At 40.5% G+C, this 72,089-nt stretch overlaps 2 pseudogenes and 2 gene segments (V, D, J or C); 3 read left to right on the top strand and 1 right to left on the bottom strand.

Annotated features, from left to right (window-relative positions):
- Window positions 1–13,868: 13,868 nt before the first annotated feature.
- LOC107130520 (homer protein homolog 2-like) lies at window positions 13,869–15,227 on the top strand (annotated as a pseudogene).
- A 7,659-nt stretch (window positions 15,228–22,886) lies between these two features.
- On the top strand, window positions 22,887–48,650 carry LOC107130510 (immunoglobulin heavy variable 2-70D-like). The segment is given in 3 exon segments: window positions 22,887–23,141; window positions 46,305–47,724; window positions 47,811–48,650. Coding segments are annotated over 2 exon segments (467 nt in total).
- Window positions 34,772–35,989, bottom strand: LOC135971581 (uncharacterized; annotated as a pseudogene).
- Window positions 48,651–61,123: 12,473 nt separating the features above from the next.
- Window positions 61,124–61,680, top strand: LOC102142225 (immunoglobulin heavy variable 3-23-like). The segment is given in 2 exon segments: window positions 61,124–61,248; window positions 61,352–61,680. Coding segments are annotated over 2 exon segments (363 nt in total).
- Window positions 61,681–72,089: the final 10,409 nt, after the last annotated feature.

Here is a 72,089-nt window from a genome sequence, read left to right as displayed (position 1 = left end):
ATTTGACAGCTTGTCTTCCCAGGCAGTTTCTTTTCTCAATTTTCCACACTGATACATCCAGAAAGTCAGCTTCACACCCCAGGGGACTCCCATCATACGGTGACATAGTGACAACATTCCCAAGAGTCACACACATATATTAAATATTGGCTGGAGCTGGGGAAGAACCATTTCTGCAATTCTCCTCTGAAGGACCAGAAACACCTCAACTGACCACTTCCCCTGCCTCCATGACTAGAACTGCACCACATGCCTACGTGGACCCTCATCCCTGATGAGGATAATAAGACACCATTGATGAGGCTGACTATTTTATCATATACATTACTAAAGTCCGATATAAAGGTTTCAAAAACGAATTGAAGTCTGCCCTACTATGTCCACCAGAGACTACAGATCCTCCAATGATACCTTGTCTTTTCTGCTTGACTTTGTCTCTTCACCTTGTTCTGTCCTCTAGAGAATCTCTTTCAGCTCCCTCAGGTGCATTCAAGTGTTTTATTTACTGACAATTTCTCAGTTGGTGAAAGGTATTAGACTAAAGGGTCCATATTCCTAGGTCCGTATTCTTTGGTCCATATTCCTAGGAAGGCATCATGACCCTGGGTCTGCATGTGACCTTGCGAGTGTTCCTGACCCTCCTTCAGATGAGATGCTGGTCTGTGTGTTCTTTCCCCTTCCCCTGGGGTAGAGTCCTACTGTTTTCCCCAGGTGTTCCCTCCCACAGCTCCAGTGTTCTCCGTCGGTGTCATCACCTTGCAGATCTGCTGCCCTGCCCTGCAGACTAAGGCTCTGATTCCATAAGAAAGACAGGCGAGCTGCTTCTCAATAGATCTTTGGTGTTACCATCTCAATTCCTGAGGCATTGAACAAGTGCACCTAGGATTCTGGTTTCAGTGACTTGCCCCTGCAGGGTAAATTCTTAGTTCTGTTGTGGGAATAAGGGAGTTGGGTCTGAATACATTTCAGAAGTGTGGGCTCTCGTTCTTTCCTAGACAGACACTTGGGGAAAGGAAGATTTTTGTGACTGTCCCCTTTCTTGGGGAAAGGGATTCAAGAGGATAGGATAGTTCTTGAGCATATGATCCCTTACAATTTCACACTACAACATGCTTACCACACACAATTTCAAGCAATCCAATATGTACTTATATTTTCTCTTGTAATAGGTTATACATCATACTCCAGACTCTGCCGTAGAAATATGTAATTTCAAACCCTGCCTTTGTTACTCTGTACAAGAACTTGCTTCTCCTTAAACTTCAGAGTTATTGTTTGCTAGGAACTTTAAATATTGGAAGTATTAAACAAAATTTTCAAAATTCCATCTTCTCTGTTTATCTGTTATGGTTGATACAGTTGTAAAAATAAGAAAAATATATATCTTTTCTATGTACATTTCCAAGCTTAATATCAGATCTTTAGTAAAACCTAGAAAAATAAAAAAAAATCAAATATTGTTCAGCTGCTTAATAGAAAAACAATTATGGTAAATTTGTCTGCTAGAATACTACCCAATATTTATCATAAAAAATTATGTTATACCAAACTATCAGGTAAAGTATCTAATTGTTTTTGTTAAGTAAAGTAAGCCAAACAAATCAGAATATATACTATGTTATTTCATTTATATACATTCTGATAAATTAAAATGAATCTGCAGCAATGTAAAGATCAGTAGTTGCCAAGGAAAAAGGTAGAAGAAAGAAAGGGAAAACAACAAAGTATACAGAAGAACAAAAGGGAATATTGAGAATTATCTTGTCCCCTTTGATAATGATGGTTCCATCATGTTTATCAACTGTACAATATAAACATGCAAAAGATTATCATACGTAAACTAAAACTTATAAAATTTATTACAAGCAAACACATGGATAATTAGACAAGAAAGGAATGATAGAAAGATAGAAAAAAATGTATACTGAATTTCAAAAATACCTAAGAATTTATCTGCCTAAATCCTAGTTCTCACCATATTTTAGGTGAATGCTAGAATGCAGCAAAATCACACAAGTTCTCACTACAGAAACTGGGCTTCACAACCATCCTAGGCATCCCCAGCTCTGTCCTAGAGTCGGTTCAGGGAGTTACTGGGGCCAGTGATGAGGAGCACAGGCCCAGATACCAGGGCTTACTCATCTAGACATGAGCTCTTAAATACACCCTTAGCCCATTTTCCACATGTGGTTTACTTTCACATCCGTACAGGGAGAAACATTGACTGCGACAAAACATAATTTACACAAACGTGTAAAAATAAAATAGGGTGATCAGTTCAAAGTGTTTATCACAGCATAATTTTATAAGACAGCATATTTTCCAAATACCATCATTGTCATCAAACCTCTGCAAGGCACAGTCATCTTATCTGGGCCCTGTCCTCTCCTCAGGCGTCCCACCCCAGAGCTTCCTATATAGTAGGAGACATGCAAATGGGGTCCTCCCTCTGCTGATGAAAACCAGCCCAGCCCTGACCCTGCAGCTCTGGGAGAGGAGCCCAGCCCTGGGATTGCCAGCAGTTTCCACTTGGTGACCAGCACTGAACACAGAAGACCAGCCATGGAGTTGGGGCTGAGCTGGGTTTTCCTTGTTGCTCTTTTAAAAGGTAATTCATGGAGAACTAGAGATACTGAGTGTGAGGGGACATGAGTGAGAGAAACAGTGGATACGTGTGGCTGTTTCTAATCACGATGTCTTTGTGTTTGCAGGTGTGCAGTGTGAGGTGCAGCTGGTGGAGTCTGGGGGAGGCTTGGTCCAGCCTGGGGGTTCCCTGAGACTCTCCTGTGCAGCCTCCGGATTCACCTTCAGTAACTACTGGATGAGCTGGGTCCGCCAGGCTCCAGGGAAGGGGCTGGAGTGGGTTGGATTTATTAAAAACAAAGCCGATGGTGGAACAGCAGCATACGCCGAATCTGTGAAAGGCAGATTCACTATCTCAAGAGATGATTCAAAGAACACACTGTATCTGCAAATGAACAGCCTGAAAACCGAGGACACGGCCGTGTATTACTGTACTAGAGACACAGTGAGGCAAGGTCAGTGTGAGCCCAGACACAAACCTCCCTGCAGGGGCGCGCGGGGCCACCAGGGGGCGCTCGGGACCCATGAGGACGGGACAGGTCCCAGGAGCAGGATCAGGGAGCGGTTTCCTTTCTACTCAACTGGAAAAGTCAGGATTGTATTTGCAGAACTCTGGAGCGTTCTAGGCTGTGATATTATATTACTTGTATTTATTATGAATTTATTATCATTAGTATTTAAATTTTAATAATTATTAAAATTCTGTAAGTATTTTTAAGTACTTTCAAGAAATAAACATTCCTAATTATTTGTACTAATTCCCCCAGAATTTTATGAACATTTGTTGACATCAGCAACTACATAGCTATAGGGACATAACTCTATGGCCATAGAAATATGTACACGCTGGGCGCGGTGGTTCATGCCTGTAATCCCAGGTCTTTGGGAGACCGAGGCAGGTGAATTACTTGAGGTTAGGAGTTCAAGACAAGCCTGGCCAACATGGCAAAAGCCCGTCTCTTTTAAAAATGCAAAATGTATCCGGGTGTGGTAGCACACACCTGTAATCCCAGCTACCCGGGAGGCTGAGGTAGAAGAATTGCTTCAACCCAGCAGACGGAGGTTGCAGTGAGCTGAGATTGTGCCACTGTACTCTAGTCTGGGCAACAGGGCAATTCACCATCTCACACACAAAAAAAAAGAAATAAAAAGAGAGAAAGATGTATAAATACACAGACCTATGCATATATACTAGGCATTCATATTAAACATTAAAACAAAATAATTCCAAAAATATTTTCTGAAGAATCAAACTAATGATGGACTAAGTGTAAATCTTTAAATTCCTAATTGATTTCAGTTGCTTTTATTTGTTTACATGAATTGATTTATATTGTTCATTTAAAAATAGCATATTGGTCATTTCCAAAGAGCTCAGAGTAAATTTCAAATGTCACAATAAAAGATAAGAATTTGAGGTGATTAATGAAAACTATCTTAAATCTTAATTATCATAGTTATTCCATATTACATTCACAAATCATAACATTGTTTCTTACCTTGTAAATCTAAACAACCATAATTTGTGAATTTAAAAGAAATTTAAAAAAAAATTTATCCCAGATCATTGTCTTTTCTTGACTTCCAGTTCTCACTGGATCGTCTCAAGGGCCCACCCACACCCCTGTCTCCTGAAGGCTTCTGGGAGTGGCTGATGGATGCGCAGAAGCAGGATCCCCATGTGAGTCCACATGTCCTGGAGCCTCCCTCTCCTTGGATTAGGCCATCTCCTCAGGATCACAGGGCTCTTCATTATCCTCACCCTGCTGTAGTACCAAACAAGCAACATCACACTTCAATTCACCATGCTTTGTTTTAATTTTCCAAAATGACATGAAGGCAATAAATTTAACAGTAAGTTGATCAGAAGCTAATAGGTCGAGGCCTTTTTCATATGCCAGGTTTCTTCTCAAGACTTTCTCTTTGATAGGTATTTTGCATTTCTTTATGAGATGACATACTAATATATCCATATTGGAGATTCTCCTTCTAAGTAGGCTCTGGGTCACTCACTCCTTTTATAGTAATCACCATACAAGTCCCATAGAAAAGGAGTTGGAAAATCCTGGGTTGAACCAAGATTGTGTACAGCCCTGTGGTCTTTAATGTCATGGAGTTAAAGTCAGTGAGAAACAGCTTTAGTTGTGCATGGTGACTGAATTTGCACATTACTCTAGCAAAGTTGCCTTCCCATGACAAATGTGAATGCCAATTATCAGATTAATATGAATGGCTTCACAGTAGGAAAACTGATATCAAAACCTTACAGCCTTTAAATTAAATTCTATCTTTGACAAGATGGGGATGGATCAACACCCATGTGAATGTTGCACTTCAGGGCCCGGCACTTGGAAGAGCCCCTCCAGGGCACAGTGAAGGCCTCTATAAACATGGCTGAAATCACCACATTCAATGAGTTTTGTAGAATAATTGCTGAAGAAGTCAGCTGGAAGTGCCCTGAAATCTCACACCTTCTGCATAGAGGACTCCAAACAGATTGTCATGAGCTTGAAAAACACGAACATGGAATTAGCACTAATGAGTTGTGATGATGAAACAGCTCTCTTCCAAGTTGCGGGTCTCTTTCTCTCCTGCCAGCAAAGTCAACTTACTGCTTTCTTGTCTTAGACAAAGGAGTTACAACAGCTCCTTCTCTTCTGAGTCACAGGCTTGTGTGAAGTCTCTTCCCAACAGCTGGATTGTCAACTATAATATTTCCTAAAAATAAATACTTCATGAAACTAAATTCAAGGGGAACAAAATCAGTTTGTTTCTTTCATAATTTTTGTTTAAAGTGCTAACTAGTAAAGAAAGACTATTATATTTTATAAATTTTTGTTTATAATTAATTATTTTGAAGGGGAAATAATTTATAGGGTCATTACATTGTATTAAATAACACATGTAGTGTTTTAAAGATAAATTCCCTCCAAATGCAGAAACACATTCTATGTAAGCTCCAGAGAAGAGATGCCCTCCAAGGGCCACGGCAGTCTCAGGAAAGCCTGGAATCGGTCTCTCCCCAGTTGCTAGGACAGGGCTCCACCCATGCAAATTTCCCTTCAATCTCTTGGGTAAAATTTCACTCTTATCATGTGGGAACTGATGAATCCCTTCTCAGACAAGACAGAAAATCTCTGGAGAAGGCAGAGCTGTGGTCTTACCGAAAATGAGATGTGCATGTTGACAGCTACCCAAGGTGAGTGTTTCAGATGTCACACCTAGGTCTTTGAAATATTTGTGACTGCAGGTGACTGACAGAAACTGATTATCCTTGTCCCTAGGTATCCTGTCCCAGGTGCAGTTGCAGGAGTTGGGTCCTAGACTGGTGAATCCCTCTCAGACCGTCTCCCTCCCCTGCACTGTCTCTGGTTTCTCCATAACAACCAGTAGTACCTACTGGCATTGGATTCAAAAGCCACTGGGAAAAAGGCTGCAGTGGCTGGGAGAAATAGGTTATTCTGGAGTCACCAGATACAACCCATCCTTCTGGAGCCACAGCAGCATCTCCTGTGACACATTGAAAAAACCGTTATTCCTCCAGCTGAGCTCTGTGACCTCTGAGGACACAGCTCTGTGTTACTGTGTGAGAGGCACATTGAGGGAACATCAGTGTGAGCCCAGACACAAACCTCCCTGAAGGATAGTGGAGCACACCGAACACTCAGGACACACCACAAATGAGGCCTAGACCCAGGGGAAGGTACACGTGGTGACATTTTTTAAAGTATTGTTATTTTCAAGTACTATTTGGAAAAAAAGTAACATACTTATTTTAGGGCATGCATTAATCACGTCTCCATGATACTGCTTGAGGGATAGACACACAGATCAATGGAACAGAATAAGAGTGACTTTGGACAAGAACAGAAACTGTAAAACTTCTAAAGGAACATAGGGGACAAGCTCCAAGACAGTGGTCTGAGCAACAATTTTCTGGATATTATTGCCCAAACATAGGCAACAAAAGCAAAGATAGCAAATGGGGTTGCATCAGACTACAAACTTCTGCAGATTAAAGAAAATAATTCACAGAATGAAGAAAAATCCACAGGTTTGGCAAAAATTTTACAAAATTAGGCATCTGATAAGGGAAACGTATCCAAAATATATAAGAGAGCCAAACCACTCCATAACAACAACAACAACAAAAACAACAATAACAACTAGTGACCCTATTAAAAATAAGCAAAATATTTGAATGTACCTTTTTCAGAACAGTAAATACAATTTGAAAACAGATATATAAAAAAGCTAAACATGACTAATAATTAGAGAAATTTAAATTTAATCCACAATTATCACCTCATAGAATGACTATCTTCAAAGAGATGAAAAATGACAAGTATCTTTGAGGAAGATGTGAAGAAAAGGGAATTTTTGTACACTGTGAGTGAAAATGCATATTATTAAGGTGATTATAAATAACATATAAAAGCCTTTCAAAAAACAGATCTATTATAATATGCAGCAATGCCACTACTGACCATGTATTGTTTTAAAAAATGAAATCAGCATGTCAATGAGATATCCACACATCCATATTCCTTGCAGCATTATTTACAATAGTAATAATATGGAAACATCTTAAATTCCCATCACTGGATAAATGAATAAACAAAACACAGTATATGCACATTGGAGAGATATTCATCCTTAAAAAAAAAAGGAAATCCTGCATTTGTGACAGCATGCATGAATCTAATGGACCTTACTCTAAGTGCAACAAACCAGACACAGGAGTACAATAATTCCTAAGTTGACTGTAGTGTATTAAATTGTAGAATCACAGAAATAGGGAGTATAATGTTGGTTTCAAGGTACTGGAGGGATGGACTGGGAAAGGGGAGGTTTTAATCAAAGTGTAAAATGTTCCAATTGGACAGAAGGAGTAAGTTATGCACAGACTAACAACAATAGCCACAAGGTATTATATATTTCAGAATTGCTAAAAAAGTACATATTAATGTTTTTCCCACTAAGAAGTGATAAAATTTTGAGGTGATGGACATGTTAGGTAGCTTGATTTACCCATTCCAAAATGTATACTCGTAGCAAAACTACATATCATATTCCATAAACACACACAATAAATACTTGTCATTTTTCATTAAATAATTTTTAATTTAAATAATTGTATTAAGAAAACAAAGAGAACAGAGTACAATTGTAAGAAAATAGTTTATACTTATGTGCCTTATCATGAATTTGCAAAATAATATAGAAAGAACTTTTAACATTCAATAAAAAAGAGAAGTCAACAAAAAGTGGTTTTAAAAAAGTTGTATCATCACAGAAGCTTCAGAAATGATATATAAGCATATAAAAAATTTCACTCTCTTAAAATTAGAATTCCATATGACAAGCAACTCCTCCTGACCTGCCTGGGTGGGAGGCACAATAAAGAACACTAACAGTGATTTACTGAGCTTTATAGCTGTGTGTTCATCTGTGCTCGCTCAGTGGAAGGAATGGAAAAGAAAAAGGAAAAAGCAAAAGATGTAAGGGGGAAAAGAAGGAAAACAGAGAGAAAAACAGGAAAGTAAATGAGAAAGGAAAGGGAAAAAGGAAGGAAGGAAGGCAGGCAGGCAGGCAGGCATTAGAAGTCATTGCATTATGTGCAGAGGCAATCCTTGGACTCCTCCACATCCATCTCTACTCCAGTCCAATCAAAGTCCAATGAATACATTTTCTAAGTTAAAGAATTTTAAGCTTTTTAAGTATTGCTAGAAAAAACCACTCAGCTGTTTAAATTTTGTCATATCACTTCCATTATTGAAGTCAGTCTAGTTTTGGGGGTCTATCAATGCCATCAGCAAAAATAACACATGAAGAAATGACATTAAAACATATGAAAACTTTCTGAAAGCTCCATAATTCCAATCTGCATTCCCACTTTTTCCAAGCCCAGATCACCAAATATAGACCCAGAGTGAGCAGACCTTGCTCCTGGACATGGACAGAGCCCAGGACTCCCGGCAACTTGGACCTGGGCATCTGGTGGCGGAGCAGCCTCTGTCCTGAAGGGGGCGACATAGGCCCTCTGAGCCCAGGGGCAGCCCAGAGGCCACTCACAGGAAGGCGGGGAAGGGACTTCCTGTCAAAGTCAGGTGCTTTTTCTCCCTTCCTGGTGAAATTGATCGTCTTCCAACCACTGAGACCTCCTCACTCGATTGACTTTGTGGGACAAGTGACCTCTTTGTGGCCCACACTTGCAAAACAGATTGAAAAGCATGGGCCTGGAGCAGAACCCAAGTGTGGGGTTGGCCACATGATGCCTCCTCGTTTGTTTACTTCATCTTCACTCTGAGCATATCACTCACAGGGCTCTGTGAGTTAAGTGGTTGTTCCATGTGCAGGACTGTTCTCCAGGTGGCCTCGAATACCCCAGTTCTCCTTCTTCCTTAATGTAGTTCTCAAAAATAACCATAGAATGTTCTGGAAATGCAGCATCGTGAGATAGGGAAGAACTGCCTGGAAAAGCCCAGGCCTTGCTTCTGTTCCTCCCAAAGGATGAAACATCTTGAGTTAGGGAGAAACTGCCAGGGACATCCCAATCTTTGTTCTTTTCTCCTCTGGAAGCAGGATGTCCTACAGAGCTTCATCCCAGGAGGTCACTTAGTCCGTGGAGGTACACCACAGGGTGGTCTCCTGTCAGGGCCCTCGACTGTGACACAAGTGGGGCACAGGCTGACAAGGCTCCATCCACTGTAGGGAGATGTCTTGAGCCTTGGGAGACCAGCTCACAACAGATCCCAGGCTTCTGTTGTCCCATGCTGCCTTTCTATAAGTAAGAATCCAATTAATGTAACGTGCTGCATAAGAGTGTGTTCTCCCTTGCTGAACTCAGACACATTGGTCAATTTTTCATGGTGAGCCTGCTTTGTACCATGGCTTACAATATGCATGTGTAACTAGTCTGTCTCCCCCGTCAAATGACATTACTCCACATCAAATCTAGCTCAGGTGCCTTATACAGAACATTCTCAATTACCCTCTTCATTCATAAAATTGACTCCATTAACTTCAATTATCTATATGCTATGCTCACCTAATATGGTGTTATTCTCATGGTTTTAAACACATTATGTTTAAATCCACTAAAATAATCGTAAAAATTATATTTTTAAGTCAGGTAACATGTGTCTTCATATATATATATATGCTTAGGATAGATTTGGCTATTTTGGGTTCTTTGTGTATATATATAAACACATATATATGTATATACATTCATCTATATATCCGTGTGTGTGTGTGTGTGTATATATATATATATGGATTTTGTTTTTATTTCTGTGGAGAATATCATTATAGTTTTCATGAGAACTGGATTGATTCTGTAGATTGCTTTGTCCGTGTGGATATTTTAACACTGTTGATTCTTCCAAAACATTAACAAGGAATATTTTTCCACTTTGTTGTGTCTACTTTAATTTATTTAATCAATGTTTTATACATTTTATTGTAAAGTTTTTTTTACATGGATGATCACACATTGTATGCCTGTATAAAAACATCACATGTATCTCAGAAATAGAAATATATACAACTATCATGAGGGCATATAATAGAAAATTGTGTGTGTGTGTGTGTGTGTATACATATATAGTTAATTTATTTAAAGTCAGATGCATTCTTTTTACTGCTTGGAAGGTCTTGTGTCTAGAGTATACAAAAAAGTTGTAAAAATCATCTTAAATAATACTAAAAACAGAACTATAAAGTAATTGGAAATCTTAACACTTCCTCAAAGTAAATGCATGATTGACAAACAAAAATCTGAAAAGATGTCCAATATCAATACTCATGATTAACATTCAAAATTGCCAAATAAAAGAGCAATTATGATGCATTTAAACAGGTCAGCAGGTTCTCAAATATTCAGCCATAAAAACAAAGTGGCAATTAATTCAGGAAGAACAACTTATTTTTGTTAAGTTAAAGCAGATAGGCAAAAGAGACTATGTACTGTAAAATTCCATTCATGAGGCCTTGGAGAAAAGATAAAGTTAAAGTGATAAAAATAGATTAGTGGTTGGCAGGACTTTTAGGGAAAGAGAATAATTTGACTTTGGAAAGCTCAGGGGATTTCGTTTAGAGTAGTACAAACTGTATGACATTGTGACATGGCTAATTTCTTAGTATGTTTGTTCTGGATTAACAACATAAGTTTCAACCAATTCATGGTGATTTTATATTTTCTGTTTGCTGAAGGAGACATGTTCATTTTGTAAAACACTTTGCTAAGATGCAGCTGAGAGGCTGTTGAAATGGGCGCTGAACAAATTTATTAACTAAATTTACAAGAACAAATTATTTAGCAATTGGTGATTGAATGGAGTCAGAAATTTCAATGAGATTGGGTGTAGGGATGTTATTCTGTAGGATCACGATGTTAAGGTTGTAATGCTCCCTGGTGAGAGACCACTAATTTTTCATGAATTTACTGAAATACAGGTAGGGGCAGAAGAAGAGTCTTAGTCACACTTCTGAGCTTTCCTGAACAGAAAAACGTTCCAGAAAACAAAGTTGATGTGATGTCCTCACAGGGACCACAGCCTCTCAGAGGTAACCTTGTCCTGGAGTTCCACCATGTCCTGGGAAAACAGGAACACATCTGTCTCCGATTCCTTGTTCTGCACTTCCCCTGGGAATAACTTCCTCATTGGAGTGTCTTCTGTTTAAGGAATAAAAGTTCCAGTTCCTGGTGTCAGGGCCCAGATCTACCTACTGGATCCAGCCCAGGGGAAAGAATATAACCTCCCAGAACATGATCTCTATTAGATATAACTGGCTCTCACCTGGTGTACTTTCTGAATGGCCATTTTCTCAGAAGAAAATTAAAATTGTTGAGAATTTCTCATAAGTGTTTTGCTGTGTCATTCCTCCTTGTCCTTGCATGTTCAGTTATGTCTGTCCAGATTCAACTTATATGTAGAGAGGTAAGAGTTCTGCTTCCAGTAACAGGTGAAAGATTATGTCTGAGAAAACTTTGGGACTTTGCTCAAACATGTAAAGATCTTGAAAGTCATTGCCCCCATTTCTACAATGAGTAACAGCCACATAATCTGAACATCAGTTGTTTTTTTTTTTTTATTCACCAAGTGTATTAAACCTTTTTCACGCATCTGATAAAGACATAACAGAGACTCTGCAATTTACAAATGTAAAAGTTTTAATAGACTAACAGTTTCACGTGGCTGGGGAGGCCTCACAATCATAGTGGAAGGCAAGGAGGAGAAAGTCACATTTTACATGGACGGCAGAAGGCAAAGAGAGCTTGTGCAGGCAAAGTCCCGTAATTTTGAAGCCATCAGATTTCATGAAACTATTCCAATTAAGAGAAATTGTCCAAAATGAAAGGGCCAAAGGCAAACATGTAACTTCAAATTTCAGCAAGGCAGTAAAATCTGAAAGCTCCAAAATAATCTCCTTTGATGCTGTCTCACATCTAGGTCATGCTGATGCATGAGGTGGGTTCCCATGGCCTTGGGAAGCTCCACCCCTGTGACTTTGCAGGGTACAGCTTTCCTCCTGGCTGTTTTCACAGGCTGGCATTGAGAATCTGTGATTTTTCCAGGTGCATGGTGCAATCTGTAAGTGGATCTACCATTCCAGGGTCTGGGGAATGGTGACCATCTTCTCACAGTGCCGCTAGGCAGAGCCCCAGTGGGAACTCTGTATGGGAGCTTCGACCCCACATTTCCCTTCTGCACTCCCCTAGCAGATGTTCTCCATGAGTGCCCAACCCTGCAGCAAACTTCTTCCTGGACATCCAGGCATTTTAATGCATTGCTAAAATCTAGGTGGAGGCTCCCACACCTGGATTCTTGACTTCCGTACACCCACAAGCTCAACACCAAGTGGAAGTTGCTTAGGCTTCAGGCTTGAACCCTCTGAAGCCATGGCCTGAGCTGTACCTTGGCCCCATTGAGTCACAGCTGGAGCAGCTAGCATTCAGGGCTACTACATGAGAAGCACAGGATTGGATGGTGGTTGGCTGCCCTCTTTGGCAGTGACTGACGTCTGTACGGACATTCTCCATCACATCTGGGGAATGCATAAAATGGTATGTGGATGTGGATGCCCATACCACACCTATGCTACCTTGAAGTCACCAGACAGAGAAGCTAGCCTGCATTCAGCTCCTCCAGAATATCTCCCCATAGAAAATGTGGCCCACTGGCTACATAAGAGGATAGGACATCCTCTTGTTTTATCACTGTTCTGTCTTGAAAATCCTACTATATTCTCTCTACAAGTTCTTTAACGAACATGCAATTTTCAAATATTCTCTCCAAATCTGTGGCTTTTAAAAAATTTGCTTAACACAGCATCTTTTTATTTTTTTCACATAAAAACTTAAATTTTTATGTTTGAGTGGTGTTTTTTCATATTTGAGTGGTGTTTTTTTCATATTTGAGTGGTGTTTTTGGTATTATATCTAAAAACGCACTGCTCAATCCAAAGCCATCACCGTAAGTTTTCCATATTCTAAGTGCAGGCCACACTCAAGTGAGGAGTTTTAAGGTTCACTGATTTGAAAAAGGGGGAATCACAAGTGTTTCAAGTTATTCTTTGAGGGATACTTGTCTATTTTCCCACATTTGTCTTAGTTATTAAATCACTTCTTAATATTAATATGTACTCTTGGATATTTACTTTATACTTTGGGTTAAAACAAATGTTATTAATATTTTGTTAAAATTATTTTAGTACCTTTAGAAATGCTAGTGATTTTTGCACATTGATTTTGTATCCTGAGACTTTGCTGAAGTTGCTTATCAACTTACGCTTTTGGGATGAGACAATGGGGTTTTCTAGATATAGAATCATGTCGTCTGAAAATAAAAATAGTTTGACTTTCTCTCCTACTATTTGAATGCACTTTATTCCTTTTGGTGCTGGATTCCCCTGGCCAGAATTTCCAACACTATGTTGAATAGAAGTGGTGAGAACGAGCATCCTTGTCTTGTGCGGGATTTCAAGAGGAATGCTCCCATTTTATATTAGCCACTGATAGTCTTGAACAAATGTTTAATATACTTTTATCAATAGGATAATTCCTTAAATTGAATATGTATTTATATGGATAATATTTTCTGGCTTCCCCTTCATCCCTGCATGTCCCTGTGTGATTGTTCTTTTCAGTGGAACATGGACATAATCGATGTTCTTATTAACCATTTCCTCGCAATTTGTTGCAGAAATTAATATATGTGTGTATCACAGACCTTAATCTTTGGTGGACAAGAGCTAACAAAGAAAGGTACCAATTTTTTTTTTTTTTTTTTGAGATGGAGTCTCGCTCTGTCGCCCAGGCTGGAGTGCAGTAGCACGATCTCGGCTCACTGCAAGCTCCGCCTCCCGGGTTCACGCCATTCTCCTGCCTCAGCCTTCCCAGTAGCTGGGACTACAGGCGTCCGCCACCACCCCCGGCTAATTTTTTGTATTTTTAGTAGAGACGGGGTTTCACCATGGTCTTGATCTCCTGACCTTGTGATCCGCCCGCCTCGGCCTCCCAAAGTGCTGGGATTACAGGCGTGAGCCACCGCGCCCGGCCAAAAGGCACCAAATTTTAACAGCCAATACATCCCAGGACAACCTATAGAGTTACCATCTCCTCCAAACTCTAGTTTCAAGATAGCTCCTGAGTGATTTTTAACATGTGCCGAGCACAGGTCTTCCCGATTGACCCCAACACCAAGAAGAACTGGATGCCTGCAAGTAATAGGTGGTCACTGTTTCCTGCTTGTATGATGTCACAAGGAAGAGCTATCGGATCGTCAGTGTGGACGGAGCCAAGGTGACCATAAACAGCACAATCACACCAAACACGACCTTCACCAACATGTCACAGAAGTCTGGGCAGTGGGCCGACAGCAGAGCCAACACGGTGTTTGGTTTGGGGTTTTCCTCTGAGCAGCAGCCGACAAAGTTTGCAGAGAAATTCCAGGAGGTGGAAGAAGCGGCCAAGACAGCCAAAGACAAGACCCAGGAGAAAATGGAGCCCTCGAGTAATCAACCCTAAAAATCCTGGTGTGGATTCTTCTACTCTGGCATCCAGTGTCAACGGGATGGACGATGAAAAGGCCTCATACACAGCTGCAGCCAACACGCACCTGCAGTACAGGAACAACAAGCTGAAGGCGGCCTCGACGCAGGGCGCTGCCCACGGGAAGAGGCGGGAGATGGAGCTGCAGACCCGGCGGGAGAGCGATGCCCGGCTGCCCACGGCGCTCCAGGAGTCGGCGGCCAGCGCGGAGCAGAGGAAGAGGCTGTGACATCCACAGTGAGAAGGAGAAGAACATGCAGCTGAGGAGGAAGATGGAGGAGCTAGAGGCGGAGCTCCAAAAAAAAGGAGACAGAGCTGGAAGATCTCCGAAAACAAAGTGAACTCACACCTCAGCTCAGGTCAGAGCGCGAGTGTGTCACTGAGAAGATGGAGGCGACAGAGAGAAGATCAAAACCTCGAAGACAAAGCGCGTTCCCTAAAGACAGAAGCTGAGGAGAGCCAATCCCGACAGCGCCACCTGGAGGTGGAGGTGAAGAGCTTCCTGGAGGTGCTGGACAGGAAGATCCATGACGTGCGTGATTTCCGCCCAGGCCTCGCCAAGCTGGGCACCAGTAACGACGGCTAGACAAGGCTCACCACCCGACCGTGAGTCCCAAGTGTGTGTGTGAGACCAGATGGCGCTAGGATGCTTTGAAACAATTGCTTAATGGAGACTTAATAAGAGATAGAAAACAGGTTTCTGGTGGGTGTATTTTCTGGCCTGAGAATCGCCTCCATCCACGATATTGCCCCCTGCCACCCAATTTGTATGGTTGCGACAATATTCCTTCTCTTGGTTTTAATTTCTGAGCAGATGATTGTGGTGTGGGAACAGCACACAGTGAGGGTGCCTAGCACAATGCCTGACGCAAGGTATTTGCTTAATAAATATTTGTTCAATAAAAAAAAGAATTATTTTTTTCCAAAGCCGCAATCAAAACCGGGGCATTATTAGAGGTATAATAGTTGAACCAACATTGAAAATACATTCAATTTAGTTCATGTGCTCTCAAATATCCTTTTTTCTTTTAAAGTTGTTCTCAGTTGTAATATCACACAAAATATTAGTAATTTATACTAATTACGCAGTTTAAAATATTGTATAAATAATTTAGTGACAGTTGATTGAAAAAATACATGTTCCACATGTCTTGACTATTTTTTCCTTCTATATGAAATGTATGCTTATTAATTATTAAGTTTCAGGTGTTACCATATTTTTGATTTCTAGTATTTAACTTTAGTAGGTATGCTTGAATGCACTTTATTAATTCATGTACTAATGTTCATATTTTGGATAGGGTTTTAATATTAATTGTACTATTTGGTGAATTTTAAACTATTCACTTTTTTTTTTTTGAGATAAAATTTACACATAAGAAAAAAATTCATAGATCTGAAATATATCACTAGAGAGTTTCTGGCAAATGTGAATACCCTTATCCCCAACACCTAAGGTAGCCTAAAGAGCAAGTCCATACCCACAACACATCTTTCTCTGTGCCTGCGGTCCACTCCTACATGGGGGAAAGGTTTTGATTTCTGACACTATAGATCTAATATTTTCTATTTTGAACTTCATAGAAATTTAATCAAACATTATAGACCTTTTATTAGTAAGGGGCTACTTTTCTATTTTTGAGGTTAATTCATGCTATTTAATGTATTAAATTAGATCAACACATTGTCATTTATTCAATTAATGGACTGACTCTGATGTGAAACCTCAAAGTTTTCTTGTATGTATGGAGAGAAAGAGAGAAATGAGAGAGATTTTATATCTAAATCAGTCCATTAAGTAAATAAATGACAATGATTTATTTTCCTGTCAATGAACTTTAAATTTATTTCCAGTTTGTGAATATTATAAGCGGAGCTGTTACAAATATCTTACTGTAAATTTTCCTATGTTCTCTCATTTTTATTGAAAAAATATGAAGTACATTTATTTATATAAATATAAAGGGACCACCAGGTCCCACCTTCACAATTGAGGATTATAATACAACATGAGATATGGGACAGGACACAGACCCAAACCACATCAGATATACATTGTAAAATGTTCATCACAGTCAAGGTAATTTGTATATCCATCTCCTCACCAAGCTACCATTTTATTTTTTTTAAATCTACTACGTGTGTGTATATGTGTGTGTCTGATGTGTGTATACATATGTGTGTGTGTGTGTGTGTGTGTGTGTGTATATATATATATATATATATATATATGTTTTTTTTGAGACCGAGTCTCGCTCTGTCACCCAGGCTGGAGTGCAGTGGCGTGATCTCAGCTCACCGCAAGGTCAGCCTCAAGGGTTCACACCATTCTCCTCCCTCAGCCTCCCAAGTAGCTGGGAATGCAGGTGCCCGCCACCACACCAGGCTAATTTTTTGTAATTTTAGTAGAGAGGGGGTTACACCGTGTTAGTCAGGATGGTCTCATCTCCTGACCTCGTGATCTGCCCACTTCGGCCTCCCAAAGTGCTGGGATTACAGGTATGAGCCATTGCGCCCAGCCTAAAGTATGTATTTATTCTAAGGGTAAGTTTAAATTTTTTCAGTTGCATTGAGGTATGATTAAAATATTTTAATAATATATATAAGATGCCCCACTTGATGTTTTGATGTTGTATTAGTTCATTCGTACACTGGTATAAAGAAATGCCTGAGACTGATTAATTAAAAAAAGATATTTAATTGGCTCAAAGTTCTGCAGGCTTTACAGGAAGTGCAGTGGCTTCTCCTTCTGAGGAGACTCAGGAAAGTTAGAATTATGGCAGAAGACAAAGGGGAGTAGGCACATTACATGGCCAGAGCCGAAGCCCGTAGGACGTTGCGGTGGAGCGGGGGTGGTGTCTACACTTTGTTAGACAAGCAGATCTTGTGAGAATTCATGTACTGTTGTGAGAATAGAACCAGGAATTGGTTCTAAATCATACATAAAAGACCCACCCCATGACCCACTCATCTCCCACGAGGTCCCACCTTCACAATTGAGGATTATAATACATGAGATTGGGAGAGGACACAGATCTAAACCATATCAGATATACATTGTAAAATGCTCATCACAGTCATGATAATTTGCATATCAATCTTCTCACAGAGCTACCATTTTTGTTTTTTAATATACTATGTGTGTGTATATGTGTGTGTCTGATGAGAACACTTAAGATCTACCCTTTTAGCGAAAATCACTTTTACAATACAGTATTAAATACAGGAACACTGCTGTAGATCAGATCTCCAGAACTCATTCAACGTGCACAACTGAAACTCTGTACAGTTTAGCCAACATCACCCGATTTCCCTCTCCTCCCAGGTCCTGGGACCCACTATTCTACTCTCTGCTTTCAAGAGCTTGGATATTTGAGGTCCCACATGTAAATGAGATCATAAACCATTTGTCTTTATGCATCTGGCTTATTCCACATACTCCAGGCCCACCTGTGTTGTTGCAAATGTCAGAATTTCCTTCTTTTCAAGGTGAATGAAATTCAGTTTTATGTACACACATTGTATTTATACATTAATCAATCTATGGTCATTAAATTATTTTGCAAATTTATACTTTTATAAATTACCTTGCAGAGAACATGTGTTTGACAGCTCCACCTCCTGGGTTCAATACATTCTTCTGCCTCAGCCTCCCGAGTAGCTGGGACTGCAGGCGCCCGCCACCACGCCTGGCTAATTTTGTTTTTTTTGTATTTTTAGTAGAGACCGGGTTTTACCATGTTTGCCAGGATAGTCTCTATCTCCTGACCTCGTGATCCGCCCACCTCAGCCTCCCAAAGTGCTGGGATTACAGGGGTGAGCCACCGTACCTGGCATGACATCATAATTTTATTTCCTTTGAATATGTAATAAAAAGTGGGATCACTAGATCATATGATAGCTTTATTTTTCAATTTATTGAGAAACCAATCCTACCACACCATGTAAGGATACCCTTTTCATCACATTCTTGCTAACATTTATTCTCTTTTGTCTTGATGATAATAGCCATTTTAAGTGGTAAAAGGTGACATCTCAGTGTGCTTTTCATTTGAATTGCTCTGATAATTAGTAATGTTGAGAATTTTTATGCTCTGCCTTTCATGTGTGTGTCTCTGAAAATAAATCTATCCAGGTTTTTGCCCTATTTATCAGGTCATTTGATATTTGCTATTGAGTTGTATGGGTTATTTATAAATGTGGCTAGAACTTCTTGTCAGTTACATAATTTCACATAGTTTTTCCTCTGCTTTTGGTATTAAATTCAAATAAATCATTTCTGAATCAATGACAGAAAGTTTTTTCCATGTTTTCTATGAGTTTATGGCTTCAGGTTATGTTCATTTTTAGTTGATTTTTGTATATGGTGTTACAGAAGGTCTAATTTTATTGATTTTACAACTGGATTTTTAGTTTTTACCTCATTTATTGAGGAGACTGTCCTTTCTTTACTGAGTGTTGTTAGCATGCAAAATCAGGGAGACATTTAATTTAAAAAGAAAATATGAGATGAATATTCCTGATGAACATAGACCTAAAAGTTCTCAACAAAATACTTGCAAATAGAATCCAGAAGCACTTTAAAATGTGATCAAGTGGGCCTTAGCCCTGGAAGGCAAGGTCATTCAACATCCACAGATCAGTAACTGATTCATCATGTAAGCAGGATAAAAGCAAAAGCCATATGATTATCTCAATAGATGCTGAGAAAGCTTTGATAGGATCCAACATCCTCTCATAATAAAAACTCTCAACAGACTGGGTATCAAATAAACCCCACAAAATTATAAGAGCCATCGATGACAAGCCAATAGTCAACATTATACTGAATCAGCAAAAGCTCAAACCCCTTGAGAACTTGAACAAGACAAGGATGTCCTCTCACCACTCCTATTGAACATAGCACTGGAAATCCTAGTCAGACCAACCAGGCAATAGCAACAATAAGGGGGAGCCTATACGGTTTGTATTTGTGTCCCCACCCAAATTTCATGACAGATTGTAATTCCCAGTGTTGGAGGTGGTATCTGGACAAAGGTGATTCTGTCATGGGAATGGGTTTCCCTCTCCTGGGCTGCTCTCATGATAGAGCCCTCAGGAAATCTGGTTTCAAGGTACGTGGCACCTCCCTACTGTCTTTCTCCTGCTCCAGTCGTGTAAGACATGATGCTTCCTTTTATGCCATGATTGTCAGGTTCCTGAGGCCTCCCCAGCCATGCTACCTGCACAGCCTGCAGAACCATGAGACAATTAAAAATCTTTATAAGTTACACAGTCTGGGGTGTTTCTTTACAGTGTGCAAATGGGCTAATACAGCATCCGAATAGGAAAAGAAGTCAGTGTGTCTGTCCAAACTGATGATATAATTCTATGCCTAGAAAATTATAAAGTCTCTGCCAAAATAATTCTAGAATAGATAAACAACTTTGGTAAAGTGTCTGGATACAAAATCAATGTACAAAAATCACTAGCATTTCTATACCCCAACTACTTCCAAGCTGGGAGTGAAATCAAGAATACAATCCTACCCCATTTACAGTATTCACACACAAAAAGTGAAAAGCCTGGAAACACAGGTAACAAACAATTGAAAGATCTCTACAAGGCGAACTACAAAACACAGCAGAAACAAATAATAAATGACACAAATAAATGGGAAAACATTTCATGATCATGGATTGGAAGAATCAATATTGTAAAAATTGTCATACTGTCCAAAGCAATTTACAGATTCAATACTATTTGCATAAAATAGGGAGGTTTTGGGTCATGGGAAAAGGTTCTTCAGAAATGGCTTGGTGTCCACCCTATGGTAATTAGTTAATTGTTTATGTATTAGCTAATGTGACATCTGATTGTTCAAAAGGGTCTGGCAACCTTCCTTCCCTCTCATGCTCCCCCTTTCACCACGTGACATAGCCTGCTTCCCCTTTGCCTTCCACCATGATTGTAAGTTTCCTGAGACCCTCACAAGAAGCAGATGCTGGTGCCACGCTTCTCATACAGCTTGCAGAACTGTCAGACAAATAAGTCTCTCTTCTTATAAATTAACCTCAATTATTAATTTATAGCAATGCAAAATAGACTAATACACTGCCCAAAGCAATATATAGATTCAACGCGATTTCTATCAAGGAAATGAAATAATTGATTCTATATATTTTTTAATATCCTAAAATTTATACAGAATCAAAAAAGCCTAAATAGCAAAAGCAATCCTAAGAAATAGAAACGAAGCTGGAAGTACTACATTCTTTGACTTCAAATTGTACTACACAGATATAGCAAGAAAGACAGCTTAATACTGGTATTAAAAAAAAAAAAGATTAATGTAACCGCATACAGAGCCCAGAAATAAAGCTAAATGTGTACAACCTACTGTTCTTTGACAAAACTGGAAAAAATATACATTGGAGAAACAACCCTGTATGCAATAAGTGGTGCTGGGAAAATTGGATATCCACATGTAGAAGAAGAAAACCAGACTTCTATCTCACCATACACAAAAATTAACTGAATATGGATGCGATATTTAAATGTATAAACTGAAACTATAAAAATACTTGAAGAAAATGTAGGAAAAAGTTAGGATAATTGACCTAGGCAAAAAAAAAAAAAAAAAAATGACTAAGACTTCAAAAGCAACTGGAATGAAAACAAAAATAGACAAATGGGATTTAACTGAACTAAAAATCTGCACAGAAAATGAAATAATCAACATGGTTAACAACCAACCTGCAGAATGGTAGAAGGTATCATCTCACCTCAGTTAAAATGTCTGTTATCAAAAAAGAAAAATAAACACTAACAAATGCTGGTAAGGATTCAGAGAAAAGAAAACTTTTATGCATTGTTGGAGAAAATGTAAACTAGTACAGTCACTATGGAGAGCAGTGTGGAGGTACCTCAGAAAACTGCAAACACAACTACTATATGATCCAGCAATTCCACTACTGCAAATTGATCCAAAGAACATCATTATATCAGAGATTTCTGCACCCAGATGTATATGGCAGGACCTTTCACAAGAGCCAAGATATGAAATCAAACCAGGTGTTGGAAAAGAGATGAATGGTTAAAGATAGTGTGGTGCAGATACATGATGAAATACTATCATTCATAAGAAGGGAATTCCTGTCATTTGTGGCAATGAGGATGGAACTAGAGGACATTATGCAAAATGAAATAAGCCAGGAACAGAAAGTAACACACTTTGTTTTCTCACTCATACGTGGAAGCAAAAAGATTAGTTTCATAGAAGTAAAGATTACAACAGAGGATACTAGAGGCTGGGAAGTGTGGGGGAAGAGGGCAAGATAGGCAGAGATTTGTAAAAGAATACAACATTAGAGTTAGGTAGGAGGGTTGAGATTATAATGTTCTTTACCACTGTGGGATAAATATAATTAATAATAGCATGTGGTATCAAATAGTTAGAAGGATATTGAGTGTTCCCAATTAAAAAAGTTTGAGATGAAGGATGTTAATTATCCTAATCTGAATCCTATACATTATATGTATCAAAACATCACTATGTACCTCATGAATATTTACAATTATTATTTGTCTATTAAAATTATATTTTAAAATAACACAAAATTCATTGTTAGTGACATAAATGGAGGATCTGGGATAGGCCTGGGGATAAACGAAGGCTTTGGGATAGGTGTGGGGATAAAGGGAGGGCTCCGGAATACATTAACGGCATAACATGTCAACGGGTAGAGGAGCTTGCATTCGATTTTTCTATTTGTAGCACTGAGTAGATAAGACATTTCTCAAAGCTTCTCTCTACAATAGAGACCTGAGGTCCAGGTGAGCTGTGCCGCCTTTGTGCAGTGGCGGCTGAATACAGTGACACTGGGCGCGTGGTGAGAAGCAGTGCAAGGTCAGCTCACTGGACCCTCCGCCCTGAACTGCAGATGAGCCGGGGGCCCCCAGACAGGCCTGGCTTCTGCCTGCAGACACTGGAGCCTTCGCTGTGGCCGCCACCCAGGAGCCCTGACCTCAAAGCAGCGGGAACCTCTCTGCCCACCTTGGGAAACTGAAGGCAGCAGCGGCCTCTCCTAGCCAGGACCCCGCAGATCCCGGGTCTCCAGCCCCAAACCTGCGCAATGTAAAGGAAGTCCCCGCTGAGCTACAGGGACCCAGCACCTCTGGGTGGGCGTGGCGGGGCGGGAAGCACGGGGGCCGCTGCGACAGAGATGCGCGGGGGCTGCTGGGAAGTGGGCGGTCCGAAAGGCGCAGGGCTGATGGGACATGGGCGGACCGGGGACGCGTCGGGGCCGGCGGGATGTGGGGGATCCGGGGATGCCAGGGGGCAGCTGGGGCGTGCGCGGTCCAGAGACGCCCGAGTCGCCAGGAAGTGGGGTTAGGACTTAGCGCCTCCTTCTCTTCTGGCCATTCAGCGCCGAAGCTCGGAATCTCGGGGTAACTCCTGTCCCAGTTGGAAGAGACCCCCCCAGTCCTGACAAGGGACAAAGGCCTTAGGGCAAGAAAGGTAAGCAGAGTCCTGGAAGATGATGTGGGGAATAGGGAGCGGCCACCGGATGGTTATCATTCTTCTACCAGACCTTGACACGGAAGGGGAGAGACAGAGAAGAACCTTCCACGTTTGTCCCACTGGACATGCCCATCACCCTTTACCAGCCCTTTCTAGAAGGCCTGTGCGTAACACATGAAAAAGCTGCTCTTGACCGTCCCCTGATCTTTTAAAAGAACACATTTGCTGCATCGAACCCGCCTAGATGTAAGGAGGTTGCCAATGTATGATAGAGTCAGAAAATTGCACGTCTTGTAAGTTACCATGTGCTTTGCTTATTTATTTATTTATTTATTTATTTATTTATTCATTCATTTATTCATTCTTGAGACGGAGTCTCATTCTGTCGCCCAGGCTAGAGTGCAGTGGCAGGATCTTGGCTCACTGCAACCTCTGCTTCCTGGGTTGTAACAATTCTACTGCCGTAGCCTCCAGGGTAGCTGGAATTACAGGTGTGCACTGCCACGCCTGACTAATTTTTGTATTTTTTGGTAGAGATGGGTTTCGCCATGCTGGCCATCCTTACCTCAGGTGATCCACCTGCCTTGGCCTCTCAAAGTGCTGGTATTACAGGTGTGAGCCACCGTGCCCGGCCACCAATGTGCTTTTTACAAAATCATAGCATAGGGGTGCCTTCTGGAAATGGCATTTTGAAATGGAGTTATTGAACCACCCCTGGAAGGGACACAGGAACCACACGTCTACGTTAATTCCGTGGGTGAGAGGACACGGAGGGGAGACCTGGGCAGGAAAAGAAGAGGGTTCCATGCCAGGCTGCTCATATTTAGAAGACATTTTCATATCCTTGTCATTGTTTTCTTGTGTGTTTTCTTGTGTGCATTTGATTCCTCGCTATTGTATACATCATTGGCAATGCTAAGTATTCTTTTGAAATATCTAGTCTTTCTAGATGTTCTGAAGTGCCTGACATATGTTAAAATTACAGATAGTAAAATAATAAATTTTGTAAGTATCTGTTTGTTAAAATTCATACGCAGTGTTTTATTTTATTTTGATGTTGGTGGGGGGAATGGCCAAATCCCTGCTTGAGTAGCACACATTGTGTTTGTGCTCTGGTTCAGGGGAGGAGAGAAGAGGAGAAAGTGCAGAGTTCTAGGCCTCTGTGCGCACCAGGAGGCGAGATTAATGGTCATCTCTTCTGTATGTGTGTTTTTATTTACCTATGGATATTGTGTGTATAAAGGATGAACAAGTCCTATTTATAACATCTAATCTTTCCAGGTGTTAAACAGGTTGCCAGTGTATGACGGAAGTAGGGTTAATGAATGAACACAGCTTGTACATATTGTGTTAAAATTCATAAAAAGCCTGTTTTCTGAAAAGGACCCTTGGGACCTCCCGCTGCGCCCTCCGGCCCCAGCTTCAGGAAGACCTGGCCAGGGGAAGGTGGGCGGCATGAGCTGCTGCTGGCTACCGGGAAGGTGGAGGAGCCCGGGCCACCGCCGTCGCAGGTTCCCCGCAGGCTCGCGCTGTTCTGGTTGCGGGGCTCTGCGCGGGCCGCGTCGGGGCGCCTGTGGGAGCGAGGAGGCGCCATCCTGGCTGGCCTGCTCCAGGAGGAGGCTCGGGCCTGCACAGGCTCTCTTCTCGCGGATGGGCGCGGGCGCTGGGGCGACGCCCTGCTAGGGGGAGCTGCTGGGGTGCGGAGATGCTGGGGTGACGCCCTGCTAGGGGGAGCTGCTGGGGTGCGGGGCTGCTGGGGCGCCGCCCTGTTGGGGCGCCGCTGAGTCGCCTGGGTGTGAGCACCTTGCGCTGGCGCCTCTGGGGAAGGACGCGGAGCCACCGACGTGGAGCCAAAGGCTGCAGCTGGTGCCCGACGCCCCCGGGAAGGCCCTTCCGCCAGCGCCTGCTGGTCAGAGCTCGGAGCGGCTGCTGCCCGCTGAGGCGCCAGCGACGTCGGGAGCTCCTGGGAGTCAGTGTTTTGTGCTGGTCTTGCCATGTCCTCTGAAAACTCGGGATTTTGTCACTGGGTTGGTGACAGGAGGTGAGAAGGTTTTTAGACGTTGCCTTCGCTGGCCGGGCGCGTGGCTCAGGCCTGGAATCCCAGCACTTTGGGTGGCCGAGGCGGGCGGATCTCTTGAGCTCAGGAGTTGGAGAAGCTGCCTTTGCAGTAACTGTGGTCTTAGGTTCAGCTGAGTAAGAAAAAGGGCTTTTCTTTGATTTAGCTGCTTTTGTGATTTCTCTCAGGCTCATCTTTTGTCAATTAAAAATCCAGTGGTAGGTGTAGCTTAGCGACGGGAAATTTTTGGTTTAGTTTTGGCTGTACGTAAGACTTGGAAATTATTTTCTTTTATATTCTAGTGTCAGCAAATCCAGAAGGATGTCAGATTAAACACGAATTTAACAAATTTGGCTGGGCGCGGTGGCTCATGCCTGTAATCCCAGCATTTTGAGAGGCTGAGGCGGCAGATCACGAGGTCAGGAGTTGGAGAACATCTTGACCAACATAGTGAAACTCTTGTCTCTACTAAAAGCACAAAAATTACTGGGCGTTGTGGCGGATGCTGTAATCCCAGCTACTCAGGAGGCCGAGGCGGAAGAATCGCTTGTAACTGGGAGGCAGAATTTGCAGTGAGCCGAGATTGCGCCACTGCACTCCAGCGTGGCCGACAGAGTGAGACTTCGTCTCAAAAAAACAAACAAACAAAAAAAGTTGTTTTTCATTGGAACGCTGCTCATCATTTTAAATAACAAAAGTTTGATAGACTCATAAAGGAACTAAATTCACAAGTACATATAAGTAAAATGAGCCAAAAAATACTACATCCTGTATGACTGCATTCTTATACATTCTACAAAATAGAAGCTAAAGTAACATGAAGGTCGGTAGTTGAATGGCGAAAAGGTGAGAGAAAAGAGGGAGGAAGGAGGAGTTGCAAGAGAACAAGAAAAAATGTTGAGGGTAATTGATTTGTTTTCTATCTTAATAATTGTGATGGTTACATCAATAATTTCCAAATTGTACATTTGGTGTGTTATTAAAATTTTATATTATTCAAGCTATTACAAATAAATACATGTATAAATCACATAAAAAGTCAGATATTTCTGAATGTACAATGAATAAACCCCAGGTCTATCTCAATTTTTTGGAAGATTCTAAAATGCAGCAGTTAGTTTGCTTAATGCAGTTATAGTTCTATTTGTACAAATATGTAAAAAAATGAAATAATACTTGCTAAGTAATTTTAATGGCAAAATCACATAATAAGAAATTATATTTTCTCAGATGCTGTCATTGACACTAAGCTGCTCCAGGAGTCTCACATCTGTTCTGGACATGGCTCTCTCCTCTGGTGTCCCAACCCAGAGCTTGCTATAGAGGAGGAGACACACAAATAGGGCCCTCGCTGTCCTGATGAAAACCAACCTTGCCTGTGTCTATGGGAGAAGAGCCCCAGTCCAGAAGTACCGGGAGTTTCCTTTTGGTGGTCAGGTCTCTGAACACAGAGGACTCACTATGGAGTTTGGTCTCAGCTGGGTTTTCCTTATTGCTGCTTTAAAAGATGGCTCATGGAGAACTAGCGATATTGAGTGTGAGCGGTCATGAGTGAGAGAAACAGTGGATATGTGTGGCAGGTTCTGACCAGGTTGTCTCCGTATTTGCAGGTGTCCAGTGTGACATGCAGCTGGTGGAGTCTTTGGGAAGCTTGTTGTAGCCTGGGGCATCTGTGAGACTTTCCCTTGCAGCCTCTGGATTCACCTTTTGTAGGTACTGGATGAGCTGGGTCCACCAGGCTCCAGGGAAAGGGCTGGAGTAGGTCTCATTTTTGAGTAGTAGTGGAGGCAGCACAAGCTATGTGGACTCTGTGAAGGGTCCATTCACCATCTCCAGAGATGATGCCAAGAAATCACTGTATCTACAAGTGAACAGCCTGAGAGCTGAAGATAGGGCTGTGTATTACCGTGGTGGCACTGTGTGCATCTCTGGCTTCAGGGACATGCAGAGATGCTGCTTTGGTGTGTTCCCGGGCTCCTGTTTTGGGGACACCAATTTTGGAATTTGCAGTATCCTTGAGTCCAGTGCATTCATGGTGGCATTGTATCTGTGTTGTGCATTGGCAATGAGTCCAGGATACATGCAGCTGATGCTGTGTCTTGTGAGGACAACAACTACCAAATGATCCTATTAATAAATAGGCAAATGACTTGAATACACATTTTTCAAAAAATATGTACAAATGACATATAGATATATAAAAATGTTAAATAGAAGTAATAATTTTAAAAATTCACATTTAATCTACAATAAATTATCACCCCATACCTGTTAGAATAGCTATTTTTAAAGAAGATGAAAGATAACCAGTATTGGGGCAGATGTGGAGTAAAGGGAGCCCATGTATACTATTACTGAAAACGTCAATTAGTACAGTCATTGTGAAGAATACTATGAAGTTCCTCAAAACATAAAAAAAAACCTACCGTAGTATCCATCAGCCCCACTGTTGGCCATGTATCCAAAGGAAGTACAATCAGTATGAGAAAGAGACATCTGCACCCCTCCGTTCATTGCAGGAATATTTATGATAGTAACGATGTGGAAACATCCTAAATTACCATCAATGGATGAATTACTAAAGAAAATTCAGTATGTACCCAATGGAGTAATGTTCATTTGCAACAGCATGCATGACTCTAGAGGACCATATGTGAAGTGCAACAAGCAGGCGCAGAAGACAAGTAATTCGTGTATTTCATTGTAGTCTATTTATTTTTTATTTTATTTTTTTTTTTTGAGACGGAGTCTCGCTCTGGCACCCAGGCTGGAGTGCAGTGGCCGGATCTCAGCTCACTGCAAGCTCCGCCTCCCGGGTTCACGCCATTCTCCGGCCTCAGCCTCCCGAGTAGCTGGGACTACAGGCGCCTGCCACCTCGCCCGGCTATTTTTTGTATTTCTTAGTAGAGACGGGGTTTCACCGTGTTAGTCAGGATGGTCTCGATCTCCTGACCTCGTGATCCGCCCATCTCGGCCTCCCAAAGTGCTGGGATTACAGGCTTGAGCCACCGCGCCCGGCCCATTGTAGTCTATTTAAATGGTAGACACCCCATTTCCATGGATAGGGTGATTCTAACCTTCTATAAACCTGCTCCAGCCTTTCAGTTAAATCACTATCATAGGGCGGATTAGTGGGCCAGAGAGATGGGGCCTGTGAACATGAGTGAGTCTGGCCCGTACAATCATAATATAATTGGCCTCGAGGGGCCCAGTCTATAATAGTTCCAAATTCATTTTTTCGTAATACCACCGCAGTATCAGCCACACGTTCTTCCCAAACTAAGACTTCTGGGTCTTTTGATTCTTTGGGAATTTCCTTGTGGCAAGGTTTTCCCTTAGGCCTAAATTTTAATGATCTTTGATAAGAAGAGTCCTGTAAATTATTTATTTGTGACCCAAGTGACATTCCATTTACCACGTGATAAGTCAATTTACTGGTGGGACTGACAGTGGGTACTTCTACCAACCAATTTTGGGTTGTAGGCATTAAGCATTCCAGTGCCTTCCCAGGCAAATAGGATGATAATGATACCCAATGGAAATGTTTATCATCATTCCTTCTTCTTCAGGTTGGCCAGGGCCACTGTCATCTGTGGGGCCTGGTACCCATGCACTATTATTAACATATATTTCAATAGGATTATCCATCCAAATGACTGCCCGGATTAAGGGTGGGAAAGGCACATAGGCCCAGTAAGTATAATTAGCTGCAGCTGCTTCTGCAGACATAGGGAGACTTACCACTGTTGATACAATCATTAAACCTGCAAGCAGCATATTCTCTGGAGCTTGTGTTACCCTTGTGTTCATCGGGCTTTTTTCAGCTAACTGTGTCAGCTTCTTTAGTTGGGCCCAGGTCAGCAGCTCCACTTTCTTGGTGGATGGCAACTTCATCTGTTCTTCTGATATCACCATTTTGTTCACCTGGTGAGTTGATGATGCTCGATTGCAGGTTTTCCGTCTCTGCGGAGGCACTTTTCTTTGCATCTCCAATGGGTTCATTGTAGAACTTTAAATGTCTAGTGGGTATCCAAACAGGAAGCTGATTTTCTCCTGGTGAAACACAAGCAAAACCTCTCCCCCATGTTATAACCTTCCCTATTTCCCATGTCTTAATTTTGATGTCTTTCCACCAGATCAGTTTTCCCTCATGTGGGCTGTTCTTTTTACCTGTAAAATGTTCTGCAGAAGTAGTGGTCTGATTTCTATAAATGTTTAAAAAATTTAAAGTACAGAGTGCTAGATTAAGTTGCATCTGGGGAGTGTTATACTCCTTACTCTCTTTTTCCTTTTTTTGTTTAACCAATTGAGCTTTGAATGTTCTATTACTTCTTTCAACTATGGCCTATCCTTGGGAATTATAAGGGATTCTTGTATGGTAATTTTCCACTGATTTAAGAATTTTTGAAATGCTTTATTACAGTATCTTGGCCCATTATCTGTTTTAATTTTTTCTGGAACTCCCATGACAGCAAAACAAGATAAGAAGTATCTTTTAACATGGGAATTACTTTCTCCTGTCTGGCAGGTTGCCCATATGAAATGTGAATAAGTATCAACTGTCACATGGACAAATGACAGTTTTGCAAATGAAGGTACATGTGTGACATCCATTTGCCGTAACGCGTTAGGACATAGACCTCTGGGATTAACTCCTACCTCCTGAGTGGGCAGGTGTAGGACTTGACACTGAGGACAGTGTTGTACAATATTTTTTGCCTGTTTCCACGTGATATCCAATTTATTTTTTAGTCCTGTTGCATTTACATGAGTCAGGGCATGAAGTTCTTGTGCTTCCATGAAGGCAGATGATACTAGCAAGTCAGCTTGTTCATTTACCTTAGTTAAAGGCCGTGGTGAATTAGTATGTGCTCAAATATCAGTAATATAAAATGAGAAATTTCTTTTTCTTACAGTTTTTTGTAACGGATTAAACAACTGATTTAACTGATCATCCATACTATATTTGATTAGGGCTGTCTCGACATCCTTTGTAGCCTGTACTACATATGCAGAATATGAAACAATGTTAATAGGCTGATTAAAATCTTGTAACACTGAAATGACAGCAACCATCTCTGCTCTTTGAGCTGAGTGATCTTGAGTTTCAGTGACCTGTTTTTTCGGCCCGGTGTAAGCAGCTTTTCCATTGCTGGAACCATCAGTAAACACCGTCAGAGCATTTTCTAAAGGTTTATGTCTGGTAATTTTAGGTAAAATCCAAATAGACAATTTTAAAAACTGGAAGATTTTTGTTTTTGGGTAATGATTGTCAATGATTCCCACAAAATCAGCAAGACCAATCTGCCATGCAGCAGAATTGATAAAGGCTTGTCTAAGCTGTTCCTTATTTAAAGAAACAATGATTTTTATCTGGGTCACTTCCACACAATTTTACTATTCGTAGTCTTGTCTGACCAATTAATGTAGCCATTTGATCTAAGTACAATGTAAAAGTCTTAATTGTACTGTGAGGAAGGAATGACCACTCCACAAGATCTGCATTTTGAACAATAATACCTGTTGAAGAATTTACAGTAGCAAAAATCAAAAGTTGGAGTGGAGCTAAGTGATCTATTTACTTGTGCAGACCAAATTTTTTCTTCAACTAATTCAATTTCTTTAGATGCCTCTGGAGTTAATGTTCTTTTACTATTCGAGTCCGGATCTCCTCTCAAGATAGAGAACAAATTTGACATGGCATAAGTAGGGATGCCTAGAGTTGGCCGAATCCAATTAGTATCTCCTAGCAATTTTTGAAAGTCACTTAATGTTTTTAATGTGTCTTTTCTTATTTCTATTTTTTGTGGTTTAATTTTTCTTTTCTCTACCTGCATTCCCAAGTAATGGAAAGGAGTGGAGGTTTGAATCTTACCAGATGCTATTGTCAGTCCCACGTTTGCAACTTCTGTCTACAGAAATGTGTAACAGTCAATTAATTTGTCTCTCATTTCTGCAGCACACAAAATATCATCAACATAATGAATGATGTAACAGTCTGAAAACTTGTCTCTAACTGGCTGAAGAACTTGAGCTACAAAAGTCTGACAAATAGTTGGACTATTAAGCATTCCCTGAGGTGAGACTATCCACTGAAACCTGGTGGCTAGTTCTTTATTATTTATGGCTGGTATAGTAAAAGCAAAATTTTCAAAATCCTGTTTTTCCAGACGAATGGTAAAAAAAAAGCAATCCTTTAAATCAATTATAATTAAAGGCCAATCTTTGGGGATCATGGCCGGAGAGGGCAGCCCAGGTTGGAGAGGCCCTGTAGGTTGAATTACTGCATTAACGACTCTTAAGTCAGTTAGTATGCACCATCTGCCAGATTTTTTCTGCAGTATAAACACAGGAGAATTCCAAGGTGAAAATGAAGGCTCAATACATCCCTTTTCTAATTGTTCCTTTGCTGATAATGTAAAGCCTCCAGCTTTTGTTTTGGTAGTGGCCACTGATTTACCCACACAGGCTTTTCTGTTTTCCAAGTTAATGGAATGGGTTTTGGAGGCTCTACAGTGGCCACTCTTAAAAAGGATGCCATATCCTTTTCTTTCTGAATTTCCCTCAGCCTCAATTGGGACGTTTTAATGCCTTCTCCATTCTTCCCTAGTCCTTTGCCAGGTTGATATCCCATTTTAGCCATGATTCTTTGACTGGTGGGCTGTATAGGGAGACTGGAATAGTAATCTCTGCATGCCACCGTTGTAACAAGTCTCAGCCCCATAAATTAATTGGAATATAAATAATCACAGGCTGGACTGTACTCTCTTGATTATCAGGTCCTAGAAGATGTAAAATCATGGCACTGTGATACACTTCTGAGGCGGTGCCCACACTGACAAGTCCTGTAACAGGCTTTTGTTTAGGCCAATTTTTTGGCCACTGATTTAAGGCAGTGATAGAAACATCAGCCCCAGTATCCACTAATTCTTCAGCTGCTTTCCCTGAATAGTGACTGTGCACACAGGTCTATTCTCTGAGACCTGACTAGCCCAGTAAGCAGCTTTTCCAGCAGGATTGGTACTTCCAAACCCTTCTATTCTTTTTGTTTTGCTATCCCCAATTTTAATATAAGGCAAAAGCAGTAATTGAGCAAGTCTATCGCCTGGATTGGCACTTCAGGGAACAGTGGAGCTGATCACTAACTGAATTTCCCCTTTATAATCTGAATCAATTACCCCAGTACGAATTCGGACTCCCTTCAGATTTAGACTTGAAGGCCTACCATCCCTTCTGGCAGTGGGCCATATACCCCTGTAGGAATCTTTTGTGGGGGCTCTCCAGGGAGCAAAGAAACCCTTTGAGTAGAACATAAATCTCCTGCTGCGCTGCCTGCTGTGGCAGGGGACAGCAGTTGTATTGTTGTAATTGGCTGACTCCCTGAGATGGTGATATTTGCTGTGGAGGTTGTTGTCCCTGAAAACCCTGAGGAACAAACGACTGAATCAGAAATGCCCCACTTTGTTGCAGGACCTGAGGCTGGCCCCTCTTCCTGTTCCAACAACGGTTGCCCATTTTTATCAAATTTAGAATGACATTCCTTAGCCCAATGTTTTCCTTCTCCACATCTTGGACATAGGTCAGGTGGCTCTTTATTTTAACTCTGTTTATTTAAGACTGGTCAGTTCTTTTTTAGATGACCAATTTGACCACAATTATAACATTTTCCCCCAAACGTTCTAACTTGTCCTCCTAAAGCAATGCCTGTAATTGCTTGAGCCAGTAGCATTGCCTTATGCATAGCTCCTCCAATCCCATCACAAGCCTTCACATATTCTGTAATTACATCAGCTCCTGCTGGAACTTTTCCTCTTAATGGTTTTATGGCCGATTGAAATTCTAGATTTGCATTTTGATAAGCCATTATTTCTACAACAACAACTTTTCGGGCATTATCATCTGCAATAGATTTTTGAACGGCATCTTGCAACCCTGCTACAAAGTCTGGATGTGGCTTTTTAGAGCCTCATCTGATTGAATTAAAAGAAGGGCAGGTGGTTCCTGGGTCCTGAATTTTTTCCCAGGCCCTGAGGCACATAGCCCTTAGTTGTTCAGTAGCCTCATTCTGCATTACTGATTGTTGGTTAATAGTGCTCCAATTTGGACCTGTTCCTAGCAATTGGTCTGCATCTATATTAACAACAGGATAAGTGACCTGATTTTTCTGTACCTATTCTTGTACTCCATCCATCCACCGGGTTTTAAACTGTAGAAACTGAGAGGGTGAAATGGAAGATTTAGCCAAAATTTCCCAATCATAAGGAATAAGTCTATTTCCATGAGCAATGGAATCTAATAATGTTCTCATATAAGGAGAGTTGAGTCCATGTTGTTTAACTCCTTCCTTCATATCTTTTAACATTTTCATGGTGAAAGATTCATATCTAGGCTCAGTTCGGGCAGATGCTCCTGCTTGACTCCCTTTCCCGGCCGGTATCTGTTGTAAAGTTACCGAGTACTGCCATGCCTCCAGATCTCCCTGTTTTCCGGCAGTATCAATGGTTTCATGCAGTGTACTACCTTGTCCACTAGGGGGTGCTGTAGGATCAAACGCCGTCGCCGTGGGTTGCTGATACAGTGCCTTGCTATTTGGCACAGGACACACCGCCTGAGATCTATACTGAACCTCTGGAGGCGGCAGATACTGAAATTCGGCTGGCGGCCAGTATTGATAACCTACCAGTGGTTGGGTTTTATTTTCTACCGACTGATATTGTGGATACTGTGTCCGGACGGGCATTGCCGGGATAGAAACTCTAACCTTTTCTACTTGATATTATCTCGGGGTTTGTACTTGTCTAAACTGCATTTGAGATTTTAATGTCACAGGCATCTGAACTGCGGGAGGAGGAGTCCATGGCCATTGTGGTTTCGACTCTGATGGCCCAAATAATTCTGGACCTCCTTCCCTCAATTTTGATGATTCAGGATATATCACCTCCTGTAATTGATTATAGTCAACATTTTGCATTGATCAAGCCATTACCGGCTCTGCTACATTTTACAATGTGAAATTTCCATTCCTTTCTTGAACTCTGTCCCTGCCTCTTCACAATCTATTACACAGCTTTTAGGGGCATCAGAAACTGAAACGCTATCTTCTTCTATTTGAAATGGTACTAAAGTTGCTTTAATGATGGCCCAATCATTCCATACTGTAAGTGGGATGATTTTTACCTTCTCTACTTGCTTGTTTTAATTCTTTGCCAATTTGTTCCCAATCTTTTAGATCTAAAGTTCCCTGTTCTGGAAACCATGGGCAGAATTGTTCTATTGTGTGAAATAGCGTAATTAGATTTTCTGTAGAAGCTTTAACTCCCCCTCTTCCTAAGAGAACTTTAATGAAGCTGAGACAAGAGGCACATTTACTTTCAGTTCGCCCCATTGTTACCCTGGATTCCCCTGAGTGCACAAGCTTACCGCAAGGCTGACCTTGGACATACTCGGGAATCTCTCGTTGACTGTCCTCAATGCTCACGTTCTTAGCGTACCTTCACCCTAGAGAAAGGCACCCACATTCGGTGACAGATGAAGGGGTGGCCTGCCCCTCCACACCTGTGGGTATATCTCATCAGGTGTGATGAACGACTGAGAAAAGAAATAAGACACAGAGACAAAGTATAGAGAAACAACAGTGGGCCCAGGAGACTGATACTCAGCATACGGAGGACGTGCACCAGCACCGGTCTCTGAGTTCCCTCAGTCTTTATTATTATTTTCATTATCTCAGCAAGAGAAATGTGGTAGGAGAGCAGGGTGATAATAAGAAGAAGGTCAGCAAAAAAAATGTGAGCAAAAGAATCAATGTCATAATTAAGTTCAAGGGGAGGTACTATGCCTGGATGCGCACATAGGCCAGATTTGTGTTTCCTTCTTGCCCAAACATCTCAGTGGAGTAAAGAATAACAAAGCAGCATTGCTGCCAACATGTCTCATCTCCCGCCATAGGGCGGCTTTTCTCCTATCTCAGAAGTGAAGAAATGTACAATCGGGGTTTATACCTAGACATTCGGTTCCCAGGGGCAGGCAGGAGACAGTGGCCTTCCTCTAACTCAACTGCAAGAGGCTTTCCTCTTTCACTAATCCACCTCGGCACAGACCCTTTATGGGTGTCGGGCTGGGGGATGGGCAGGTCTTTCTCATCCCACGAGGCCATATTTCAGACTATCACATGGGGAGAAACCTTGGATAATACCCAGCTTTCCAAGGCAGAGGTCCCTGCAGCTTTTCACAGTACATTGTGCCTCTGGTTTATTGGGACTAGAGAATGGTGATGACTTTTATCAGGCATACTGCTTGTAAGCATTTTGTTAACAAGGCACGTCCTGCACAGCCCTTAAACCTTGATTCCATACAACACATGTTTTTGTGAGCTCAAAGTTGGGGCAGAGTGGCTGGGGCAAAGTGACTGGGGCAAAATTACAAATTAACCTCATCTTAGCAAAGCAATTGTTCAAGGTACAGGTCAAAATGGAATTTCTTATGTCTTTCCTTTCTACGTAGATACAGTAATGGTCTGATCTCTCTTTTCCCTACATGAGTGTTTTTGTGTTTAGAGAATAATATTTATATTATAAATATATAGCCATATGTTAGGCTCTTCAACCTCAACTTGAACTTAAGTGGAGCCCATTCATTAGGAATAAAGTCCCTGTACTTGAAGATTTCATAAATTAATAATTATCTTTTTTCAGTCTCCTTTCCTCCCTCTTTCTTTCTCTCGCATACACTGACAAACACGCAGGTGCTATAACTAATTACCTGATATATTAAAGCAAATTGGTTCTTTTGCAACTTAACCAGTTTAGCTGTTGTTCATGTTGTTGTAAGATTAAGAACATGTTTCTCAGCTGTGTGCTTCTCTAAGCTAGGCAGCAGCTTTATTTGAAATACACAGAAACTGAAAATCTAAATATTAATCAGCAGCTTTATCAGTAAACAAATTGTGGAAAAGTCGTTTATTGGAATAGTACCTACTACTGCAATCAATTAGTGTTGGATACGATCAACAGCGTGGTTCAGTTCACAAGTACATATGATGAGTATAATTAATCAAATCACATACATGTGATTATGTTTTATAAACTGTACACAGTGAATACTCATTGCAAGTTACATAGAAAAGATCCCTAACTGACTTCTCAATGGTAAGAGGAGGGAAGGTGGAGGAAGGGGAAATTGCAGGAGAAAAAGAGAAAATTGTGAGGTGAATTGGTTTGTTTTCTCTGTGAATGGTGATGATTATGTCAGTATTTGTCAAATTGAGAACATATTAGGTGAAGATTATAATTTGCCAATATTACCTTATTAAAAATAAAAGTATAATTTTGTAGAAAAAGACAGAGAGAAAAATAATACAAGAAAAGCCATAGACTTCTGAATACACACGCAAATTAATCCTGTTTTTCTGTATTGTTTAGAAAAACACTAAGATACAACCAAATTATATCATGATATCATTATATTAAGAAGATTTTGTAAACCTCACTGGAAATTTCTTGCTGTGTCCTAGAGTTAATTTAGGGAGCAGTTGGATCCAGCCCTGAGAAACACAGGCCAGACACTGAGAATAGCTCTTACCAGATTGAGCTCTTAGATATGTCACATGACCCCTCCATGCTTGGGGGTTTACATTCATATCTGTAAATGAAGGAAAATTTGACTCTCACGGAGCATAATTCATGTGCATCTAAAAGTAGACATGTCAATGAGAATTAATTATTTATGACATATAATCACTCACATCCACTCTGGGACACAGCCCACTCTGAGGCATCCCTTCCAGAACTCACTATATAGTAGGAGACATGCAAATGGGGTCCCTCCCATTGCTGATGAAAAGCAGCCCAGCCCTGACCCTGCAGCTCTGGGAGAGGAGCCCCAGCCCCGGGATTCCCAGGCGTTTCCACTCAGTGATCAGCACTAAACACAGAGGACTCACCATGGAGTTTGGGCTGAGCTGGATTTTCCTTGTTGCTATTCTAAAAGGTGATTCATGGAGAAATAGATTGGGTGTGAATGGACATGAGTGAGAGAAACAGTGGATATGTGTGGCGGTTTCTGACCTTGGTGTTTCTGTGTTTGCAGGTGTCCAGTGTGAGGTGCAGCTGGTGGAGTCTGGGGGAGGCTTGGTGCAGCCTGGGGGGTCCCTGAGACTCTCCTGTGCAGCCTCTGGATTCACCTTCAGTAACTACTACATGCACTGGGTCCGCCAGGCTCAAGGGAAAGGGCTAGAGTGGATAGGTTTAATAAAAAACAAAGCTAACAGTTACACCACAGAATATGCTGCGGCTGTGAAAGGCAGATTCACCATCTCAAGAGATGATTCAAAGAACACGCTGTATCTGCAAATGAGCAGCCTGAAAACCGAGGACACAGCCCTGTATTACTGTACTAAACACAGTGAGGGGAGGTCAGTGTGCGCCCAGACACAAACCTCCTTGCAGGGGTGCGCGTGGCCACCGGGGGGCGCCCGGAACCCACTGAAGATAGGACAGGTCCCAGGTAGCTGAAGAGCAAGTCCATCCCCCAACACAGGTCTTCCGCTGTGCCTGCGGTCAACTCCTGCATGGGAAAATGTTTTGATTTCTGGCACTGTAGACCCATGTTTTTCTGCTTTGAACTTCATATAAATGGAATCTAACATAGACTTTTTTTTTTTGGTCATGGCTACTTTTGCTATATTTGAGGTTAATTCATGCAATTTAATGTATAAAATTAGATCAACATATTGTCATTTATTCAATTAATGAACTGACTCTGATATGAAACCTCAAAGTTTTCATCTATATATGGAGACAGAGAGAAAGGACAGAGATTTTATATCTGAGTCAGCCCATTAAGTAAATAAATGACAATACATTGATCTGTTTTTCTGTTGATGGACTTTAAATTTGTTTCCAGTTTATGAATACTGTAAGCAAAGCTGTTGCAAGTATCTTAACGTAAGTTTTTCTATGTTCTCTCATTTTTATTGGGAAAATATGAAGTATGCATTTCTTTATTATAAGTTTAATTTTTTTCACTTGTATTGAGGTATAATAGAACATTTTTAAAAAGTATATATTTAAGGTGCTCCACTTGATGTTTTGATGTGTTGTTGGTCCGTTCTCACATGGCTAAAAAGAAATGCCTGAGACTCAGAAATTAAAAAAAATAAAAAGATATTTAATTGGCTCACAGTTTTGCAGGCTGTACAGGAAGTGCAGTGGCTTCTCCTTCGGGGAGAATCAGGAAAGTTAGAATCATGGCAGAAGACAAAGAGGGGCAGGCACATCACATGACCAGAGCGGAAGCCACAGGAAGTGGGGGAGGTCTACACACTGTTAGACACCCAGATCTTGTGAGAACCCACGCACTGTAATGAGAACAGCACCAGGAGTTGGTGCTGAACCGTTCATGAAAGACCCACCCCATGACCCAGTCACCTCCCACCAGGTCCCACTTTCAGGATTGAGGATTATAATACAACATGAAATTTGGTCCAGGACACAGATCCAAACCATATCAGATACACATTGAAAAATGCTCATCATGGTTGGGGTAATTTGTATATCTATCATCTCATAGAACTACCATTTTATTTTTACTGTGTGTGTGTGTATGTGTCTTATGAGAACACCTAAGATCTACCCTTTTAGCAAATCTCATTTTTACAATACAGTATTAATTATAGGAACATTGCTGTATATTAGATCTCCAGGACTCATTCACCCTGCACTACTGAAACTGTAACCTTTGACCAACATCACCTGATTTCCCTCTCCTCACAGGCCTGGGACCCACTATCCTACCCTCTGCTTTCAAGAACTTGGATAGTTTAGATCCCACATGTAAATGAGGTCATGAAGCATTTGTCTTTCTGCATCTGGCTTATTCCACTTAGCATCATGTCCTCCAGGCCCATCCGTGTTGCTGCAAATGTCAGAATTTCCTTGTTTTCAAAGCCAAATAAAATTCCTATTTAAGTATACACATTTTCTTTATACATTCATCCAATTTACAGTCATTAATTTATTTTACAAATCCACACTGTTATTTATAATCTTGCAATAAATATGTCTTTGGCAAAATAATTTTATTTCCCTTGAATATATAACAAGAAGTGGAATCAGCAGATGACATGATAGCTTTATTTTCAACTTGTAATCAATCACACCACAAAATGTTCCCTTTTTCCCACATTCTTGCTAACATTTGTTGTCTTTTTCATTTCTGATAATAGCCATATTAACTTGTGTGAGGTGATATCGCATTGTGCTTTTGATTTGAATTCCCCTGATAATGAGGAATGTTGAGAGCCTTTTCATTTACTATTAGCTATGTGTTTGTCTTCTGAAAAAAAATCTATCCAGGTTTTTGCCCTTTTTTAATCAGGTCATTTGCTATTTGCTATTGAGTTGTATGGTTTATTTATACATTTGGATAGAACTTCTTGTCAGATACATAATTGCATATAGTTTTTCCTGTGCTTTGGTATTAAATTCAAAGAAATCAGTTCCGAATCAATGGCAGGAAGATTTTTTTTTCCTCCTTGTCATTTATGAATTTATGTTTTCAGGTATTATACCCATTATTAGTTGATTTTTATATGGAGTTAGAGAAGGCTTAATTTTATTTCTTTTGCATATGGATGCCTGGTTGTTACACCATTATTGAAAAGACTGTCTTTCCTCTACTGTGTGTCCTTGGCACACAAAATCAGGAAGAGACACAATGACAAAAGAAAATATCAGATGAATATTCCTGATGAACATAGACCTAAAAGTCCTCAACAAAATACTAGCAAATGGAATCCAGAAGCACTTTAAAATACAATATATCATGATCAACTGGGCTTTACCCCTGGGATGCAAGGCTCGTTCAATATCCACAGTGACGGTGATTCACCATATACACAGAATAAACACAAAAACCATATGATTACGTCAATAGATGCTGAGAAAGCTTTTGATAGGATCCAATATCCACTCATGATAAAAACCCTCAACAGACTAGCCATCAAAGAATCATACGTCAGAATAGTAAGAGCCATCTATGACAAACCCACAGTCAACATCATACTAAGTGAGCCAATTAAAACACCGTCTTTATAAATTGCCCAGTCTCAGGTGTTTCTTTACAGTGTGAGAATGGACTCATACAGGATCCAAATAGGAAAGGAAGTCAATCCGTCCGTCTTCGCTGATGATACAATTCTACACCGAGAAAATCCTAAAAATTCTGCCGAAATAATTCTAGAATAAACAACTTTATTAAAGTGTCAGGATACAAAATCAAGGGATAAAAATTACCAGCATTTCTAAACCCCAACCACATCCAAGCTGAGAGTAAAATCAAGAACACAATCCTATCCCACTTACAATATCCACAAAGAAAATGAAATGCCTGAGAATACAGATAATAAAAAAGGTGAAAGATCCCTACAAGGGGAACTACAAAACATAGCTGAAATAAATCATAAATGACACAGATAAATGGGAAAACATTTCATGCTCATGGATTGGAAGAATTAATATTGTAAAAATTGTCATACTGCCCAAAGGAATTCATGGATTCAATGCTATTTACATAAAACTATCACCATCGTTCTTCACAGAATCAGAAAAAAAACTAATTGAAAATTTATATGGAACCAAAAAAGATCCTGAATGGCTAAAGCAATGCTAAGCAAAAGGAACAATGCCAGACGCATCATGATACCGACTTTACACCGTAATGTCATGGTAACAAAACCAGCTTGGTACTGGTACAAGAGCAGACATGCAGAAAAAAATTGATCAAAATAGAAAACAGAAATATAACAATTTAGTATTTTTTTAAGGGTGGCGAAAACAAGCAACTGGGAAAAAACACTCTATATTCAGTAAATGGTGCCTGGATAAGTGCATTCTGACACACATGCAGAATGCAAGAGTGAAGGAGGCTGGGTAGCTTCTACCTAGATTTCAGATGTGTAGAGAGCCCTGCATGCCCAGGAACAAGCCTGCTGCAGAAGTGGAGCCACCACAGACAGCCTTCACTAGGACAGTGTTGAAGATGGGGAAAGATGGAGTTGGAACCCCCATTCAGAGTCCCCACTAGGGCACTTCGTAGTAGAGCTGTGGGAATGCAGCCACACCCTCAAGATTCCAGAATGGTAGAGCCAAAGGCAGCTTGCACCTCAGCCTGGAAAAGCTTCTGGCACTTGACTCTAACCTGTGAAAGCAGCACCATGGGCTGTGCCCAGCTATAGGGATGAGATGCCTGAGGTTATTGGGACCGCCTTTGTCCCAGTGTGCTCTGGTTGAAGAACATAAAGTCAAGTGAGATTATTTTGTAGCTTTAAGATTTAATATCTGCCCTAATAGGCTTTAGGTGTGTGTGGGGGGGTGGGGTGCTGTTGGCCATCCCTTTCACCAATTTATTACTTTTGTGTTGACAATATTTACCCAATGCCTGTGGCACTGTTGCACCTTGGAAGTAAATAATTATTTAAAACATTTTGCAAGCTCACAGCTTGGGGGAAGTTACCTTAAGGCTCACATGAGACTTTGGAACTTTCAGGTTGAGGTTGACCAAGTTAAGACTTTTGGGAACTATATATATTTTTTAAAAAGATGATTTTGCAGCCTAAGAAGGACATAAGATCAGGGGACACAAGAGTGAAATGATACAGCTTAGATGATTGTTGCCTGCAAATCTCATGGTGAAATGTGATCCACAGTGTTGGAGTTGGAGCATACTGGGAGGTTTTGGGTCATGGGGAAAGATCTTTCAGGAATGTCTTGGTATCTACCCCGTGGCCATTAGTAAATTATTTCTGTATTAGGTAGTTTGCGATCCAATTATTAAAAAGGGTCTGGCAACCCTCCAAATCTCTCATGTCTCCTGTCTTACCATGTGACACAGCCTGCTTCCTCTTTCCCCTCCACCATGATTGTAAGCTCCCTGAGGCCCTCACAAGAAGCGGATGCTGGTGCCATGCTTCTCACACAGCCTGCAGAACTGTCAGCCAAAGAAGCCTCTTTTTTTATAAATAACTTGGCTTCAGATATTAATTTATAGCAATGCAAAATGAACTAATACACTGCCCAAAGCAATATACAGGTTCAATGAAATTTCTATCAAGTAACCAACATAATTGATTACATATATTTTTTTAAATCCTAAAATGTATATGGAAACAAAAAAGAGCCCTGAATAGCAAAATAAATCATAAGAAAAAGGAACAAACCTGGAAGCACCACATTCCCTGACTTCAAATTACACTACACAGATATAGTAAGAAAGACAGTATGGTACTGTTACAGAAAAAGAGTGATGTTATAGAATACAGAGCACAGAAATAAAGCCGAATACCTACAACCCATTGTTCTTTGAGAAAAATGACAAAAAATATACACTGGAGAAACAACCCTCTATTCAGTAAGTGGTGCTGGGAGAATTGGACAGCCACATGTAGAAGAATAAAACCAGACTTCCATCTTACCATAGACAACAATTAACTGAATATGGATTCAATATTTAAATGTATTAACTGAATCTATAAAAATACTTGAAGAGGGCCGGACGCGGTGGCTCAAGCCTGTAATCCCAGCACTTTGGGAGGCCGAGACGGGCGGATCACGAGGTCAGGAGATCGAGACCATCCTGGCTAACACGGTGAAACCCTGTCTCTACTAAAACATACAAAAAACTAGCCGGGCGCGGTGGCGGGCGCCTGTAGTCCCAGCTACTCGGGAGGCGGGAGGCGGAGGCAGGAGAATGGCGTGAACCCGGGAGGCGGAGCTTGCAGTGAGCTGAGATCCGGCCACTGCACTCCAGCCTGGGTGACAGCGCGAGACTCCGTCTCAAAAAAAAAAAAAAAAAAAAAAATACTTGAAGAAAATATAGGGGACAGTTCTCGGGACATTGGCCTAGGTAAACAAAATATGACTAAGACTTCAAAAGGAAATGCAATGAAAAAAAGTAGACAAACAGGACTCAACTGAACTAAAGATCTTCTGCAAAGAAAAATAAATAATCAACTTGGTGAACAAACAGCCTGCAGAATTGTAGAAAGTATCATCTCACATCAGTTAAGATGGCTGTTGTCAAAAAAGAAAAACATGCTAACAAATGCTGGTAAGGACACAGAGAAAAGAAAACTCGTATGCATTGCTGGAGTGAATGTAAACTAGTACAGTCACTGTGAAGAGCAGTGTGGAGGTGCCTCAAAAGTACAAACAGAACTAACAAATGATCCAGCAGTTCCACTACTGCATTTTTTTTTATATATATACTTTAAAATCTGGGATACATGTGCAGAACATGCAGATTTGTTACACAGGTATACAGGTGCCATAGTGGTTTGATGTACCCATCAACCTGTCATCTGCATTAGGTATTCCTCTAATTCTACCCTTCCCCTTGGCCCCCACCCCCACCTTCTGATATGCCCCAGTGTGTGATGTTCACCTCCCTGTGTCCATGTGTTCTCATTGTTCAACTCCCTCTTATGAATGAGAACATACAGTGGTTTTCTGTTCTTGTGATAGTTTGCTGAGAATGATGGTTTCCACATTTTCTCCAGCATCTGTTGTTTCCTGATTTTTGTAATGATTGCCATTCTAACTGGTGTGAGATGGTATCTTATTGTGGTTTTGATTTGCATTTGTCTAATGACCAGTGATGGTGAACTTTTTTCATATGTTTGTTGGCTGCATAATGTCTTCTTTTAAGAAGTGTCTGTTCATATCTTTTGCCACCTTTTTGGGGGGTTGTTGGGTTTTTTCTTATAAATTTGTTTAAGTTCTTTGTAGATTCTGGATATTAGTCCTTTGTCAGATGGATAGATTGCAAAAATTTTCTCCCATTCTGTAGGTTGCCTGTTCACTCTGATGGTAGTTTCTTTTGTTGTGCAGAGACTCTTTATTTTAATTAGATCCCATTTGTCAATTTTGGCTTTTGTTGCCATTGCTTTTTGTGTTTTAGTCATGAAGTCTTTGCCCATGCCTATGTCCTGCCTGAATGGTATTGCCCATGTTTTCTTCTAGGGTTTTTATGGTTTTAGGTCTTATGTTTAAGTCTTTAATCCACCTTGAGTTAATTTTTGTGTAAGGTGTAAGGAAGGAGTCCAGTTACTGTTTTCTGCATATTGCTTGCCAGTTTTCCCAACACCATTTATTAAATAGGGAATTATTTCAGCGTTGCTTGTTTTTGTCAGGTTTGTCAAAGATCAGATGGTTGTAGATGTGTGGCATTATTTCTGAGTTCTATGATCTGTTCCCTTGGTCTATATATCTGTTTTGGTACTAGTACCATGGGATTTTGGCTACTGCAGCTTTGTAGTATAGATTGAAGTCAGATAGCATGATGCCTCCGGCTTTGTTCTTTTTGCTTAGTTGGCTATACAGGCTCTTTTTGGTTCCATATGACATTTAAAGTAGTGTTTTTCTAATTCTGTGAAGAATGTCAGTGATCTTAAGACTGACAAAACTACATTTTTGCTATAAACACTCTTTATAGAAAAAAGACACAAAATTACAACCTGATTCTAGCATAACATCACATGACAAACAGGAAGACCTAATGATCTATTCTCTATGAAGTCTGCTACCCGGAGGCTTCATCTACATAATAAGAACTATAATCTCCACAAACCCTTGTCTTAATCTAGACACTCATTTGTGAGGAGTGTATTACCTTACATTTCAACCAATTACCAATCAGAAAATCTTTAAATTCACCTATGTCCTGAAAGCCCAGGCATCATCTTTTCCTGCCTTTCTGGACTGCATAAATGGTATAGCTCACATGTGTTGATTAACATCTACCTGTAACTTCTGACCCACTAAAATATATAAAATCAAGCTGTAACCAAACCATTTTGGACACATATTCTCAGGAACTCCTGGAGTGGTGTCATGGGCCTTGGCCACTCATATATATCTCAAAATGAACTATTTTAAATATTTCATAGTTTGTCCCTTTTAGTGGATATCTTCTTTTTCTTTTCTTTTTCTTTCTTTCTTTTTTTTTTTTTTTCTTTTTGAGACGGAATCTCTCTTTGCTGTTGCTTTTGTATATTTGTTTGTTCCCAGACTCCATCAAGTTCATCACTTTGAATTCAGTTGTCATGTTCCTTTATTCTCTTCTGGTAAATCACAGTTTGTATTTCTGAAGTTTTCCAGGTGAATATTTTATAGATACAAATGTATCAAGTAGGTTGAAAGTGCCATTTGGGACACTCCTATCTTTATTATTTAATCATTGCTTGTTTTGTCGATCACAATGAGTGCTGATTTCTCCATCTTCTATGTATGTTAGTCTATTTTCTGTTCCACATCCATTTTAAATGTATTTTGGAAAGTTGATCCTATTATTCTATGTAATATTTCACTTGAGTCACAAAGGTATTCATTTTATGATTATTTGGTCTGAAATTCATATAGCTATTCAAGTTTTCTTTGGTTTATATTTTCATGGTATATATTTTTCTATCCTTATTTTTTCTATTCATGAATATCTAAAGAAGTTTTCTTGGAGAGAGAGAATTGCTGGGTCCTAATTTTTTAGTTGACTATGAGGAATTATTTCTTAATGATACTACTCTTTTATCCAATTATTCTTGTTTTAATTTATCTTTTTACAATAATATATATTGTTTCTATTAACTTATTATTAATTATTACATGACTAATATTTTATAGGTTATCATAAGGGTAACAATAAGACATTTCTATGATTGAATTCTAATTCAAAAATGTAATACCCCTTTACATATAGAACAGAGATATTATAACCGTATTTGTCTATTTTCTCTTTTCTATCCCTTTTAAATTTTCTCAATTTGTAGTAATGTATGCTGTAAAAATGGAGTATTGGAATTTTATAATTGCTTTACACATTTATATAATAAAAGAAATACAAATGCAAAAACAAAATTTAAACCTCATTTTTCCATTGTTGACAATCTTTATTTTTTTTGGATAGATTCAGGTAATGGATATATATAATATGGCTAGTCACCTAGAAAGTCTGCTAAAATGTCTATGGAAAGATTATTGTGCTGGGAATAGATTTTCTCAGGATTTATTTGTCCTACAAAATATTTATTTTTCTTTGATTTGTCATCTCCACAGACAATGTCAAGAAGATGCTGTATCTGCAAATGGGCAATCTGCAAACCAAGAACACATCACTATATTACTGTGCAACAGAAGTGCATGAGGAAAGGCCAGTGTGAGCACAGACGCAAACCTCCAGGGACACATGGGCAAATTAGCTGCAGGGGGCGCTCAGGACTCACTGATCAGAATCAATCCCAGAGGGAGGTGCACAGAAAGTTTAGGACTGCTTTCCTGCAAGGATGGAAAAAAAAACTTTCTCCATCTGAGAGTTTCTCCAGGGAACTTCTCTAATTTCAGAATTCTGTGCCTACCTACCAATGCCATCTCTAAATTTTTTTTAAATATTGTGTTATGAGGACATATTCTCCCATGGACAAAATGCAAACTGACACAGAGATGAAAAGCACTGAACCATGGTCGCCAGAAATGGAGATGTGTAGAAGCTCAGTGGGACCTGTTGAATCTTCTCCAATCTCACTCACAGCAGAGAACTTACTGGGTCTCCCTGACTAGAATAGTCTTTAGGGATGGTGATACCAGCCTAAAGATGGTGGACTATGGTCAGAGTCATATAGAATATGGGGACCACTACAGTTTTTATGTCTGACCCTTCTCCTGACGCTAAAGTATGCAAATTAATATCAACACTGATCTGGTGCTTCTTTTGATTCTAATTGATTTTCTTTCTTTTTAGTTGTCATTCTCACTATTCTTTGGATTTTCCTGCTCCCTGGAAAAGGTAAACGTGGTCACCATGATCTCAACTCCAGGGCTGAAGCCCCTTCCCTGTAATCAGTTTGGGCTCAGGCTGTGGCTACTGCAGCCATGTGGAAGAGGCTGAAGGTACTTTCGGCTTCCCTGGAAATGCAGTAGCCATTTGTAGTGAAAGAAATAAGCTTGGCTGGTTAAAATGGGAGGTGGATGTAGAATTAATTGGTTACTACATAAACTGTCCTTCTGCACCAGTGCTTTTAGGACAAGATTGTGAAATATTTAAGAATCAAAATGGAGTTGCATGTGTTAAAATCCTGACAAACGGAGTCAGGGAAGTGTAGGGAGAATTCTCACACACATATCCCTGATAACAAGACTATCATAAAATAATTCTTGCACAAAGGCCAACACAACCTCCCAATCATGACTTCTGCCAAGGCATCTCCTCAAAACTACCTGTCCAGCCTTAGATTAATGCCATCTGAATTACACTGATCGTGTTACTATCACTGCTCCTCACCACAGATGCACTACCCTACTGAGTCCTGAAACCTGACTCCATCCCATAGAGTAGGGCAGAGATGAGGGCAATGCAAATCTCCACCAGCTCCACCCTCCTCTGGGTTGAAAAGCAGAGCACAGGGCCTGGCTCAGTGACTCCTGTGCCCCACCATGGACACGCTTTGCTTCACGCTCCTGCTGCTGACCGTCCCTTCATGTGAGTGCTGTGATCAGGGACTCACTCAGGGATAAAACATCTGTTCACTCCTTTGTGGGCTTCATCTTCTTCTGCTTTCTCCACAGGGGTCTTCTCCCAGGTGACCTTGAAGGAGTCTGGTCCTGCGCTAGTGAAACCCACACAGACCCTCACGCTGACCTGCACCTTCTCTGGGTTCTCACTCAGCACTTCTGGAATGCGTGTGAGCTGGATCCGTCAGCCCCCAGGAAAGGCCCTGGAGTGGCTTGCACTCATTGATTGGGATGATGATAAATACTACAGCACATCTCTGAAGAGCAGAGCACATCTCTGAACACCATCTCCAAGGACACCTCCAAGAACCAGGTTGTCCTTACAATGACCAACATGGACCCTGTGGACACAGCCACATATTACTGTGCACGGGGAGCACAGAGACACAGCCCAGGGCGCCTCCTGTACAAGAACCCAGGCTGCTTCTTATTGGTGCTCCCTCCCCACCAATGCAGAACAGGAAAGTGCGGCTGAGATGCCATTTCCTGCTAGGGCCTGGGTTTCCCATCACCACTAGACTCAGAGCCCTGTCTTCCTCCTTCTTGCATGTCTCCTGTTAATGGTTCATGTCTCCTGTTAATGGTTCATGCAAGCAGCAGCTGTATCCTGTTTGACAAAGATTCAGCATGAAATATCTCTGTTACTTGGGCCAGATGCATCACTGTTATGTGGCCACCAGATTCTTGGGCTCATACCACCCCAAAGGGCAGAATACAAATCAGCAGAACATATGCCTTTATTAAACTGCAGGAAATGACATTGGAGAAAAATGTAGGGATAAGAGAGCAGGAGGAATTGTGAAAATCCAGATAATAGCTTTTCTTGTAGAGAGAAAGTTGCAATCATAAAGTAATTTTATAAAACAATAAAATAGATGGAATATGTCCTCATCATGGAGTGTCTCACAGTGTCAGTGCACAAATAAATTTCTAAAAATGTCACAGGGTAGGTGTGACACAGGAGGCTTATTTCCACACAAGGAGCCCATAAATATTTCCACACAAGGAGCCCAGGTAAGTAAAAATCCAACTCTTAGAAAGGGAAGTGCCTCAACTCGACTTCAGAAACCCACCTCAGTGAGTCTGAGGAGCAATGTGGAAAAGAAATGGGAAATCCAACAATATCTTTCTTATGAAAATCCTAGCTCATGTTTGAACACGAAACACAACTGTCCACAATTTTAGGAAAATCATCCCATGGCAACAAATGACTATACTCAAAAGCTACTAAACTAAGAGAGTTTCAGCAATGAGCAGGTCAGTGCTGATATCCCGGGAGAATCAAGGCTCTCAGGCACATTGTGCAAAACCCAGAATTGAGCCACACAATCTACGGCCAAGTGATCTTTGACAAAGGTAACAAAAATATGCACGGGGAGGAGCACACGCTCTTCATGCCATGTTGCTGGGACAATTGGACTGCCATATGCGGAAGAATGAAACTGGACCCCAACATCTCAACATATACATAACCAACAGAAAATGGACTGAAGGCTTCATTATAGGACCTCAGACTACAAACGTACTTCAAGGAAACCCCAGGAGAACTCCTCTGGACATTGGGCTTAGTAAATAATTTATGACTAAAACCTCAAAAGCACAAGCAATAACATAAAAAAAAATAGACAAATGGAACTTAAACTAAAGAGCTTCCACACAGAAACCGAGTGAACAGACAAATTACAGAATGATAAAAAGTATTTGCACACATTGCATCTGGCAGGGGACTGATAGGCAGAATTTACATGGAACTGAAACAACTTCACCACAACAACAGCTACAAAAAACAACCTCATTAGAAAGGACAAGAGTAGGAATTTTTTTAAACAACACATAAAACTGGACCATAGATATGTAAACAATACTAAACACCACTAATTATCAGGGAGATGCAATTGAAACAGCAAAGAGATATCTTACTCCAGTCAGACTGGCTTTTATTAAAGAGGCAAAAATAAGAGACATTGGTGAGGATTGAAGGAAAAGGGAACTGTCAGTCACTGTTGGTTAGGATGTAGATGAGTACAGCCTCTGTGGAAAACAGTAAGGAGATTTTTCAAAGAAATAAAAGTAGGACTACCTTTGATTCAGTAACCCCACCACTGCGTAACTACCCAAAGGAAAAATAAATCATTATATCAGAATGATAATCAGACTTTTGTTTTCCTGCAGAACTATTCACAATAGCACAGACATCAATCTAAGGAATTATCCTGTGTCTAACAAAAGATAATTTTATAAAGAAAATGTCACATATATACAATTAAATACTATCCAGCCATATTAAGGAATAAAATCATGTGTTTTGCAGCTACATGGATGGAACTCGAGGTCATTATTTTAAGTGTAATAACTGAGAAACAGAAGAGTACATACTACATGTTCTCACTTACAAATGGGAGCTAAGTAATATCTGCACAGGGACACAAAGAAAGCAATGATGCACGTTGAAGTCTCAGAAAGAGAGGAGAGCAAAAGGTGGGAGAATGGTGGGAAATTACTTAAGGGGTACGATGTACATTATTTGGATCATGAATACATTAAAGCCAAGACTATGATGCAATATATATGTAACAAAATTGCAGTCACTCCCCATAAATTTATACATATAAAATAAAAACAAATACAATTAAAATATGAAATTATTAACAGTTGATCAATAATCCTGAAAATTAAAATTTATGATCAATAAATGAAAATAATATTAGTTGAACTTCATCGAATTTTAAAACATTGTCTACTCAAGTGACTATCAAGAAAATGAAGGACAAGCTTCAGAGGAGAAAATATTTGCAAATCATGTATCCACCAATGTAATTATAATAAGAACCTGCAAAACTCAACAGTAAAAAGAAGCAATCTGTTTAAAAATAGGCAAAGGTTTGTGCAAACCTTTTATCAAAGAAGATGTATAGATGACACATCAGCATATGAACGTGATTTTCTATTAGATAAGTGCAAATAAAGATCAAAAGGAGACACAACTCTAGGCTTTAGAATGACAAAAAATAAAGAAGAAATGTTGGCAGTACCAGTGTCAGTGAGCATGCCAGGACCCTAGAGACTAAAATATTGCTTGTACAAAATGAAACAGGTTCTGGGAAAACCATTCACAGTTTCTTATCAAATTAAACATGTCCTTAATCTGTGACCTAGAAATCTCACTCCTGAGTATGTGGTACAAAGGATTAAAATAATATGTTCACACACGTGTATTCAGATATTTAACATTGTGTGTGTGTGTGTGTGTGAGAAACTAAAAACAACATGAGTGTCTTTCAATATTTGACACAAAGCATTGGAGGTGAACTCCAGACTTTCTCCTGAGTGAGAGAAGCCCTGCCTGAAAGATCCCCAGAGACACAGTCACGGATATCACTGTCACCCGCGCATGTCACTGATTTGGGCTGGGCTCTCTCTGTCTCTTCCCTGATCAGAACCAGATGTTAAGCTCCACCACTTGCAGTTGCAAATTTATATTTTCAACAATGCACTTAGGTCTAAATTGCTCTACAGACTCAACCAAACAAACACGGGCGCCTTTGAAAAAACAGTGCCTGACACTTGTACTGACCCCAGGAGAACTCTTCCCCACTCTCTTTCTTCTTGGTTCTCTCCTGCAAGCCAGCAGCCCTGCAGTTTAGCCTGGATCTCCCCTGCATCCATCCATCTCCTTCCAAGCGCATTTTACTACAGCCTCCACTGTTTTTGAGAGCATTTGCGGGCTTTGTAATTCTCCACACTGTTGTAAATGAAATCAGATCCTTCAAGACCACATTTAGGACTCTATTTTATGACTAAATTTTAGCAACCACACCCCCTGCTCCTGAGACAGACAGAGCTCCTAAATAAGGTTCTGCAGGTGGAGATTAGGAGCATTTTTCATCTTTAATGTAGGAGCTGAGTGCTCAGTGGAGGGAGGGGGAGAAGCGTTCCACTTTATCAGCATGCAGATCCTGCTGGGGTGGACCCTCTGCCATAGGAGTAGGGCTGGGAACCAGGCAGCCCATGTCCTCCGTGGGGCTGCACCCAGGGCAGAGGCTCCATCCATGAGTGGGGCTGTGTGGAAGAAGTGAGTCTCTGGTTCTCAGTAAGTCTTGTCAAGGACTGAACCTCAGCAGCATGACCTGTGGGCAAGGTCAGAGGGCCAATGTCCTGGCCCCGGGGGAAGAGTGTGCTCTGGTGGGAGCTGGGCAGAAGGAGTCCTGTCTACTTGGCTGCAGCCATCTGTGGTGAAATTTACATCATGCTGAGCTGGGGCATAGAAGGAAGGAAAAGAATCTTTGATCAAATATGAATATCATGGCTGACCTTACTGGGTTTTTGTAGATTATCTCCAATAAATGTTCCTTCACTTTCTGTATGCTGATAGGGCCTTTCCAAACCTGTCAATTTTTCAAAATAAGTCTCACCAGTTTCATGGAGGCATGAATATGTCAGACTCCTTATACTGTCATGTGAGATGTGGAACTGTTTCCTTCACTGATTATAAAATAATGGGTTGACTTTTTTTCCAACACTTACACATACCATCAATTGTCCTATTGCTTATATGGTTATAACCAAAGCAATGCTGATATTATTCATTTCTGTTCTATTGCAAGGTATGCTCTCTACTCACGTCCACTTGCTGGTATGTATTTCCATTTGTCTGTGTGTTTTAGTAATTTGAAAATGATTGACCTAAGAGTGTGTGTGTGCGTGTATGTGTGTGTCGTGTGTGTGTGTGTGTGTGTGTATGTCAAGGACTTATCCTGCTATTTGCTGTTCTCTGACCTGCACTGATCTATGACTTAAAATTTCTCTAATTTTGAGGAAAAAAGTATAGGGAAAGTGAGTTTGAGTCCAGACACAAACCTCACTGCAGTGGGCACAGGATTCTAACCCTAGGGGTGCTCAGGACACACTGATCACAAGAGCCAGCCTCAGGGGCAGGTGCAGATGGAGGCTAAGGTCTGGCTTCCTGTCAGCACTGTGGCTTCTTCTCCACAAAACATCCTCCCTTGAGGAATTCATCTGGACTCATGATTCTTTGCTTATCTCCAAAGTCTCTGAAATGAAAATGTTTGTTTTAATAAGAGAAAAACCTTCCCACATGTGCAAAAGACAGTCTCCTATGGTCACTTAATCTTGTCTTTAAATGTCAATTAATTATCAATGCTTCTGAAGTAAATCAGCTAAATCTATAAAATACACTTCGTTTAACTCAACCCTGCAGCCCAGCATGACAGCACTGACAGGGCCAGCAAGCAGCAGGCAGGTTACGGTGCATGCTGAACAATGGGGCGGAGGGAGTTAGCATCCAGTGCAAGAGAAGAAAGTGCCTGTGGTGGTCACTGTCAGGACCCAAGCTCACAGCTCCAATTGTAGGTGACCCCGTGCAAAGGAAGAGATACCCTCACCAATGTTTAGTGTGGATGTCGAGTCTGATGGTGCCACACTCACACACCACGTGAATATGGAAAGATTTACCAACTCCAATTTTGAGATGTCTGCTGAGGGCAGTACAGGCCTTTCAAGAAAGTCCAAACTGGCTCAGTAGAGCAGGAAAGAAGGCTGTCTCAGGGTTTTTATAATGGTTTGGTGTTGAAGGAATGGTGGGGCTTCCTACTAAGGGGAAGGAACTTGTGTAATTTGAACCTAGTACTGGCATCCAGTGAGGGCACTTCCATGATTTTCTACTAGATTTCCCATGTGCGGGAGACAAAGGTGAAGGAAGAGGATAAATCCTGTCATCAGTAGTGAGGCATCAAAATAGAGTCTGATGACTTATTCTACTTAGCGACTTCAGAAAATGAGTGAAAAATAAGGTAAGTGTTCACTCTGGGTGGACAGCAAATAGGTCTACAGAAAATACTTTTTTTAAGTATAAGCACGTAATAAAAAGAAGGAGAAGAACAAATTGAACAGGGATCTTGGCCCAATGTCCTGATCTCACTCTGTGAGATCATCAGCTTGCTCAGGGGGTCTCAGGTCAGGTCCTTCTTCAATAGATCTCAGGCCTTACAGGATATATGGGAATGTCCTTTTCTGGAGCAGCCTGACAACTGGGCGGGTTTATGAGCTTATTCCTCAGTTGCAGTACATGAAAAATCATTCAATCTACAAATTTGGAAAAATAAGCCTGTAGTTTTTATAAAAGATTACAGCCATTTCACAGGCTGGGAACACAGCCCTCAGTAAAGACAAGAGACAGGCACTCCCGAGGAGGAGCGGTGTGGCAGAAACTTTATACTGAACGTGTTGGCTAAACAGACACAATCAACAGGTTACAGGAGGGGCTATGCATGTTCATAAAGGTGGTCATGACACATGAATATGGGAACAAACATACATGTAACATGTGACCCCTGTTCACTTAGCAGTGGGGGCTTAGCATTTAAATGTGCTGCGGTTAGGCCCTGTGTGCCAAAAGCTGGAGCAGAGGCACAAAGGCCCTCAGAGCGCAGCCTCCATAAATGGCCAGAACCAGGCCGTGGTCAAAGGTCTTTGATCAGGAGAAAGTTCCTGAAATCAGTCTCGTGTCCAGTCAAAGCTGGGGTTATGGCTGTGGAACAGGGGTCAGTTAGTCAGGGGATGAGCTGCAATTGATTAAATCGTGCTTGTCTCAGGGTCAGTGCTTATTTAGCTGCTAGAAAAAAAATAACCTACTGGCAGTTAGAGCACAGTTTATTCTTTTATAAGAGTTGGGGTGAGGAACATAACCCCCTCCTGGCATGGCCTTAGGTCTTGCTTGTAACTTGGCATCTTATTGCCCCAGAGAGTCTGTTCCGTCAGTCTTATGATCTCCATTTTAACGTTAGTGTTGGTCCGTGTTGTCTCTGAACCGCCAAGGGGAGTGGGTATAATGTGGTGTGTCTGATCCATTGTTCTGTATAGCTGGGAACTCAATTTTTAGGTGTTTTTGGTGCCCCCTTGGCCAAGAGGGGGATCATTCCATCTCGTGGGATGACTACAATTTTACTTTTAGTTTAAAGTTTATAAATATGAACCTAAGTATTGACATTCTAAAAGTCACTCCTTTGTTTTGGCTAAAAGTACCTGGCAAGAGTCAATTTCAAGAGAAATGAGGTTCAAGAGCAGTATTTTCTGATAACTTTATTTGCGATAGACACATGAGAGACTGTTGAAAAGATGTAATACCAAAGCAACCTTAACCTGTTGATAAATAGAGTTGGTATAATACAGAAATCACTTTCAATATTTTGTAACACATGCAAACATGCAATAAGACAGCAGTGAGCACTGAGTGCAAAGTCTCGAAAGGTATGATCTTTCAGCTACCAAATAATAGGGTAATAACGGACGTATTCTGGAGGAGTTGACTATAGTACCATAACACTAGGGGGAGAACTTTTGGCCAAGGAAGTCCAAGATTTTCTTAAATTTTTTTTTTTTAATTGTTTGAGACAGAGTCTCACTCTGTTGCCCAGGCTGGAGTGTGGTGGTGCAATCTCGACTCACTGTGACCTCCGTCTCTTTGATTCAAGCGATTCCTGCCTCGGCCTCTTGAGAAGCTGATGTTACAGGCGTGTGCCACCATACCCAGCTCATTTTTTGTATTTTTAGTAGAGACAGGGTTTGCCATGTTGGCCACAATGGTCTTGCATTCCTGACCTCAAGTGATCCTCCCACCTTGGCGTCCCAAAATGCTGGTATTACAGGCGTGAGCCACCACACCCAGCTGAGATTTTCTTAAAGTTTTGAAAATTTTAACTTATGGGTTACAATTTTCTTCACATTTCCAGAAAGTTGTAGACAGTATTTATTCTGTGTTATATGAGTAATTGTAATTCCTTCCATTTTAGATAGTATTATAAACAATTTTAAGGCTGCTTGCTTTGTGTAATGATCCACTACTATAGATAAGTAGACAGATGATAGATGAATAGATAGATACATACATACATACGTACCTCCTTAGAGATATAGATGCACACATAAATACATAGATAGATAGAGTCACAGATATATTTTAGTTATTATGCTACTTTTTTCTTTGCCTTTACTTCCTGTGTCGTATTAGTCAGATCTCTAGGACTTAGGAGTGCATTTACAATTCCTTCCCTTGTCCGTTTTGATGTGTTCTAGAAGATGTAAGAATCCTTTTGTGTGCAGATCACTTCAAAGTCATGCGCTGCCCTTGCAATATATGTGTTTGTCTGTGCCTTTGCCTTACTGACAAGCTCTGCTGAGTGCAGTTATTTCTACCATCTGAGCTAACTTTACACTTGGTAGAGAAATGTATTCTAAATGGAGGCTTCCACTATTAATTTAAATTACTAATTCATAACCTCCAGCTTAATTGTTGAGGTATAATCTGTCAGAGATGATATTAGATCAAAGATTTCCAATGAAATCTAATATAAGGGATGTGAACAAATTTTCCTAATTTAGGTAAAATAACTCTGAGCCCATTCTTAGTATCCAGCCATGTCTCCTATCTGTCACACTGAATCCCACACTAACTTTGACCTAACTTGTGACTTGTAAGCTTCAAATATAACGTTTTGATTGTAATGCCTCTAAATCAGGATGTGTGGTTATTTGAGCCAAGAGTAAAGAAAAGCAATTTAACTTACTATAAATGAGGAAGATTAAAACCTAATGAAAGAGAAACTGGGATATGAGTGGCTCGAGACTTGGCTATACTAACAACATGGGACCTGTTTATCTAGGAATAATCCGTCCTACCCATGAAAGATAAAACAAAACAGGAAACTAGAAACTCATTTGGTTGTAAAATGCTTCCTCTGAAAGATTTTGAAAAGGAAAAGGTGGGGAAAATATGAAAGGAAGATAAAAACTTGTGATCTCAATTCATTATGTCATGAGGGGGGGACGTAAAGATGATCCACACAAGAAACTGATTTTCCTTTCATTCTTAAGAAAATAGTTATAGATAAAAAAGTTAAATATCTTCACAGATAGTTACTCTTTGTTCCTTTAATTTATGTAAAGTGCTGACTTAGTGCAGGAAAAGTACATAATTTTCTATTTCCCTGTGTGCTTCTTTTTCCTAACATATAAATTTTCATCCCATCCCTCTTTCCCCTCTAGCCAGCTTTTCTCCCCCTTTTTGTATTGAAAGGCCTAAAAATCATCTTTGGGGAACAACATTAACCACACACTCTTTTGTGTGATTACATTAATTTTCATTCCAGGCATGCCCTAACTTTGGCAAAATTTATTTTAATTTGATTGTGATCTGTCTCAGAAACCTTTGGTTGCTACTAGGAAATATCCCAAATTAGGAGTCAATTACTGTAAGAATCAGATATACTACTGTGTGCGTGTGCTTGTGTGTGTGTATGTGTGTACAAGTATGTTTTAATTTTTGTGGGCTTTGAGCCATGTAGTTCTCTCTCTGAAGATACTATTTGGCATGACCTTTGAACAGAGAATTCTAAAAGAAATAAGAGGCTCCTATGAATTCTCTGAAAGTTTCTGGACTCCTCGTGGCCCTTGACTGTGTCATGCATCTGACAGTCCCAGGGAAGAGACTCTCTGGTGGTTTCATAGAATCTGTGCTTGGGCTGTCCCTGCAGTTTACTGGGTATAGTAATGACAACTCACTGTTTCAAGAGATAATTTCAAAGCCATAAGATGCTGCTAAAACAGCATTGTGAACAGGGGAGAGCCCCTTCATTCTGGGAGAGCAACATTGGGAGAATAAGCTCTGTGAGCCCAAACAGCACCCTCCCCTGCAGGGTGAGGGCAGAGCTGCAGGGCAGGCCCGGAACCCACTCAACACAGAAGTCAGCCCTGGAGCTGCTGCAGAGGAGTCTGAGAGGAAAATTTTTCCCAGCACCTGAATTACACTCATTTCAGAACAAAAATACTATTAAAAAGTTAAAATAAGTAATTAATGTTCAGGAACAGTGGTTAACACCTATAATCCTAGCAATTTGAGAGGCTGAGGTGGGAAGATTACTTGAACCTAGGAGTTTGAGATCAGCCTGTGAAACATAGTGAGGCTTCATCTTTATTTTTGAAAATAAAATAAAAATAAAATAAAATATAAAAAATTTAGCAAAAACTACTGATGTGTCTTTCCATATCCCATCATACGTGGAGCGTTTACGTAACCCAATGAATCAGTGAGAACCAAATTTGAAAGGAGAAAATTTTAGAGTTTTCAGATATCTTAGGAGTTGGAAGATGTAGAACAAAAATAATTTTATCAATTCAATGTGCGCAAATACTGAGAGACACACTCACGCCAGGAGTTCAACCTGTAGAGGGCAAAACCCAAAAAAAGTTTGAGGCTTGAAAGTGAGATCATTTTGAGGACCATGTCCTGTGAGAGCTTGCTTCTCTATTAGAGGAGTTCTGTACTCATGAAGTTCTGGACAAGCCAGGGGACAAGTATCAGTAAACAAACATCAGAACTTGAACCTCAGCTTCCCACTGTTGCATTCTCCATGTGTCATCTCTCTGTTATTTCTCATGATCGATCAGTTCATTAGCTATGAAATATTCTGCCTAATTAACATGTAAATAGCTTGAAGTCTACTGAGTTAAATATGTATATTTTCTCCTGTTTTTCCCAGTTGTTCCCTCCCACAGCTCCAATATTCTCCACTGTTATCATCTCGTTCTAGATCTCCTGCCATGCCCTACGGTAAGGATTTGATTCCATGACAGAATGGAGGTGCCTCTCGATGAAACTTTGGTCAGAACCTCGATTTTTATTTCATTTCCTCTGGGGCTCCACTAGTGCCTCTGGAATAATGGTTTCAGTAGCGGGCCCCTGCAGGGTAGGTAATTCCTCAGTTCTGTAATGCTGATGAGGGAGGTGGGTCTGAATGCATTTCAGAAGTATGGGCTCTCCCTCTCTCTTAGACACTTTGGGAAAGGAACACTCTTCTGACTGTCCCCATTCTAGGGCAAAGGGATTCAACAGAATAGGAATGCTGATCAAAGAAAACCTTCAGCTGAATTAAATTTAAAGAAGTTTAACAGAGCAACGGATGATTCGTGAATCAGGCAGCCCCCCAGAATCACAGTAGATTCAAAAAGACTTTAGTTAAGCCATGTGGTGGAAGAAGATTTATAGATTTAAAAAAAAATGATGTACAGAAATCAGAAGTGAGGTACAGAAACAGCTGGATTGGTTACAGGTTGGAATTTGCCTTATTTAAACACAGTTTGCACACTCAAGAGTGTATGAGTGGTTGAAGTATGGCTGCTGGAATTGGCTAAGACTCAGCTATTGTTACAGGTGCATACTCCTATGTCAGGTTTTCAATGTTGTCTCCCTATTCAGGCAGGTTACGGTTTGTCCACAAAGACTCAAACATAGAAGTACGGAGTCCTTCTCAGGCCATATATAATTCACTTTATCAGTGCCCTTCAGTATGTGGTTCCTGAGAATTTCACACAACAACACGTTAACCACGCTGAAATTTAAGCAATCCAACACATGTTTATAGCTTTATCTTGTAATAGGCTATATGTCATATGGCAGCCTCTGCCTCAGTTTAACACCATAGCTTTGTTTCTCTCTACAAGAACTTGTTTCTCCCAAGATTTCCATATTTGTGAAAGGAAAATAAATCTTTGGGACCCCCAAATCACTAAGCCAAAGGAAAAAGTCAAGCTGGAAACTGTTTGGGGCAAACCCCCTCCATTATTTCCCTAAAATGATAGCTGCTAAGGTTTTACAAAGCTACACACCTCCTTCAAAATTTGGTCACAAGGAAAACCCTTGTGGACCAAGGACAGACACAGTGATTTTTCTGCTCACGTAAGTCAAATGCACATCTGATTGCTATCTTTGCTCTATTGTTTCGCCAACGCAGACTATGGTCTATATGACTATTCCTGTAAATTGTGCATTCAGTTAAAGGCTAATTAGAAACTTAAAAGAATGCAACCATTTGTCTCATACTTACCTATGATGTAGAAGCTCTCTCCCCACTTCGAGTTGTCCTGCCTTTCTGAACCAAACCAATGTACATCTTACATATATCGATTAATGTCTCCTGTCTCCCTAAATTGTATAAAACCAAGCTGTGCCCCACAACCTTGGGCACATATCATCAGGACTCCCTGAGGCTGTGTCACTAGCATGTCCTTAATCTTGGAAAAATGAACCTCCTAAATCTATTGAGATTAGTCTTGGATAGTCTTTGGTTTACAGGTTTGTTTTCTATCACATAACTTTAATTATCTGAAAAACTAAAGAAAATTTGCCAAACAGCACATTCTCTTGTTTAATCTGTTATTGTTTTGTAAAAAGAAATATATTTATAAAATTTATATATAATTTTCCATCGATGTACATTACCAAGCTGAGTAGCACACTTATTAGTAAGACTCAGAGTAATAAAAAATACAAGTTCAGTTAGCAACTTAGTGGAAAAACAAATTATGCTACATTTGTTTGCTGAAATGCTACACACTATATATAAGAAATAAACAAACACCACCAAAAGCTTTAATTCTCAATATTTCTATTGAGAAAAATAAGCCAAATAGATAAGAGTATATACTATATTGCTTTATTCTTATAAATTCTAGAAAATAAAAGCTAGTTTAAAGACATATGAAAACATTAGTAGTTTTATAAAGAAATGGTAGAAGAAGGGAAGGAGAGAAAACAAAAATCATATAAAAGACCAAGAGGAATGCTGAGGGGAGCTGACTTGTCACCTTCTTTAAAATAGGAATTTTTTTCAACATTTACTATTGTACAGGTTAAATGTGAATTTTATTATCTGTCAATTAAAACTTATAAAATTTATTACAAGTAAACAACTGAAATTTTAGACAAAGAAGGAATGATAGGAAGGAACAAATAAATATGTTAAATGTCAGGTATACCTAAACATTTACCTGCCTGAACCCTTTCTCCATATTTTTAGGTAAATGCAGCAAAATCACACAGGTTCTTGTGACAGGAAGTGGATTCTGCAAACCACACTAGGCATGTTTAGCTCTTTCCTAGAGTTGGTTAAGAGAAAAAGTGAGGCCAGCTGTGAGGAGCATAGGCCAGGATAGTAGGACTCACTCATGCCAGATATAAGCCCTTAGACACATAATACACAGCCCCTCCATGTGTGGGTTCACTTTCACATCTGTAAATGAAGAAACCACTGACTCCTACAAAACATAATATATACACATAGGTAAACACAGTAAAAACATGACGGTTGTTAAATGTTTATCACAGAACAATTTCACAGTAAGACAGCATTTTCATAAATATAATCATTGTCATCAAAACCCCCAAGGACATTCTCATCCACCCTGGGCCCAGCCCTCTCCTCAGGCGTCCCACCCCAGAGCTTGCTATATAGTAGGAGACATGCAAATAGGTCCCCCGCTCTCCTGATGAAAACCAGCCCAGCCCTGACCCTGCTGCTCTGGGAAAGGAACCCCAGTCTTGGGATTCCCAGGGATTTTCATTTGGTGATCAGCACTGAAGACAGAAGACTCACCATGGAATTTAGGCTGAGCTGGGTTTTCCTTGTTGCTGTTTTAAAAGGTGACTCATGGAGAACTAGAGATATTGAGTGTGAGGGGACATGAGTGAGAGAAACAGTGGCTATGGGTGGCAGTTTCTGACCTTGGTGTCTCTGTGTTTGCAGGTGTCCAGTGTGAGGTGCAGCTGGTGGAGTCTGGGGGAGGCTTGGTACAGCCTGGGGGGTCCCTGAGACTCTCTTGTACAGGCTCTGGATTCACCTTCAGTAGCTACTACATGTACTGGATCCGCCAGGCTCCGGGGAAGGGGCTGCAGTGGGTCTCAGCTATTAATACTGGTGGGGGTAGCACATGGTACACAGACTCCGTGAAGGGCAGATTCACCATCTCCAAAGAGAATGCCAAGAACACACTGTATCTTCAAATGAACAGCCTGAGAGCCGAGGACACGGCTGTCTATTACTGTGCGAAAGACACACAGTGAGGAGAAGTCAGTGTGAGCCCAGACACAAACCTCCCTGCAGGGACGCGGTGGGGGGGGGAATCAGCGGCAGGGGGCGCTCGGGACCCACTGATCAGAGTCAACCCCAGAGGCAGGTGCAGACGGAGGCTGATTTTCTATCAGGATGTGGGACTTTCTTTTTGCAGTTTCTCTGGTGAACCTCTCTAAGTTCAGAATTCTGTGCTTACCAATGTCATCTCTACATATTTTTAAAATGATTATTTTAATATGAGAACCTATTCTCATATGCACAAAATGCAGACTGATGCTTACAGAGGTGAAAACTTCTCAACCATGGTTGCCTTGCAGGGCTTCCTGGTGAGCCTTCTCCAGTCAGACTCAGGACAGGAACTTCAGAAAGATTCCCTCATGAGAATAGTCTTTAGGATTCTGATTACAACAAAGAGAGAGGCTGGGCCAGGGTCTGCGTCATGTAGAACCTCACAGGTTTCATGTCTGATCCTTCTCCTGACACTGAAGCATGTAAATCAGAATCAGCACGGATCTAGTGTTGCGTTTGCCTGCCATCTATTTTTTTTTTTTTTTTTTTTTTTTTTTAGTTTTAGTTGTTGTTCTTCCTCTTTCATTGGCTTTTCCTGCTCCCTGAAAAAATAAAATGTGGTTTCTGTGGTCTAAATTCTAGAGCGGCCCAAGCTCTTCTTGGAGCTCAGGTGGGTCTCAGGCTGTGGCTCCTGCAGCTAGACTGTCTTCACTCCCATTGCTCAGGACCCTACACTGTGTTGTGTGTAGACTCATCTGGGAATGCAAATGGCCAGTGGGAACTGCAGGGGATAAGTTTGCTTGATCAACATGAGATGTGGATGTGGAATTGATTCTGTGCTGTGCAAACTGCCATGGGGTCACCTTCTTCAGCAGCAGTGGTATAAAGTGGGTGTCAAAGTTGTCAGAATAAAAATGGAGCCACTAGTGTTAAAACCCTGACGAATGAAGCTGGAGAAGGTCATGAGGGGGGGTTCACACACTCATCCCTGATAACAAGAACTATCGTAAATAGACTGCAAAACCACAACCCTGCACAAAGGCCACTGCAACCATAAAATAATTACTTCTCCAAGTGCATCTGCCCAGCATCTGCCTGTTCAACCTTACACTGATGTCACCCTTGTTCATGCTTCTAACCCGGAATAATAGTCTCAAAACTGCTCATCTAACCCTCCTCATTTTTCTTTCAAAACCCTTGTCTTCCTTTACCTACCTGAATGCAACCATGCATATTCCCATTGTGACGGCCAGCCTCAAATAAATATTATTTTATTTTAGAGTTTATTTCTGTTTGTTTTTCAGGTTTGACAAGCTACAGATGGACAGGCCACCTTTCTGTGAGATGTAGAGGATGACAGTTTTGGGGGGTGGCTAGGGATGTACAATGTCCATGAGATAAGTCATCAGTAGGAGAAACCTCGAAGTGTCAGAGAGAGCTGAAGTGTGAATCACCATGGAGTTTCACCTACTCCGGTTCTGCTCTGATGGAATCAGGCACACCCAGGTTATCAGTGACAGTCTATCTAACCTAGAGGCAACCGATGACACTTTTAATAACATGTATAAAGTATATTTACAACACCCCCTAGGTTAGTATTGGATTGAATAACTGCAAAATGTAACTTAGCCAATTGCACCATAAAACGTATACTTGCCCATGGAGAAGGACCTTCAACACGAGATCTATGGTCTTAAAATTTTTTAAGTTGTAAAACTGAGCATTTTACAATTAGGCTATTATAATTTTGCTGAGTTTTACAATCTACATGTATATTTTGGCTATTCTCACTTTTTCAGATGCATGGCTAGCAACTATATTCTCCTATTCTGTAGGTTGGAAATTTTTCCTTGCGTTGCGGGATCTTTCTCTTTTGATGTTGTCTCACTTGTTCAACTCTGCTTTTGTTGTCCATGCTTTTAATGTAAAATCTAGAAAACCATTTCTAATTTTTTTGCGGGAGAGAAAATTTTACAATTGCGGTCTATACATTTAACACTTTAACCCATTTAGAGTGTTTTTAAAATTAAATCTGACGTAAAATTCTTAATTCTTTGCATGTGTAAATCCAGTTTTTCTGACCCCCTCTTTGGGAGAGACTATGATTTAGCCATTATATATTCTTGGATATAGTCCTATTTAGCCTATTGTATTTTACATCTATTGTATTTTACATCTAGCCTATTGTATTTTCCTACGTATTTATCTCACACTGAAAATTTGTTTGCCATCAATATATCAGTTTATTTCTGAGCTTTCTACATGCATTTATGCCAATAACATCCAGTTTTTATTACTCAAATTTTAAATTAATTTTGAAATTTAAAAGTAAGATGACTCCAAGTTTATTCTTGCCTTGTTACAGATATTGGGATAAAATATTTTAACCTTTCACCATTAAGTAGGATAATAGCTATGGCTTTTCATAATGACTTTTATTATTTACAGGCTATTATCTTGTATTACTACTGTGTTTAGAGTTTTTATCATGAAACTTTGCATTTTAAAATGTAATTTTCTGTGTTTGGTGAGAAGTTAATGGAATTTTTTCTTTTATTCTCTTTATTTGGTATACCACATACATTGATTCGAGGACATTGAATTATTGCTGCATCTCAAAAGTAAATTTGAGTTGGTAATAGTGCACGATTCTTTTAGTCTTGTGGAATATAGTTGATCATTATTGGGCAAGTGGTTTATTTGTGTATATTAGGAATATTGGTCTGTAGTTTATTTTTCTGCTCTTGCCCTTGTCTATTAGTGGTAATATGGTAATTGTAGCCTTATAGAAAGTGTTTGAAAGGTTGGTGCCACACCAATTTTTGAGAAAGTTAGAGAACTTTAGCATTACTTATGTAAATGTTGAGACATTTTTTTCCTTTAACATACAACCTATCATGGAGAATATTTAGTCTGTGCTTGGGAAGCATGCATATTGTGCTGCTGTTGGTTGAAATGATCTGTAGATGTCTGTTAGGTTACTTTGACTAATAGTGTTGTTCAAGTCCATTGTTTTCTTAATAATTTTTTTTCTGGATGTTCTATGCATTATTGAAAGTAAGACATTGAAGCCTTCTATTTTCTTATTGTTTCTTATTTATTTCTTTATAACTCTTGAAGTTTGCTTAATGCAGTTATATTTGTATTTGTATAATACAAATATGTAAAAATAATAATAATTACCTAGTAATTTTAATGGCACAGTCACGTAAGAAGAATTTAAACTTTCCCAAATGCTGCCATTGCCTCTAAACTCCTCCAGGAGTCTCACATCTGCTCTGAGCCCTGCTCTCCCCTCAGGCGTCCATCCCCAGATCTTGCTATAGAGGAGGAGACCAGCAAAGAGGGCCTTCCCTCTTCTGATGAAAACCAGCCCAGCCCATGTTCTGTAGCTAGGAAAGAAGAGCTCCAGCCTTGTTCCCAGGTGTTTCCACTTGGTGATCAGAAGTGAACACAAGTGACTCCCAATGGGATTTTGTCAGAGCTGAGTTTTCCTTGTTGTTGTTTTTAAAGGTGATAGATGGAGAACTAGAGATATTGAGTGTGAGTAGATAGGAGCGACAGAAAGGGTGGAATACGTGGCAGCTTCTGATCACAGTGTCTCTTTGTTTGCAGGTGTCCGGTGTGAGTTGCTGCTGGTGGAGATTTGGTACAGCCCGTGGGGGTCCCTGAGACTCTCCTGCGCAGCCTCTGGATCCACCTTCAGTAGTTGCTGGATCAGCTGAATAGGCCAGGCTCCAGGGAAGGGGCTGCAGTGAGTAATAGATGCAAAGTACAATGGAAGAAAGACATACTAAGCAGACTCTGGGAAGGGCAGATTCACCGTCTCCAGAGACAATGCCAACAACTCGCTGTATCTGCAAATGAATAGTCTGAGAGACGGACTTGGCCCTGTATTGTTGTGTGAAAGATGCCAAGTGATGGGACATCAGTGTGAGCCCAGACACACAATTTCCTGCAGGGAGAAAGAAGGAGGCTGGGCTGCAGGGGGCACTCAGCACCCAAATAATACAGGGGCAGTTCCAGGCTCAGGTGAAGATGAAGGTTAAGGTCTGCTTTTTCGGGGAGGGTCTGTGGATTTCTCCGACTCTAACAGTTCTCCTGGGATCCTCTGTTTATTTGTGGTTCTGCTCCTACCATGAAGTTTCTGAGTTAGAAAAGTTTGCTATTATAGGAGGAAATACTCTCACATATCACAAAGGCAGTTTTAATTGATGAAGGTAGGAAAATGCAGAGGAGGCCAGGTGAGGCTGTAGACACTGTCAGCCCATGATGCCAATCTTACAACTAGTGATGCAGAAGGGTGGGAAGCTGATGGAGCTTCCTAACTACCCAGTGTTCCAAGCTAAGCCCATCAGTGCCATTGATTCCTCCCTGAGCACAGTCGCCCGCCAGGAGTCCCCCATGTGCCCAGCAGCAACCACACCTCAGTGTCTTCACTGTACACAGTCATTATCTGGTAGGAGCTTCCAGGATGGTTGTCTTTGGCACAGACCAGTTGATGACTGTCACAGAGTGGCAGCTGAGTACCTGCCTGGTCCATGGGACTCCTTGATGTTGAAGAGATGGGTGGTGCATTCTCTGGGCCAACACACTGTTGATGCATTTTCGTATAAAAACCATGATTTTACTTGATTCTCTTAGATAACATAGGAAAGCAAGAATGCAGCCTGCAAACAATTGTAATTTTCTACTTTATCCCAGGTTTATTGTTTCTGAATTCTATCTAAGATCTAGGCACAGTATTGCCTTTCTTATAAGGAATTCTTCTACCTATGCTGAAGCCATTTATTTCTTATATTCTTTTGTTTCTGTCCAGGCACCAAAATCTTAAGCAGGAAAATTCTTTTTTTCCACACACTAATATTCACCTCCTGAAGATAAAGGACAGTCTGTCCTTACTTTGAATCTGAAGTAGGAGCTGTTCCTGTACAACTCAGGGCCCTCAGAGATGCAAATGTTCAGAGTCAGATGTTTCTCCTTGTGGGGTGACCTCCCCTGCCAGTGATTGCCGCTCAGGTCTAATTGTGGATTCAGAATTAGGACACCTTTAGGTTATCATGGGTCACCCTTGTTCTGAAAATCACCATTATCATAGATAGAGGTAATAATCCAATGCCCATTCTCCTGACAGCAGTTTCTCTTTTTTATTTGGTTGAAAGTTTGGGGGGGAATGTGACCATATATTTATCTGATTCTAACCTCAGAATCTACGATTTGCTTTAGGATACCCACAGATTGGACAAAAGTGAGCTCTTCATTCTCCTCAAAATGTGTGTATCTGTGAATTCAACATGTTGTTTAGAATCCACGCATGCCAACAACTGTTTCTCAGTGCACTGTTGGCCTGGTGAAGACCTCACAAAGAGCCACTCCCTCACCTGTGCTGTCTCTGAATTCTCCATCACAACCAGTGCTTCCTGCTGCAGTTGGATCTGCCAGTCCCCAGGGAAGGGACTTGAGTGGATCAGGTGGACAGGTCGTGAGGGAGCACAAATTCCAACCCACTCTTCAGGAGTCCAGTCACCATCTCCAGACCCATGTCCAAAAAAACAGGTTTCTTTTACAGTGAAGCTGCCTGAGCAAGGAGTACACAACCATGGAGTTTTAGACAAAAGACAAAGTGCGGGAAAGTCATTGTGAGTCCAGACACAAAGCTCCCTGCAGGGCAGCTCAGGAACATCAGGGGGTGCTCAGATCACCAAGGGGCACTCAGGACACCAGGGGGCGCTCAGAACACATGAAGGCAGGTGCAATAGGAGGGAAAAGGTGCTGCAGATGGGGTTTTGCATCACCGTCGTATTTCACCGCTGAACACCCGCCACTATGTTTATCCTAATGTATGTGATTGTTTGTCTTATCACAAAATGATATTTCTAAAAATATAAAACCATATGTAGGTGCATGAAGTTGTCCTTTCCTTCTTATGCAGACTTTTTACATTAAAACTAAGTTTCTGTTTTTACTTGAGCACCTCATAAATTATGGTCAGTTATGTAGGATCTCTGTTCTTTTCTGTCTCCTTTTCTCCCTGCTTCTCTCTCACACACAAACTGACATACACAGAGTTCTTTAACTTCAATGACCTGATGTACTGAAGACATCAGGTTTAAAGTGCAGCTTTTCTTGTTTAGCTGTTGTTCATGTTGAAAGAATAAGAACATGTTTCTAAGCTGTGTACTTCTCTAAGCTGAGTAGCTGAGTAGCAGCTTTCTTTTGTTTATTGATTGTTTGTTTTTGTTTTTGTTTTTTGGGACAGAGTCTTGCTCTGTCTCCCGGGCTGGAGTGCAGTGGCACAATCTCGGCTCACTGCAAGCTCCGCCCGCCTCCCGGGTTCACGCCATTCTCCTGCCTCAGCCTCCCGAGTAGCTGGGACTACAGGCGCCGCCACCAGGCCCGGCTAACGTTTTGTATTTTTAGTGGAGACGGGGTTTCACCATGTTAGCCAGGATGGTCTTGATCTCCTGACCTCGTGATCTGCCCGCCTTGGCCTCCCAAAGTGCTGGGATTACAGGTGTGAGCCACCGCGCCCGGCCGCAGCTTTCTTTATAATACTCAAATACTGGAAGCAATCCAAATACTGATCAGCAGCGTAATCAGTAAACAAACTGTGGTAAATTCATTCATTGGAACAACACCCTCTATTCCAGTCACGTACTGTTGGATACGCTCAGCAGTGTGGGTAAATTCACATGTAGTTATGATGAAAAAAGTAAGCCAAACAAAAGTACACATATGATCCCACTTTTATAAATTCTATAAAATGTGAACTACAGTTTCATAAAGAAGATCAGTTGTTGACTATAAACCTGGTGTGAAAAAGGGAAGGTGTAAAAAACAAGAATTACGGAAAAACAAGAGAAAATTTTGAGGGCAATTGACTTTTTCTATGTTAATAAAGGTAATACTTATGTCATTATTTGTCAAATTGCACACGTTATGGAATAATTATTATTTGCTCATTTCACCTCATTAAAATATTAAAAATTCAAACGTATAATTTGGTAGAAAATGAGTTAGACAAAGACAGATAAAATATATGAGAAATAAAAAAGGAAAATCACAGAAGAATGGCATGGTGACTTCACTCATCAACCTGAAAAATTTTTTAATTTCTCAACACAGAATTAAAGGTTTAGTTAATTATATATAACATGTATAAAATATATGTGATATAGCTATGTATTATACATCATATATAATATATTGTACATAATTATGTATTATATATTCTGTTTATATATAACATATGAAAAATCAGACCCTTCTGAATATACACATGAATGAACTCTGACACTGCTTATATTTTTAGGGAAACACTAGCATACAGCACAATAAATTTGTTATTTTTGTTACATGACGGAGATTTATGAAATCACACCAGGCATGTCCAGCTCTGACCTGGAGGTGGTTCAGGAATTAGGTGTGTCCTGCCGATGGGAGCTGTGACACAAAGCTCACGGAGGTGGTTCAGGAATTAGGTGTGTCCTGCCGATGGGAGCTGTGACACAAAGCTCACGGAATTCGTTGTATATGATGCTATACAAAGGCCAAGAGATCTCAACTAAAATGCAATGTGAATGTCACAATGTGAATGTCACATTAGCTCAAGAGGTGATTAACCTGCCAAGGGTAGTGAGGGTCTCTCATGAATGTCTAAATTGGCTTAATATGGCAAAAAAAAAAAAAAAAAGACCGATTCAGTGGATTTAGTGTTTTTTAGTGGTTTGGTAGTCCAGGAAGAGTTAGGTTTCTCATTCATACGAAGGGGTTTGTGGGATTTGAACCTCCAAACAGCATCAAATGAGTGATTTCTAACTAGATTCACATTGTTTGGTTTAAGAAAAAGGAGGTAATTGAGGAATGAACCTTAAGTTATCAGCAGTCAGGCATCAAAAAATAATCTGATGATTAATTCTGTGTAGCAACTATAAAAATAGTGAATAAAAAAGAGATCAATGTCCAATATGGGTGGGCAACCAGCAGGTCTACAAATAATGAGAAGACTGTTCATAAGCATGCGAAAACAATGAAAAGAAGGAGAAAGAGAGAAGAACATGAAAGAGGATGGTGGGAGTTAGACAGAGGTCCTGTTTCAATGTCGTGCGTGCAGACTTTTTACTATCTAAGAGCATCAGCCTATTCTGGATGTCTGAGGTAAGCTGCCTGCTCGGAAACATCAGAAGCACCAGAGGATCTCTGAGGATGCTCAATTCAATATCTTCTATTGGAGTAATCTAACGATTGTGTGAAATTCTTAACTGAGTTTTGTTTTTGTTTATGTTTAGAGACAGGGTCTCGCTTTGTCACAAAGGTTGGAGTGCAGTGACACAATCATAGCTCACTGTAATCACAAAATTCTCGCTCACACAATTCTCCTGCCTCAGCCTCCTGAGTATCCAGGACTAGAGAGGTGCACCACCATACCCAGCTGATTTAAAAAGTTTATTATCACAGAAATGGACTCTCCCAAAGTTTCCCTGGCTGATCTTGAACTCCTGGTCTCATGTGCTTCTCCTTGTTTTACTTCTTGAAGTGATGAAATTATAGGCATGAGCCACCACATCTGTTCTGAATTGATTTGTAGTTGTGAAATATTAACCCAATAATTAACTCCCTGGGTTTTGTTTTGTTTTGTTTTGTTTTTTCAGTGTTTTTGTTAAAAGCATCTGATAAAGGCCTGGCAAGGCGGCTCATTCCTGTAATCCTAGCACTTTGGGAGGCTGAGGTAAGCAGATCACTTGAGGTCAGAAGTTCGAGACCAGCCTGGCCAATATGGCAAAACCCTATCTCTACTAAAAATACAAACATTAGCTGGGCGTGGTGGCCCATGCCTGTAGTCCCAGTTACTTGGGAGGCTGAAGCAGGAGAATCACTTGAACCAGGGAGGTGGAGGTTTGCAGTGAGCTGAGATGGGGCCACTGTACTCCAGCCTGGGTGAGAGCTGCGAGACTCTGCCTCAAAAAAAAAAAAAAAAAAAATTACTGATAAGATATCTTATCAGTAGTTAAACAGCACAATTTTGTCCTGATGTTTCTTCCAATAGACATAATTTCATGGCTGAAGATCACAAAATACTATTAAAAAGGTAGTAAAAAGGCAACCTTAGACTCTTAGTGATTCTCTTGAATATAACACAGTAATCACTTTAAATATTTTGCAACATATGCATGCAATATAACAAAATCTTTAAATGTACGGACCTTCCAGCTACCAAGCCTTAGGATAGTAACTGATGTGACCTTAGAAGTGGACCGTAATGCCATAGTGCTAGTGGGATAACCCTTGGCCAAGAGAGTTTTGATATTTTATTAAAATTTTTATAATTTTTTAATTTAAAGATGTCTTTTTAACATAACCAGAATATTGTGAGTGGGATTGATTCTGTATGATATGAACAATGGCAACGCCTTTTTGTTTAGATAATATCAGACACCAGGTTAAGACTGAATGTTTGGTGTAATCATGCATCCGATCATTATTCTAGTTTCCCTACTACATTGTTGTTTTTCTCTTTCCTTGCATTTGGTTTCAAATTCATATGTCAGGTCTCTAGAATGTAGGAATTCATTTAAAAGTGTCTTTTCTTGTTGTGCATTTTGATGGAGCTTCCAGAGGATTTGAAAACTTCTCTGCCTGCAGCACAGTTTAAGATTCTGACTATTGTAGAACATCTGTATTAAATCCTGGTCTTTGGTTAATTGACAAGCCCCAATAAGTGCAATAATTTCTGCCGTATGGGCTGATTTTACATCAGGTAGAGGAATTTATCCTAAATGAAAATTTGTACTAGTGATATAAATTATTAGTTAATAGCCACCACGTTTATTATTTAAGCATTATTCATCAAGAAACAATGTTAAATCAAGACTCTCAAGGGGAACAGTACCTAAGAGATAAACAAAATATTTTGGTAATCTAATAAAATAGATGTGAACACACTCTTAGTATCCAGCCACGTCCCCTCTCTATCACATTATTAACCATGCAGTAACTGACTTCATTTGGGACTTGTTCTAATTTTCAAATTAGTTACTTGTTAATCTTCATGCCTCTAGATTATTATGTGTAACTCTTTTAGCAGAGAGTGAAGAAGACAACCTAGGCTGACCAAACAATGAGGAAAATCACAACCTGATGAAACAAGAAACCTGGATGTAGGTGGCTGCAGGATTGAATAATCTGACAGCTCATGTGCCCAGGAAGTTTCTTTTCTCAATTTTCCATACTGATGCATCCAGAAAGTCAGCTTCACAACCCCAGGTGACCCCCATCATGCAGTGACATGGTGACAACATTCCCAAGGGTCACACATACATATTAAATATTGTCTGGAAGTGAGGAAGACACATTTTTGCAATTCTCGTCTGAAGGACAAGGAGCACTTCAACAGACCATCTCC

This window comes from Macaca fascicularis, chromosome 7 (genome assembly GCF_037993035.2).
Source record: "Macaca fascicularis isolate 582-1 chromosome 7, T2T-MFA8v1.1".
Classification (NCBI taxonomy): Eukaryota; Metazoa; Chordata; class Mammalia; order Primates; family Cercopithecidae; genus Macaca; species Macaca fascicularis.
Note: the sequence above shows the minus strand (reverse complement) of the source record. Positions and strands in the feature narration are given on the sequence as shown.